Below are 72,089 nucleotides of genomic sequence, written 5' to 3'. Positions count from 1 at the left end.
GCAAACGTGTGACCGCAGTCAGCCTGCCGCCTTGTGTTGGGGCCCGCGTGGTCTGTCTCAATGATCGCTCCTTCTTCGCTGGTTTATCTGCACACAAATGTGTGATCGAGGTCAGCCAGCTGCCTTGTGCCTTCACTGGGTCCACCCATCGCTACCCCACACCTGGAATTTACCCCCAGCTGCCTGGGTTGGGGGATCTTCCTTGCCCAACCAGTTGGCTACTGTCTCCGCCCTCTTACTGATCCAGCTGAGTGGCTCTTCACTGTCAGACTCCATACTGTTCAATCCTCTGTGGTTTGGCTGTGTTTATTGTTTCTAAAAATTTGTCGTTTTTAGATTTGGTTGTGCGAGAAGATAAAGTGTCTCTACCTAGGCCTCCTCCATCTTGGCGGAAGTCCTAAGGCCTTTTTCATCTGTTGATAACCTATTTATGTTATCTGACAGGCCTCTACTAAGGTGATTATCTTTTCCTTATCAATCTTAAAATTTTCTTACATACTAGTTTTATTAAGCATTTGTTATGTTATGTATGTTGTAATATTTACCACCTCTATGTTGGAGGTTTGGGATTATTAATCACATTTCTTATCCCTTATCCCACATATTCAGAAAAATGCCTATTTATACATTTCTATTTTGAAAAATGTTAAGTGCACCAAAAGTCTGAGAGAAGAGCATGAAAAAATCTGTGTGATTCACCTCCTGCTAACATTCTACCATACCTTTTTTCTATCTACACACACATACAATACCTGCCTTTTGTCAAACATTCCAAAGTGTGTTGAAGATATTATTACATTTCACCCCTAAATACTCAGCATGCATCTTGTAAAAAAAAATTTTACAGCATGCATCAGAAAAAATTTCTATGAAACCACAAGATCATTATCACACCTTAAAAACCAATCAAAATACTATTATTGATTGGTGTGTAACAACCATACACATTTTACCAACCATCCTCAAGTTATCTTTTCAGGGTCCAGTGGTTCATCGCATTTGACTATATAATGTCGCTTCAGTTCCCTCATCTGTGTGTTTCCTTAAACTTTTACAATACAAAGGATCCAGCTCAATCAATTTGTAGAATATCCTTCTTTTTGGATATATCTGATAGGTTTTTCATTATTAGATTTAGGGCAAACTGATCTGTTAAGAGCATGCATAGCCAATTAGACATACTTCCCAATGCATTAAATCATGAATAAGTGCCTGCTAAAAAGTAAATTAAATTAAATTCCACAAGGCAGATTGGGGTTAATATACTACCAGTTTTATTAACCAGAACGTTCCTCAGGAATACTAAATTAAAGAATATATGCTTGAAAGTTGCTAAAAGACTAGATCTTAAATGTTTTCATCACAGAAAAGAAATGATCATTGAGATGTGATGGAGGTGTTAGCTAACACTACAGTGGTAATCATATTGCAACATATATGTGTATTAAATAAATATACTTTACATAATTTTATATATCATTTATATTTCAATTACACAAATTTTAAATTAAAAGAATATATAGCTTGGACCAAAAACCAAAATAAGGATACCTGTTTTTACCTATGAAAATGTACCAGTTTATCCTATTCATCCTACCATGGGGGGCTAAAAATTTGACAAACCATGTACCCTTATCCCTACTCACAATTATGTAGATTTCATAAATATACAACTTAAAAAGCAGATTTTAATATCCAAGTTGTTCCAAGCATACTTAAATATTTTCTAATAATTGATGCATACCCAGAAAACATAAATGAGCACAGACAATGTATTCCTCCAAGAAAAGAAGGTAAAGACTAGAATATAAGAATGAGTGAAGCCACTCTTTCTTCAGGGGAAGGGTCCAAAAGGATAATCCCAAAGCTATTCCTTCCAGGGAATGAGAAGACCTTTCTCTCTTCTGGGAGGTAAGAACTGCCTCCATAACACAGTGAACTGTCACAGTTTAGTTTTATTCATGATAGATTCATAAAAAATACACATACAGAGACCCATAGGTCATGAATTTTATAGTAAAATCAAACAATATATTATTTATGATTTATTCATTTACTTAATTCTGATAAAACCATTACCTATCGGAAGATAAAAGGCATATTTATCATCCTGTTGTTTATGATATCTTTATACCACACTATTTATTTCATTTCAAATTTAATTTTATATACAGAATATGTTATATTACCCTTTCTCTTGGGTCATTCTTCTGTGTTGTCAAATAGAAATATATGCAAGCCATGTATCTCAGTTTAAACATTTAATCACCGCATTAAAAAAATTAAAAAGAATATGTGAAATTGATTTTAATAATATATTTTATTTAACCCAATCTTTCCCAAATATTGTCATTTTAACATTTAACTAATACTAAATCATTGATGAATAATTTTTATTCTTTATTCATTATAGTATCTAGATTAGGCCTAATATGGAATCATGCATGCTAAGCCACATCAGTAAACTAAAACTTAACAAAGTTTCTACACCCAGCTTTCTTCAAAAAGAAATGCCTGGGCCAGTCAATAATCACATTCCTGCTTAGCACAGTTCATCTGCCCTGGCTCCAAGACTTCCTTTTATTCCATATAAGGAAAGTAACCCTGCTTTAACCAATCACCAAATGCCTAGTAGAACTTCCTTGTTCCTGTTTATTTTCATCTATAAAACCCATCCACTTTTTACAACCCTTTGAAGTTTCTTTCTGTTTTCTAGATTGGATGCTTGCCAGTTCACGAATCACTAAATAAATGCCAAGTAGATCTGAAATTTTATTGTAAAAATACTAAGTCTCTGAAATCTAGAATGTATTTTACACTTATAAACATCTTATTTCAGATACTAAAAAGTCATCGATACTTATCATGCATTTAGATTTAGTAAATCTACCTTTGAAAAAGTAGATTTGCATACCCAAGGTTTCCAAGCTTTAAAATTTTCTCTTAACTGGCTGGTGTAGCTAAGTAGATTGAGTGCAGGTCTGCACACCAAAGAGTCACCAGTTTGGTTTGTCAGGGCAACATGCCTGGGTTGCAGGCCAGGTACCCAGTTGGGGATGTATGAGAGACAACTCCACATTAATGTTTCTCTCTGTCTCTTTCCTTCTCCTCCCTTCCCCTCGCTCTAAAAATAAATAAATAAATTTTTCAATTAAGTGAATCAAGTATAATGTTTTTTTATTAGAATTAAATTAATTTAAATGATATATAATTAAAAATGCTGTTCTTCAATCACACAATCCACATTTCAAGTTCCCAATAGTCTCATAGGGCTTGTTGGTACCATGACAAACAGGACAGTCTAGAGCATTCATATCTGCTTAGTGCTTGAGCCGAGATTCAATTTTGTAAATCTCTTTAGTATAAAGTTCTTACCATGTATTTTCCTTAGTGACACTCATAGTCCAAGCTAATGAAAACTATCTTTTGGTGCAGACGAGGCAGGGGTGATAGATAGATAGATAGATAGATAGATAGATAGATAGATAGATAGATATGCTAAAATTTATAGTAAATTTTATCACTTGTAGACCTTATAGAATATCTAGAATTGGGAAAAGCAAGATAGTTTGCTTCAAAACTAGGAGAGAGTTGACATTTGGTATGGGCCACACAAAAACTACACCTTTAAAATGCATTTCAATTTAATCTCATCCTTTAATGTTTTCTTCATTAGTGTTAATAACATGAAGAATTTACCCTAATTATGGTAAGTTAGATTTATCATCGATTAAAAATGATTAATAAATATAAAATTAAATTGCATGTATAAGGATATTTGCAGTGAATAATTTAAGGTAACAAAAACTTATCTTTCTTTTTTAATTATATTTTATTATTTAAACTATTACAGTTGTCCCAATTTTTTGCCCTTTGCCACCTACTACCCACCATTCTCACTCTCTTAGGCAATCCCCACAACATTGTTCATGTCTATGGGTCATACACATAGGTTCTTTGGCTAATCTATTTCCTCCGTTGTACTTTACATCCTCAAGCCTATTCTGTAACTACTTATTTGTACTTTTTTAAATATTTTTTTATTTTATTAATTATGCCATTACAGTTGTTCCATTCCCCCATTCCTCCATTCCTCCATTCCTCCATTACACCCTCCACCATTCCCCCCTTTAGTTCATGAACACGTGTCTCAAGTTCTTTAGATTCTATATTTCCCCTACTATTCTTACCCTCCCCCATATCTATTTTCGTCTATGCTACTTATTTTCTGTACCTTCTCCCCCCTTCTCCATCTCCCACTCCCCCGTCGCTAACCCTTCACGTGATCTTCATTTCTATGGTTTACTCCTGATCTAGCTGTCCTCTCAGTTTACTTTTGTTTTAGGTGTGGTTGTTAATAACTGTGAGTTTGCTGTCCTTTCACTGTTCATCTTTTTTATCTTCTTTTTCTTAGGTAAGTCCCTTTAACATTTCATATAATAAGGGGTTGGTGATGATGAACTCCTTGAATTTGATCTTATCTGAGAAGCACTTTATCTGCCCTTCCATTCCAAATGAAAGCTTTGCTGGATAGAACAATCTTGGTTGTAGGTCTTTGGTTTTCATGACTTGGAATACCTCTTTTCAGCCTCTTCTTGCCTATAAGGTCTCTTTTGAGAAATCTGCTGACAGTCTGATGGGAACTCCTTTGTAGGTGACTGTCCCCTTCTCTCTTGCTTCTAGAATTTTCTCCTTCATTTTAATCTTGGGTAATGTAATTATGATGTGCGTTGGTGTGTTCCTTCTTGGGTCCAACTTCTTTGGGACTCTCTGAGCTTCCTGGATTTCCTGGAAGTCTATTTCCTTTGCCAGAATGGGGAAGTTCTCTTTTATTATTTGTTCAAATGAGGTTTCCACTTGTGACTGCTTCTCTTCCCCTTCTGGTACTCCTATAATTTGGATGTTGGAGCGTTTAAAGATGTCCTGGAGGTTCCTAAGCCTCTCCTCATTTTTTTGAATTCTTGTTTCTTTATATTTTTCTGTTTTGTCATTTTTTTCTTCCTTCTGGTCCACTCCCTTGATTTGAGTCCCAGTTTCCTTTCTATCACTATTGCTTTCCTGTGCATTTCACTTCATTTCAATTAGTTTAGCCTTCATATGTTCCTCTTATTTGTGACTAAAATCAACCAGTTCTGTGAGCATCCTGATCACCAGTGTTTTGAACTGTGCATCTGAAAGTTTGGCAATTTCTCGTTTGCTTAGATTTATTGGCTTTGGGGCTCTGAGTTCTTCTTGAGCCATGTTTTGATCTGTTTGTGCCTGTTATGTATGAGGAGAGGAGCCCTAGATGTTCACAAGGGTAGGGCCACCCAGGTCGCAGATTTGTGTCGCTGTTTGTGGGGGTGGGGTCAAAGAGGGAGCAATGGCAGTCCTCTCAGCTGGCCCGGTCTGCCTCTCCACTCTCCCCCGCCTGTTTATCTGAGTGCAAATGTGCGAGCCTGCATGGTCTGTCTCAATGCTTGTCTCTTCACTGGTTTATAGGCACTCAAATGTGAGACTGCAGACAGCCAGCCACACTGTGCCTTCTCTGGGTCTGCCAGTAGCTACCCCGCACCTGGGATCCAAGCCCTAGGCTGCCTGCGTGCCACCCAGTTTGGGGATCATATTTTGCCCGACCCACTTCGCTGTTGGCTTCGCCCCTCTCACCAGTTTAGCTGAGTGGTTCATTATTTTTGGACTCTGTATTTTTTGATTTTCTCTGGTTTGGTTGCATTTATTATTGTTAAAACTTTGTTGTTTTTAGATTTGGTTGTGCAGGGGAACAAAGTGTTTCCACCTACGCCTCCATCTTGGCGGAAGTCCCCTTATTTGTACTTCTTAATCCCCTTACCACTTCCTGCATTCCCTTACACTCCCCTCCCATCTGGCAACCATCAAAATACTCTTCATACCCATAATTCTGTCACTGTTCTTCCTGTTTGCTTAGTTTGTTCTTTAGATTCAATTATTATTAGGTATGTATTTATTGCTATATTATTGTTCATAGTTTTGATCTTATTTCTCTTAAATAAGTTCCTTTAACATTTTATATAATAATGGTTTGGTGATGATGAACTCCTTTAATTTTTTCTTATCTGGGAAGTTCTTTTTCTGCCCTTTGATTCTACCTGACAGCTTTGCTGGGTAGAGAAATCTTAGCTACTGGTCCCTGCTTTTCATGACTTTGAACATTTCTTGCCAATCTCTTCTAGCCTACTAAGTTTCTTTTGAGAAATCATCTGACAGTCTTATGGGCACTCCCTTATAGGTACCTAACTACTTTTCTCTCACTACTTTCAAGATTTTCTCTTTATTTTTAACATTTTGCATTTGAATTATAATATATCTTGGAGTGGGCCTCTTTGCGTCCATCTTATTTCGGATTTCCTGTGCTTCCTGGACTTGTATAAATTTTCTTCACCAAATCAGAGGAATTTTTTTCATTATTTTTTCAAAGAGATTTCCAGCTTCTTGTTCTTTCTCTTCTCCTCCTGGCACCCCTATGATGTGAATGTTGGAACACTTGAAGTTGTCCCACAGGCTGCTTATACTCTCCTCGTTCTTTTGGGATGCTTTTTTTCTTTTTGTTGTTCTGAAGGCTTGTTTTTGTTTTGTTTCCTTATATTCCAAATCTCTGATTTGATTCACAGCTTCATACTACTGTTGTTTTCTTGTAAATTGTTTTATTTCAATTAGTGTTTCCTTCATTTCTGACTAGATCTTTTTTATTCTGTTAAAATCCTCACTAAAAGATTTGAGCATCCTTAGAAATACCATTTTTAACTCTCCATCTGGTAGATTGCTTATTCACTTTTGTTTAGATCTCTGAGTCATGTTTCTTTGTCTCCCTGTGCTTGTTTTTGTGTATTAGGTAGAGCTGCTATGACTTCCTGTCTTGGTAGTGTGGCCTAATGTAGTAGTTGCCCTGTAGGGTCCATTGTCACAACATCACCTATTACCCAAGCTGGGTACTCAAGGTGTGCCCTTCATGTGAGCTGAGTACACCCTCCTCTGTAGTTGAGCCTCAGTTGCTATTGGCAGGTCAATGAGAGAGATTTAATGAAGCCAGTCAGCTGCAAGGATTGGGTATGACCACTGACCATCAAACTCTGTCCCTTGTGATGGGTCAGCTGTGCAGAGGCAGAGTGGTAGTGCTCCAATGTGTTCTGTAGCTGTCCACTTGGTGAGCAGATGCTGGAGTTTCACTGGTGTTGCAAGCCAAGGTTAACCCCCAACTGGTGTTTTGCCCAAGGCCACCCTGCACGAGCTATAAAGCAATCTGAGATGGCTGCCAGTTATGCTGTAGTTGGAGATTCCTAGGTAAAGGCAAGCTGTGACTCTTGGCTGGTTGCTGCTAGTGCCATGCCTGGGACCACTTAGCAAGAGGTTATAGGGACTTGGGGCTTTACTGAGGCTGGCTGTTGCTGATTGAAAAGGATTTAGGAAGTTGTGAAGCATGAGCCAAGAGGCCAGCCATTCATATGGAAAAACCAGTTAACAGTTATAAGTTGGTGGGACAGAACTTCAGGGGATCTCCAGGGTAGGGTAAACAGTGTCAGGCACATTGATTGAGTCTCAGGTACAGCACCAACCTGCTGACTCTGTGTCTCTGTGGAGGGAGAGCTCAGAAAAGGGACGATGGTTTTTGCCTACCTTTCTGTCTGGGGAAGAGTTGTCTCTCAACTCTCACCTTGATGCCAGACATTTCAGTTCATCCCTGAACGCCATGGTGCCTTTCAAGTCGCTACCCTGATGCTAGAGCCCAGAGGGAGTAGTCCGAGTTAATGAGTCTATGTGTGGGTTCTTTAAGAAGAACTGCTTAGGACTCTAGAAGTTTATTCCAGTGACTCAATCCCTGCTGGGTTTTGCAGCCAGAAATTGTGAGGATTTATCTTCCTGGCACTGGAACCCTGGACTGAGGACCTCATGTGGGGCTGGGACTCCACACTCCTGAGATATTCCTCCTGAATTTTTACCCACCACACATGGGTGTGGGACCAGCCTGTTTCCACGTCAGCATACTTCCTACCAGTCTGAATGGATGTGGTTTCTTTAATTCCATAGTTGTCAGATCCCCATTCAAATTTATTTCTGATGGTTTTATTTGTTGGTTGTTCCATAATTTAGTTGTATTTTTAATGTGGTTGCGTGAGGAGGTGAGACATGTTTACCTATACTGCCATATTGATCAGAAGCTCAAAAACTTATTTTTCGATACTACACCACAAATATTTATAATTTTAAACCCTAAATACATCTTTCACAATCAACAGTTTAAACAGGAAATAAGTTCATTTTAAGGAAACAAACATTTTATTTCATTGCTCTTTGTTTTGTTCCATGTCTTTGAGCATAACTGTAACATTTTATAGATGGGTAATGTTGGGCACCAAAATTCATGTAATACATCACCACTGTGGTGAGAACTCATTGTGAAGTTAAATTTTTGTCTTCTGAGCCAGGGAGTAATCAAACAGCAGCATTTAACAATTATTAAATTCATACTTAGATATTACATGTTACAATAATGGGAGCAGAAATAAGAATAAAATTTTAAACTTGTAGGAAACACTTCATATTTAACCTAAAATGACAAATTTTAAAGTTAATAACTGAAATCTATATTCTCATGAACAATCATTTTGAAGGTTTATTGAAAAGTTGTCGATCAGGTCCAAAGGCAAATTCTTTTTAAAAACTTTACTGGCAGAAGAACCTCCTGAGTGGACCAGGTGTTCACATTGCAATAAATCATGGAAGCAAATAGGAGCTTCTGTAACTAGCCATCACTCTTAATGTCAGATTCCCAGTGATTTTCATGTGCCTACATTGATTTCTGCATGCAATACAAAAGCACAAACCCTTTCCATTGGTAGCTGTAGGAATAAATCACTACAGAAAAGAAAGCCCTCTCAATTTTGGAAATATATTGGAGTGGGTTGTCTTTAACATAGTCTAAACTTTGGATTTTGATAAAGTTGCTGCCGCAGTACAATTTTCAGGACTCCACTCACAAACCGTTCTTTTTTAACCAACAAACCACATTTTCCTGTGAGATAAAATGAATACTCATATATTTTCAGTCCTTTTGTGACAAAATTTAGATTCTTTCTATTGGAGACTTTTGAGTTTGATTTATAACTTAGTTCAGATCAGATTTTTCAACTGCTATTGGGTAAAAGGCCTCTCATTACACATAATAGTTTTAATTCTGGCTCAGACAACAGGCCTAGAACAGCTAAAGTCAGTCATCCCAATGTATTAATATTTGTCACAAAAGTTAGATTTATCATGGCTTTTATAACTGTTCCTACAGTAAATGACAGATGAGTTTTTGTCATTTAATCAATAATGTGAATATTACATATTCTAATACATAATTAAGACAAAAAACACTCACTCTACTAGGAAATGGAACAAAAATAGAAATAGAAAAATCTGAAGAAAACAAATAATACAAAATAATGTTAGTAAATAACTTGCTACTTAAATTATAGCCAACTTTCATACAGTATTGTGCATGTGTACGACAAATTGTCCTAAGAATATTTTTGTCACTTCAGTCTGCTAAATAAGCTTTTTATTTGCCTCATTTTCTATAGTTTGATAATAAAAGAATTGAGAAAATATATTCTAATTATCAAGTTTTCATTTATATTTGGCCAACTAGACATTTTCCTAAATGTTCAAAGTGATAGAAATCATTTTCATGTGTTACAGAGACACATGATTTTGCAGGGAACATCATCTTGCCTAAACCAACCCTGACAATGAGCAGCTAATTTGAATAGCTAGTTAATTTTTGCAAGCAGCCTATTCCATGTTCTCAGAAAAGGGCTTTGATTGGAAGAGGAGGAAAAACAGAGGAGGGGAAGAGAGGCAAATGTGGAAATAGAGTGGATAACTGCTGATGCACAGCTAATCAGAAAGGACACTCCATTCATATTATGGACCCATTGTGATAATAAAATTGGAATAAAAGTGCCTACCCAAACCACTTGAGACACACTGCATCTTTAATTTTTAAAGTTATGAACACACTTGACACAGAAGGGGATCAATTATCATGAGTTTGCGTGCAAATACTTACTTAAGCAAAGCAGTGGGTAAGAGTCAGTATGAAAATTGCAGGCTTGCAGCAATGTAATGGCAACTAATTACACTGTTCCAGGGCCCCTTTCCAAGGGTCTCAGTTGGCGGTAATGGTCATGGCTAATTTATTTTGAATCAATTTCAGGAGTCTGAAGTTGTTTATACATTTGCTAAAGAAAACTGGTTCTGATAATGAATCTACCAAAATATGAAAATAAAAAGGAGTCCTGTTAGCTCGTTATGTATTTGAAATTTTGAGATGAATAGTTCAGTACCATTTAATAATGGCAAAGAGATGTCTGATTGTGGATAGAAGCAGCTTCCAGATCACGGTGGCCCGTCTCGAAGTGGGCAAACTTGAGCATGCACATTTTGGGAGATGAGATTTTTTACTGTCTCCCCTAAATGTGGCAGTTAATGGAGTTTTTCTATTTCAGATAGAATAAAGTTTATAGGGTGCTTTTCTTTATGTTAATAACAGTTTTGAGGGCATACTCAGGCACTAGCATGGTTTTGGGTTAAAAAGGTGAATTCAACTTTAATTTTTTTTGTTCTTTATCTAAGACTACCTATCTTAAACTTTTATCTCTCTAAGAGTAATCAAGGTTTAGTGGGAAAAGTCTTTGCTCTTCTTTTTTGTTTCATCTTCACACAGTCTCTTGAAGGGTTAATATTTTCATAACATCAAGTATGAGAAGAAAACCCCAACGAACTGGTCAGATAGACAAGAAAAATTAACTTCATTATCAAGTTCAAGAAAACAAGCCATTAGAAGCTAAATGAACACTGTCAGATTTTTAGTGAATGATAAAAAATAAGCAAACCTACTTATTGCTTATATTTTCCTTAGGGGAAACCTCTATCTCTCTCACCCTATTCCCCGTGTGACTACCTAACTAAACATGATTTGTGTAAATCGTTCCCTTTCTTTTTCTTATTTCTCATCTCAGCAATTTGCCCAATAAAAGAAGTGAAATTAGTAATGAATTGCCTTCTTTTCCTGTTCTACCAAATGTACTGCTTTAAAGTACATTGAAAAATTCATTCATTACATATAAAAATAAATTCTAACCGTGGTATTTCTCTAAATCCTTTCCAAAGGATATCACCTTCACAGAGCTCTGCTTGTGAACGAAGCTGTGAGCCATTAAAAAAAAGTATGTGTTCTCAGTCTTCATGGCCACCTGTGTCACCACCTGCATGACACACTGACCTCCATCAAATGCAGTGACTATGATGCCAAAAATGGAGATTATTTTCAACACTACATATGCCACCAAGAAGCTAATCAGATTTCAATATCAGCTTCTCATTTTGCTGGCTTGAATTTTATAGAAGAGTCTTGTTTTATATCAATTCTTACAAACATGAAATACACATATTCATATATTTAGCATAAAAATTCATTCAGAATCTCCCCTCCTTTTTCTCTTTTCTGAAGTTCTTTCTTTCTTTTTAAAACTTACAGTTTTTTTGAATTAGAAGAGAGGTGTTAGTGCAATGCTGATTAATACCTGGCTCACATTGAGTAAATGATTCCACACTGGCATCCTCCAGCCCGCACAGTCTAGAGGAGGCAGAATTGAAAAGCTACGGCACTCTAGTGATGCATTGACCAATGTGCTTAGTGGAAGTACAGTTACTTTCTTCCATCCTCTTTGTGGTCTACTTGGGGATGGGAGGCTGTTAGCAGTGGGATAGGAACTAACAGCATTACATGCTACAAAGAGCAATTGCCTGAACAATTTTCCTAAGCCAGAGCCAAGGCAAAGCAAATGCAATACTCCCCCTCTCTTCTCTGTCAGCCACATGAGAGTGGAGCTGCACAGTGATCTCCACAGGGCAAATTCCATGACAAAAACTGAATTCTGTGGCCAATTGCATGGCGGCATGGGTCTGCCTCAAGTATGGAATTTAAATATTAAATACTACACAGATATTTTTTCTTTTAAGGAGCTATCAAAAATAAACGATCTTATTAACACAGGTGTATTTGCTTGACTTCTTTGTAAAAAAAATAATAATCACTTTCCAGCTAAAAAAAGTTCACAACATTATTTGAAATTAGTATCATATTATAATTTGGCATTTTTAATATCAAGTCCAATGAAACAATGATCAGAACTCCCGTTTTAAAATTATTCAATTTTATGTCCTTCAGCTAAAATATGAACAAATCATTTCCTGAGATCTGACCATTCAATGTAGAGTGTTTCTTTCTCTCTCTTAGAATCTTATATAATTCAAAAAAATTACCTCTTCCCTTCCAAAGAGATAACAGGATAATGAAATGGAAGTATCACTGCCAGATAAACCTTTTACAGATAAAATTTACATCAACCGCTCTTTCTATATCCCATGACTGAAAATATAGGTAAATTGTATTCATTGAATCTAGAGGTTTGAAGTACATAGACTCCATGTGCATTAAATAAGTAGCTACCTGCACTTAACTTTCTTCTTTTGTTTCTACTTTTGAACAGAATCTTATTGTTTAAATTTCCAATTTAAAGCTCCACAATAATGAAAGTCATTAATTTTTGCTTTTATAATGGAATTTTTGTCTTGAAATCACTCAGATTTGTTTAATTTAATTTAAATCCTTTACTAATAATATAAGAACAATAATTTTTCTTATGAAGAAAAAGTCCTCAACAAAGTCACAATAAAGTGGAGACTAGAAATGAGCAGTCAATGAGATTAAGAAATCACATTATTTTTATTTCATGAAGTTATACTTCTTAAAGCTAGAATAAAATCTTAGAGATCATCTAACAGAATCTTTCTCATTATAGATTAAAAAAGAGGTTCAGAGGAAATAAGTGATCTGCTTATGATGACAGGGCTAGTAAATGGGAAAGCTAACACTGGAGTATTTAGGCTCTCAATCTTGAAATATTTTTACTTTACAAGCTCCCTAATGGAATAAAAATTAAAACAGAGTCATAATTACATGACAGATAAATGGGCGCCTAGGACAAACTAACTCAGGAAAATAGGAAATAGAGAAAAATGCCTTAAAACAGTTGGTTCACTTGGAATCCCAATTACAAACAGATGACATACTCAAGTTGGAATAATTAGAAGATCTAATAAATGAACTTTTCACCAAGATGTAGGCAGAGTATAAAGAAATCACAGGAAATATCACCAGAATCCAGAGCTAGAAATAGCTGAACTATTGTTATTTCCAGGCCTAAATTGAGGAAGGAAGTATGGTCTCTGGAAGCTAAAAAAGAGAGTCCTACTTGGGAAGAGCTCTGGCCTTTGGTCCAGGCAGATCCAGTATGAGGTGATCCTTCAGGGAGGGAAACGGGACAGGCCTCACTGACCTCTCTGTCTTTCCTCTGACCTCTTCTCATAGTAAATTCGCTGCAGATTAAGTGGACTTCTTGCTCTGTAGTCCCTAGAGGTCAGACTCCCTGAACAGGGAACAGAGTGGGCAGAGAAAAGTGCCAATCTAAAAGAGTAAATGAAGGCATTAGGTGAAGTATAAACAAAAGAAGAAACAAACAGGGAAAGAGCTAAAAGAGAAAAAGCCATCAATTTTAGAATTAGAAACAAAAAATTATTAACTTGTTGCAAGGGCCAGAACAGGGTAGAATGAGAAAGTTGTACTGGATGATTGATTGTAAAATCAGATTATTGGACAAAGAGAAAAAAAAAGTCAGTGGAAGGGAGAAAGGAAAGTTGAGACACAGAGAGAGAAAGTTGACAACGGTAATGGATAAAAACAGATTGAAGTTTAAAGAAAAAAAAACTGTTTTTTTTTTCACGTAAACTTGTTCCAGTTGGACCTGGGATAGAGAGAATGTTCTGTTATATAGCACTCCTCTAACTGTTACACAATATTAAACATGTAATTTTCGTGTGAATATCAAGAATTTCTAAATTATTTCAGTGTATGAAATATGTCCACTTCATCTAAAATTCTTCTTTCCTGGCTCGGATAGGAAACTTTTGCAGCGCCTCCCCTGGTATTTAGTTGCCTGGCCTTCTCATCATTCCCTGTACTTCCTCCAGCTCCACAAGCTTCCTGAACAGATCATGTGCCTCTTCCCTATGATTGCCCTTTACAGATGCCACGCACCTCTAAATCTACCCCTGGCCCGCCATTCTCCTTCTGATAATTGCTCTATCTTGCTCCTGGTTATCGAGAATTTTATCTTTTCCACAGGAACCCTCAGGGTATATCGAAAACAAGGAAGACAAATACACCAAGTATGTGGGAAACATCTCCTAATATTATCAAGAATGGAGTCTACTTCCCTTTATTGGGAGTCTCCATCTCTAATTCTGACCCTGTCGCATACCCACAGCTCTCCTTTTTCTTCCACCAGCAAGCATCATTTCCAACTTCTTTACAGATTTCTTTGCCAATCATGACACAGACTTCATTTGCTACAACATTTCCCAAACTCAGGATAAAATATTTTGTCTTATAAATTAATTTAGGATGATGCTATCATTTGTTTAGTGTTTTTTATAGTTTATTAGCCCCTCTAAGCCTCAGTCCCTTCATCTTCAAAAAGTGAATAATAATAGCTTCTTCCTCATAGGTTAAAATCATATAAGATAACCCTTGTTACATGTTAATCATGGTGCTGCAAATAATAAAAGCTCTTTAAATGTTTTTTAACATTGGTCTCTAAATGGCTGTTCATGATGGGTCAGTGATTTATTGTGTGAGATGGTAATGAAGCAAGCTAAGCGGTCAAGGCTGCTCCCCCAAGGATGAAGACAAAGAACAATGTTGTCCCCATTATAACCATTTAGTATCAATGAGTAAGATCAGCTCTAATGACAAGTCAGTTTTTTTTCCTCAGAAATGGCACATATAATCTCCATCAATCAGACCAGCTAGTCCAAAATAAAGTTACATTTTTTTTCATGATGATTTTGTTTTTCCAGAACTTCTGCTTAATGAATCATATTTGGGACATTCAAATTAATTTTGGAAAAAACTAATAGAAACATTATAGAGTTAGGTTCTGTGCATATCTTGAAAATCTTTGAGAGATAAGTTGTAAATAGATTATCAAATGCATGATGGTCTTAAGAGAAATACAGGTCAGGTGAATAAAATAAAAAATATAGTCTGAACTGAAACAGGATTAACAAAACAACACAAAATAACCCTAATAACACCACTACCAGAAAATGTGCAAAATAATTCTTACACATCGTAAAATAAATATGGCTCGTTTATTTTTAATTGATTTATATTTAAAAATACAAATAAGTAATCTAACAAACACTTTGTACCCACCTCTCAGATTTGAGAAACATTATCACTTTTTTAGATTATTGTGAAAAGACAATAAAACAGTAAATTGCTTTTATCAAAATGCTTTTTGTGCAACCTAAGTGATTTTATCCCATGCCATCCCCTTGGCATCCTGACAATAATTACCATTCTGAAGTTAAAATGTATCCTTTCTGTCTGTTTTCATACTTTTACAGACAAATATATGATACATGTTCTGTATGTCAATTACCATGTTTCAGAATTTTAAATAACAGGTATTATATTGTATGAATTCTTAAGACTTTGCCTTTTTCTCTCAACATTTATTTCTACTTTATATATTGTGACTGCTTTATTAATTTACTCACTTCTAATAATGGATACTTAAGTTCTTCTGGGTTTTGTATATGTGTGTGTGTAAACAACACCACCCTTGTTCACATTTTCTTACGCACATGTGCAAGAGTCGTTCTGAAGTAAATGCAGAACTTGGAAGTAGAATGCTGGATTCTGATCAACTTAACAAAATATTGGCAAATTGTCCTAAAAACTTGCTGTACCAATTTATACAACAACTACCCACATATAAGGGTTCCCTTTATTCCATGTTCTTACCAGCACATGATATTGTCAGAACATTGTTAATGTTTTTTGTTCCAATAACTGTGAAATCAAATAACATTGTTTAAGTTTTATTTAAAAGCCAAAGTTAAAACAGATTTTCAATCGAATGTCTCCTAAGCACTAAATTACTGGGTTCTAGATTTGAAATAGCTAATGAAGTTTTCATTTAACACATTTTGTACCTATTTGAATGTTACCCTGTGTGATAATAGAATGAGTTCCCCAAACAATGACCAGTGAGACAAAGCAGATTCTCCTTCTCTCTAAAGCAGAGAGAGGTGTGTTCAGTCGCATTTTCCTTATGGCCCAAATTACCTGGACCCTTAACAAGAGCTCACTTAACTAATAAAGCACACCATTTTTAGTTCATTTATGCTTTTATAAATAATAACATCCTTAAAAATCTTGTTTCCTTTTCTTTCCTCTATTCTTTATCCCTCACCTTCCTTTCCTTTTTCTCCTGTTTGTCTTTTTGTTCTTTAATGAAAGCCAATTTAAATATACTCTGTCGTAAAATGGAACTGGTTAGCCACTTCTTAAACATGGCAACCATTGCAACTTCCCACACACTTTACATTTAAGTCTTTCATTAGTACACCAGCAGGATTTGAGGATTTCATTAACTCTTTATTTGGAGTTTGACAATCTTAATAAACCTTTCTTCTAAAAATCTGACTCTTTCCAGTAATTTATATTTTAATTATAATAATGTTAAAACCTGTTCTGAATAAAATTCTCTGCAAAAAACCTTTGTTCCTATAGTTAGTCCTTAGAATATTTTAATTAAATAAAAATTTATAAAAGAATCCATCTACCACAAGAACTACATGAACTAAGTAAGGAGTATAACTTAATGGGCTTCTGTTTCATTATATTTAAATAATCATGTAAGTTATGGATGATATGGTCATGATTTTATTTAAATGACAGCTTGCTGGAGTCAATCTTATTTTAAAAATTCTAGAAGATTTAAGTCCATGTGAAATAATCAAATTATAGTTCTTTAGATATGTATTCAGTATTATTACTATTATAAGGCTTTATATTTGACTTTCATCATTTGTAATGTAATGATCTATCAAAAAGCAAAGAGCAATAGTATAGCTTACCTTTCTTCTTTGATTCAACTCATGTACTGCTCAAGCAGTTTTGATAACTTCCTATTATTTTTCATTATATAAAAAATAATAAGTAAAACTCTTTTGCTTTAATTTCAAGTTCCTCAATAACTTAACCCAATGTATTCATACTGATTCATCTTCTGTATTTCCTCTGCACACACTCTATACCTCAGCCAGATTTCTTACCAATTTCTTACTCTTGTTCATCAAAAACACTTTATATTTTTCTCCCTCTGTATCATGGACTGACTGTAACCTTTACATTAGTTTTCTATTGCTGATACAACAAATTGCCTAAAATTTAGCAGTCTTGAACAATACAAATTTCTTATCTTAGAAATATAGAAGTTAGATGTCCAACACAGGTCTTACTAGGTGAAAATCAAAGTATCATTAGGGTGGTACTTTTCCAGTTTCCAAGGGCCACTCATTGTCCTTGGCTTGTAGTCTCCTTCTGCCATTTTTAAAGCCAGAAATATTACATTGTTCTGACCATTGCTTCGTAGTCATGTCTCCCTTTCTCTTATGGCACTATGGTATCTTCTCCAGTTGTAAGGACTGAGTTCACCAGAATAATCTAGGACATTCTCCTCATCTCAAGGTCCTTAATTTAATCACAAATGCAAAGTCTCTTTTGCCCTATATGGGAGCTATTACACATTCATGGGTTCCAGAGATATTTGAAAACCATTATTTGTCTATTACAATTTGCTTCTATTCCTGCCACCAAACAAAATTTGTCCACTGAATTAAATCATGTGGAGGATGGTTCAGACTAAAAAGATTATTAGATTTAACCTCATTTACAAGTGAGTCCACTCATTTCATTGCTGCCAGATAGATTTTTAGCAAATGTTTGTTAATTGCTGAACAAAATAATTTGCCTTCTAGGCCCAGCTCAGATAATATTTTTTTGAGGTGTCACTTAAGATGTATGTCACCTTAAATGGATTTCTCACCCAGGGTTTCTCTAGCATTTATCATCTGATCACTAGTTTGTAATGTATCTTGTATTTTATACAAGGACAAGTATTACTTTCTACTCTGATATTATATTGATTATTTATTTCATTTTGTGATGTTTCTATGATAATGTTTTATACTTTTTTCTTTATTTTATTTTTCTATCTTTCATTCCACTATGTAGTATCTATAGTTTATGTGCTATAATTTACCAAACTGGGTTGCTTCTGTGTCTAAAGCAAGACCCACTCCCAGTTCACTATCCTTTCCAAGCTCACCTTTACAATTCCCCTCACAGAAAACACACCAGAGCAGGACAGCTTGCACAGGGGTAAATTTTCCATTCTCTCTTTTCTTTTTCATCACTGTAACGAGGGTAGCAACTTGGGTTGGAATAGCATGCTGGGCCAAGCCCATGCATCATTGATGAGGAAGCAGGGAGTCCCACTTTACTTTCAGGCCTATGTGTCTCATATTATTTTTTTCTAACTAGAAGAGTCAGTTTATTTATCACTATCAGTTGAAAGTTCAACACATTCAAAGCATATAGTAATCACTTAATAAACATTTATCAAATGAATAAATTAAATGAAAAATTAAAGATTGACATAAAATTAGACTCCTAGCTTTCTGTGTTCAAGGTTTAGATATAGGAGCAGTGTGAGTAGGTAGATTTGACTTCACTTTCTCAGCCTACCCTAGATATTCCTGAAAATACTTTGCATTGGTAATAATATATTTTTAGGAAGTGCATGTGATTTTTTTTAAATGTTCAAAGTCAAGAAGTTATCATGTACAAAACGTTCATTAAAAAGTCCAAGACAACCATTTTGGCCTAAGAATGAAGTAGTAAAACTTCCATAACAGAAGTCATAGTAACAATATAATTACAAAAGTATTTTTAAAATTCTTTTAATCTTCGTCTTATTTTTGGAAAATATATCCCATTAAAATTACTTCATTCAAAAATGCCAGATACAGCTCTGGCTGGTGTGGCTCAGAGAATTGAGCACTGGCCTGTGAACCAAAGGGTCATCAGTTCAATTCCCAGTCAGGGTACATGCCTGGTTTGGAGGCCAGGTCCCCAGTCGGGAGCATGCAAGAGGCAACCACACATTGATGTTAATCTCCCTCTCTTTCTCCCTCCCTTCCTCTCTCACTGGAAATGAATAAATAAAAATTTTTTAAAATACCAGATATATCAGTATTAATGTCCAAGCAAGTTAGTATTTTATTTTACTTATGCATTTTTCATATTTTTGTCACAGATCTTGAATGCCTTAGTGTGTCTTATACATTTTTGTTTCCTTTAAACCTCAGATTGTTTTTATTTCTTGAAAAAACTGATTAATGAATGAGTGCATATCTCACCTGGTATCATGCCTTCCACAGATGTCTACTGAGCATTAATACGTGCAAGGGACTGTGTGAGCTGCACGTGTTCCCTGCCATCATGGAGTAAGAAAAAAAAACAGCTTCAGTAGAGAATAATCTGTCACTACACATAAAGGTCCTACTTATAGATAAATCAATGTGTCTTTCTAATATCTCACAACTCTATGACCAGATTAGCTTTCAACTTGTAATCATTAAATAGAGTCTCCTGGCGCTTGGACCTGGTATCTACAATTTTTCTTTGCATTCAAGATGCTGCCTCCCTCTGCTCTTAAGAGTAAGCCTGCCTGGGTGGAAAGAGCTGCCCTGGTAAAGATGGAACAAAAAACTTAGTATATACAGATTTTTGAAATGTTTAAGTCATGTATGAGCTTAATTTATTTTACTAGTCCTTTGATTTAAATAGACTTTAAATTATAACGATTTTGCATTGTTATTAGTAGGGTACTCTAGCATTATTATTCTTTACAACTTGAAGAGTTCAAGGACAAAAAGAAAGTAAATTTTTTTTCCTACTGCACTGATGATGAAACAGGAGCATGGGATTTTTAAGTATCTTATTTTAAGCCATATAATGAGTCCTGATTAAAATCACTGTTGGAAATCAAAGCTTTTTGTTCAATGGGTTCAACAATGGGCCATTCATCTTCCTTGGACATTTTGCATAAGTAATAGCAGCTCAAATTTAAGAACAATCTAGTGGCCATAATATCTATATTCATTCTACATTAGAGGATTTAATTTTCTGTTTATGAATTCAGCATATTTCTCTGAATTGGATTTAGTTCTGTGCTTTATTATAGGAAATCATATTTTTTCCTGTAGACTGTCAGGAAACAGTTACCCAATTTTACTAAGTTATAACAATGGTTCTTATCCAAAAAACTGTTATAAGTCATGAAAATTAAATCAATTTACTGGCTTGGCTCCCAGATTAAGGATGCTTTATGAATAAATAAAATAACAGATGGCACATCAAAGGGAAATGGACAATTTATATATTATCAACCTACTTCTTACTTTTTACATTTAGTAATAAAGTAGCTACTATTTGGAATTGAGATGTCTCAAACCGTGGTGGTATTTTGAAAAAAAAAAAGGAAAAAGCGGAAAAGAAAAGAATACCTATCCTTATAATAATAATAAAGGGAAGTCTACTTTTCAACAATACCTACATTCACTAATAATTTTAATATTTTATGAATATGGATACTATAACACATCTTTTCTATCTCATTCCCAATTTTCCCCAGCCTATTAAATTAAGATAAACTCACATTTTATATCTTTCTAGTGATCACCTAGAAAATAAATATGCCTACCTAGAGGTTCGTTCAATAAACACCCATTATATGACAGTTTTGTTGTGTCACATGAGGAATTATCAGCATTTTGACAAATTTTTCTCCACCATTTTCTTTCTATTACTATTTTATTCTATATTACCTGATTGAAAACTAACAAAAGACTAATAATGGTACAATTTTAACATCAAAAGTGTACTATTAAAAAGATTAAAAAATATAAGAAATCAAAGGAGAAAAATGGTAAGATTAGAAGTTTCAGGTGAAATAAAAACAAAAGTCTTGACATATTACAGTGAAATATATTAAATAAGAAAGAGGGGTAACAGGAATTGAGAATGGACTTCTATTCTTTTCATTCTTATATTCTTACCAAGATAATTTTATCTTCACCTAAGACTTCAACTGACAGCTATACCACTTTGGACAATAAATGTCTCTCTAATAGTTAGACCTCTTTTATGAGCAAGAAATACACATTAACTATTTCACATCCCCTCTTGCTTGTCTTTAAAATGTCAGTGACATAAGTAAAATGTGTATAACTAAAAAAGGTATAGTGATGCCTTTCTTGACCTTTCTTGCCTCTTCCTTTCTTGCCATATCCAGTCCAATCACTAACTCATTACTTTTTCATAGTTTTTTCCCTCTGAATCATCTCCTGAATATAACAACTTCTCTTGACTTGCAATTCACCACCTTATTCCAAACTGCCATCTTTAACTATTGCAGTGCCCACTTAATCATTCTCTCTAATTCCACTACTGCTCCCCTCTAATCCATTATCCACAGGGCAGCCACACTGTTTTAAAATGTAAGCATAATAATGTTATGCTCATGAATAAAACCATCTAGGATGAAGACATACATGGCTTCAAGATCATGATATAGCCACCAAGATACCTTTCAAGACAAATCCAACATCATTCTTCTTGCAGTCTTCTAACTACCATGGTTATCCTCAATACCACATCTTCACTGTGCTCCCTCACATCACTGAGTCTCTGACCATGATTTTTCTTCTGGTTAGAGTGTTTTCCTCTTTCTTCCTTACCCAGTCAATCCTTGTTCATACTTCAACTGCTTTATGCTTTCACAGGGAAGCTTCCCAAATCCTCCTGGAAAGTTAAATTGCTCGATTATATGCCCTAAAGAACTAGGCACTCTTTTTATGGTATTTATTATGTGACTGCTTTATTAATGTCTGTCTCTTCCACTAGACTATAAACACTATAAGAACAGAGGAAACCTATGATTTTTTTCATCATGATAAATTCAGGATAAAGCAAGTAGATGCATAGAGTACATGCTCAAAAAATATTAGTTTAATGTGACCACCATGGTAAATTATCAATAGAAATAAGCAATCATAAAATATATTGCAAAAACAATACTATTTAAATAGCAAAAATATTTAAATGTTAGGGATATATTTAGCAAAATAAGTAAAGAGCCTGTGTACAGGCTAGAAAGTGAAAAAGAAAAAAAATAGAGACATATTTTGTTACTGGATTATAAATTCAAAACTGTTAAGATGTCTCTTGTCTAATTTATTGTAGACCCAATTCAATCCCAATCAAATTCCAACATGTTTTTAGAAGTTATCAAGCTGATTTTAACATTAATATAGAAGTTCATAAGATTTTGAATAGCTAAACATTTTAAAGAAGAAACCGTTTGGAAGACAAACGTTTTCTATAAAGTTATCTAGACCAATGGGAGAAAAGAGAACATCCTTAAATAAACAAACACATTGATTTTCACAAAGATGCCAGAACTATAAATGTAGAAAGTACATTATTTTCAAAAAGTGGTATTAATCAACTAGCAATCCATATGGAAAATTTGAACTTTGAGCATTATTCCACATACTTCTTAAAAATTAATTTGAAGTGGATTGGATCATAGCCTTAAGTGTAAATGCTCACATTATTCATATTTAGAAGAAAATGAAGTTTAAATCTTTAAGATTTTAGGATAAGCAAAGATGTCGTCAACCTAAACAAAAAGGACAAAATATATAGAAATTGATACATTGGTATTTACAACAATTTAAAACTTCTCTTCAGAAGATACCATAAATAAAATGAAAAACAACTAAAAGAAAATGTTTGTGTGTGTATGTGATAAAGAATTGTATCCAGAATATGTAAAGAACAATTACAGCTCAATAAGAAAACAACCCAGTCAAAAAAAAATCTAGACAAAAGCCTTGAACAGACTTTTTACAAAAGAATGTATATGAATAACCAATTAATGTGTTAGAAGATAAAATCATTAGCCAACTCAGAAATATAAGTCAAAGCCACAAGACCCCACCTGCCACTAGTATGGCTAAAATTTAAAACACCAAATGTTGGCGAGGATACAGATAAAATTAAACTTTTATAAAGTTCTGTTGGTAATGTAAAATGGTACATCCATTTTCAAAAACAGTTTGGCACTTTCTTATAAAGGTAAACACACATGTAAAAGTAAATAAAACAAATGTCCACACAAGAACTTATACACAAATGTTTATAACACCTCTACTTATAATAGCTTGAAACTGAACAAAACCCAAATTTTCATCAAGTGGTGAGTAGATAAGTATTGATATATCCATGCAATGGGACACCACTCATCCGTAAAAAGAAATGAAGTACTAAGACACAAAAGGACATGGATAGTTTCAAAATGTTATACTGAACAAAAGAATCCATATACAAAGAGAGCACATATTCTAAGATTCCATTTTTATAAAATTCTAGAAAAAGACAAAAGTAATCTACAGTGATACAATCAAATCAGTAGTTGATTAAGGCTAGGGGACTCAGTGTGCACACTGATGACGAAGGAACACAGGGAGCTTTCCTGAGGGACAGACATGTTCAATAACTTCATTGTAGTGGTAATGGCATATATTTGTGAAGCTTATCAAACTGAACTTAAAGTAGGTGAATTTTATTGTATGTAAATTATACTTCAACATAAGTAAATAAATGAAAATGTAATTATTTTAATATTATGAGTTACAACTAAGAAAAAGACTATAGGTAAAAGAAATGCTTTAGTCAACACAACCAATACCATGTTCCATGTCAAAGTGAGAAAGTAATGGGCCCACCATCCTTAGGGAACTGAAAGGATGTACAGAAATTATCTCATCACTCTAATTTTTTGACAAACACAGAAACTAAGCTGCCAAGTGTTCTCCTCTCTCTCATGCTCTTCCCTTGGTGATACTCTATATTTCTTTTCCACCTAAAAATATCATGCCACTACCCCACTGAAAAATTCATGATCATGTATCCCTTGATTAATAATCTTTTGTATATCATTAAATTTTTCATTGGGCACCATCTACATCTCTTGAGCTAAATGTAACCTTGTTATTCTCTGACAACACCATATCCCTGGTCATTCTCTCAAGTAAAGCTACATATTGCTCCCCACCCCACGCATATGAAGTCATATCAGTGTCTTCCTCATTCCCCCCACTACTCTCAGACTACTACCTGTGCCCATTTGCGGCTTATGTCAATTCAATTGTTCAACCACCCTAACCCTCTATACTCTCTATCCACCTCTTGGTCATTTTTTCTTACTGATTAATAATGTTGGTACCCAGCTCACATTCTTTCTCTATGATCAGACCGTTATATCACTTTTAAATTCTATACTTTGTATACTACATCTCAAATTTTGTTTCTTCAATGGCATTTTCCTCCATTTCATTTTAATCACATATTTCTATAACCACAGAATAACCCAGACAATTGCGTTAAATTACTTTAGAAATCTCACTGTCTGACCGCAATCTCTTTTGGGAATGAAGAGTGTAGCGGAGTCATTCTGCCGTTGAAATCACACTTTTATTTATTAATTTTTTAGCCCTCACCTGAGGATATGGTTTAAAGAGAGAGAAAAAAAGAGACACACAGAGAGAGAAGCATCAATGTGAAGGAAATAATCATCAGTCACCTCCCACATGCTCCCCAACCCAGGATGGAGCCTGCGACCTGGGTATGTGCCCTTACCTGGATCAAACCCTCCACTTTTTGGTGTGTGAGATGATGGTCCCACCAACTGAGCCACAGGGCCAGGGCCTGCAACTACACTTTTCTAAACATTGCTGAGCCATCAGTTTTCCTACGTATCATTGTACCCATCCATCCTATTTATACTTATTTGTCCATTAATATCTTTATTTATATTTGTCCCATCTATTTTAAATATGATCCATGTTACCCACTACACTCTTTTTACTTCTTAAATTCCTGTATCCATAAATACATGTTAAATACTTAACCCCATGTGAATCCACTAAATACATTCCCCATGCTTATAATCTAGGTAGAGGAATATCTATTACACAGGTGAATATACAGAATTAATATTCTTTAGTTCAGCTTTCAAAGTTTTCCATGGCTCAGTAAGCTTACATAAACTGCTCTCTCCCTCATTTCACATAATGACTATGTTAAACTTTCTCTAATCTGCTCGAAACTATATAACACTCCATTTTCCCTCATATCCTCTGCAGATATGTGAGCGATTTTTCCAACTTTCACCATTCAACATGTAATCCAATACACACCTATACCAATCCTTTCTTCCTTTCTCCCTTTCCTCTGAAAGGAAGGAAAGGATGCTATTCATTTTTTCCAAAGCCCGTCCCTTCATTGATTCTCCAGATTCCAGTTCTTTCTCCCTTCTCTGAACATTGCACTGTTAATGATCTTCCTTTTAAATGTAACGCAGCTGTTTTTAGCCTCCCTCTCATCAGCTTTAAGGTCGATCATATTGTCCCACTTTAAATATACGCGCACACGCGCGTGTGTGTGTGTGTGTGTGTGTGTGTGTGTGTGTGTGTGTGTGTACACAAAGCATCTTTCCTTGACCCACTGTTCCACCTAGTGGGTCGCTTTAATGGTGAAAATTGGAAGAATCTCTCACATATCTGCAATGTGTTGGCTGCACATTTCTCTATTTCTTCATCCCATTTTTAGTTTCTAGCCCATGTAACTTTTATTTTATTTTATATCTCCTCCCACTACAATGTATGTTGTTGAGGACAGGTTTGGAATGGTGTGTTTTTTGTTGTTTTTTATTTTGTTTATTAATATATGCTTAGCTCCAAGAACAGTGCAAGGGGGGCTATAGATAATTAATGAATATTTGTTAAATTGATGAATCAATCAATACTATTATTTAGCATCAAACTTGACAGAGGGAGGAAATAATTTTATATAGAAAGTATATATACCTTTCACGGAAGACTCCTATCATAGCTAAACCAGACAACCTTAATCTGGCAGCTATTCAACCCACCAAAAATTAATAAGGAAGATAACTTATCTAACTATAATATGTTTATGTCTATATGGGACATAAAGATTTTTCCAGAACAAGAAAGAACAGTAAATAAGATGGCACCAAACTAAATGGCCAATGTTTTACCTGACTGCTATTAATACACCACCTCTTTTTACTTCCTGATTTGTATGCATCTATATTCACTATCTTAATACTGAATTACAGACTTGCATTTAATTAGATAATAAATTCTGTGCATTTACACTTCCTGTAAAAAAAAGGACCATTATTTTAACCTTTTTAATTGACTTAATCTGCCAAGTTTCTGACCAAAGACTGTAACATTTTGACACTACATTTTGCAAAAAGCTTTTATATATTGAAGTTTGATCAAATTGAATAATATATGTGCAGAGACTGGAAATATGTACTTTGCTCAATATACTCTAATTAACATAATTGGCCTACCACTGAAAATGACTAAAAGACTTACACTTTAAAAATTATTGATATTAAGCAGACCACTCTTTCATGTAGGACACTAATAGTATGTGTATGTTTGTGTATATGTGATTTACTCAGGCATTCCATGGATTACATGGAAAAAATGTAATCAGTAAAGAAATAAAGAGTGGACTTCCCCCAAGATGGAGGCATAGGTGGAGATGCCGTGCTTTATCACACAACCAAGTTTAGAGACAACAAAACTTTAGCAACAGAAAACACAGCCAAAACACAGAAAATTGAACTTTTTGAAAGTCTGATAACAACGAATTCTTCAGCCAGACTGGTAAGAGGGGCAAAGCCAGCAGCTGGTAGAGCAGGGTTGCACAGGAAAACTCGGGCAGACAGACTCAGGCGTGTGGATCCCAGGCCTGGGTTTGCAACCGGCAGACCCAGTGAGTGACGGGCAGACCCAGCAAGGGTGCAGGGTGGCAGGCTTACCGCAGTCACACATTTGCACGCAGATAGACCCTCAAAGGAGTGAGCAGTGAGACGGACCTCAGACCGAGCAGGCCCCAGTGGCGGGAAGCAGCAGAGGGGGCAGCTATTGCCCCACTCTGGCCCCGCCCCCATATACAGCATCACAAACCAATGACCTGGGTGGCCCCGCCCTGGTGAACATGTAAGGCTCTTCTTCTCATATTTAATGGGCAAGAACAGACCAAAAATAGCTCAAGAAGATCTCAAAGCCCAAGAGCCCATAACTCTAAGCAATGAAGAAATAGCAAAACTTTCAGATGCACAGTTCAAAACACTGGTGATCAAGATGCTCACAGAACTGGTTGATTTTAGTCACAAATTAGAGGAACATATAAAGGCTAAACTAATTGAAATGAATGGAATTTCACAGGAAACCAATATTGATAGAAAGGAAACTGGGATTCAAATCAAGGGAGTGGACCAGAAGGAAGAAAAAAATGACAAAACAGAAAAATATAAAGAAACAAGAATTCAGAAAAATAAGGAGAGACTTAGGAACCTCCAGGACATCTTTAAACACTCCAACATTCGAATTATAGGAGTACCAGAAGGGAAAGAGGAACAGCTATGAGTGGAAACCTTATTTGAACAAATAATAAAGGAGAACTTCCCCAATCTGGCAAAGGCAATAGACTTCCAGGAAATCCAGGAAGCTCAGAGAGTCCCAAAGAAGTTGGACCCAAGAAGGAACACACCAAGGCACATCATCATTATATTAGCCAGGATTAAAATGAAGGAGAGAATCCTAGAAGCAGCAAGAGATAAGGGGACAGTCACCTACAAAGAAGTTCCCATCAGACTGTCAGCAGATTTCTCAAAGGAGACCTTACAGGCAAGAAGGGGCTGGAAAGAGGTATTCCAAGTCATGAAATCCAAAGTCCTACAACCAAGATTGCTCTATCTAGCAAAGCTTTCATTTAGAATGGAAGGGCAGATAAAGTGCTTCTCAGATAAGATCAAATCCTTGGGTGAGGATTTTTGAAAAATGGCAAAAAGGAAATCTAACATTACAACTGCCTTCAGGGGTGAAAAGGGAGAAGCAGATTAGGGATGTGCTGAAGTACATTGGAAGGAGTTAATTAAGATTTGGAAGAACACTATAGGAAAGGATTATAATAATGTTTATAGGTTATCTCAGTGCAGTACTACAGGTGGAAGAAAATGAAAAGAAATAAAATTCACATACCAATTTATTATTCTGTAGATTAAAGGGAGCAACAATAGGCTACACACAAAAATTGCAATGCACTCTTATAAAAATGATTTAAGAGATAAAAGAAATCATGGGGCTACATCAGGCCTCTACAGTGAAGTACAAATGCTCATAAATGAGGGAGCACATAAATGTAAGGGAGATAGATTTTTAAAGCATGTGTTTGCAGACAGTTATATTGAAAGAGTAGTGGTTGTCACAATGCTAAAAGCAAAAGCAAAATTATAAAATGACTACATTGAGAACACTTTACAAGTTTCTTGTTCACTTTTATACCCACGTGATTCTTACTCACTATTTAGTGATTAAAGATTTTAGCTCTTGTTTCACTACATTTTCATCCAAGATCTTCCATCAATCTCAGTTCCTGGTTTTATTGTTGGTGACATCATCCTCCACGTGGATGGCCCACCTAACAACTAATCTTTTTTAGTTCCTTGATTTCCTCATTTTTGGCCACCCTACCTCAGCCACCTACTCATATGGTCCAATCCTGCACCTCATGATCATCAATAATTATTTATAAAATCTCCAATTTACCATTCTATTTACTGACCACATCTTTTCCTTCCATTTCACATACAGTTGTACATTCACTGCAACTAATTATCTATATGATTAACTCCACCAATTTTTCTTGATTTTGTTATTTCATTCTTCCCTACTTTCCCTCTTGGTACCTTCTTAATCCAGTTTAGAATGCATGTTTGGTCATTGCAATCACTCCCTGAAAATGGCCTCAATTCTCAGTCCTCTCTTTACTATCCTTTCCTGGCCAAACCTTATATCTGGCATAACCAAATTATCTGTTTTCTCTGTATTTTTTTACATAAGAAATTGAATGTTGCTGCAAAAATATTTCACAAATGCACTGCCATATTTTATTTTCTGCTCATAAATTTCAACCTGAATTGAATTACTCTCAGTCTTGCTCCATTTTCTAAGTAAATCAATTTTCTACCCTCTAGCTCATATTTTACACCTTTTCCAATGTCTCAAAAAAGCCCATATATTCCCCTCTTCCATTTTTAGTAAATGATCATATAATTTATTGAAAAATTAGAAGCCATGAAAGATAACTCCCTCGCTTTCCTGTCTCCAAATCTATACACCCAAATTCTATTCCTGTTATTCTTGCTGTTAGAATGAAATAAATAACACAACTACATTGGTCACAACTATGACCAACTATGACCAGGTCAGTCACCTTATACAGATTCCAACTGCTCTCATCTTCTTTAGGATTTTACTCCATTCGATACATTCTCTTTGACTGTTATTCCACTTTCTATCATGCTAATTATTCTCAATCACCCTACAAATATATTTTAGTAGCATCCATATTTTAAAAACAATCTTTCTTGACCCTACATACTCTTCTAGGGACCATCTATTTTTTCAGCTTAAGTAAAAATAAATATTTTAAAACTTCTTAAGTAAAAATAAATAGTTTAACACTTACTTAATGAGTCATTTACTGCCACCCCCTAGTTCCTCCTTTTCAAGTACTCTTCAACTTTATTCATAAGGTTTCTAGCTGCAGAGTTTGATTAATAATTTTTTGAGGTTAGCAAAGACCTACACCATCCCAATATTTATTTACACCTCTTTATTCTATTCATAAATGATGGCTCAGTGACATTAAAAATAGTTTCCCACTTCTTCTTCTAGAATATCTCTTCTCTCCTGGTTTTCGTAACATTACACACTCCAAGTTTTCCACTTGCCCTACCAGATCCTCTTTGTTAATCTCCTGTGAGAGCTAGCCTCCTGTGACCAACACAAATGTATTGGGCTGCATCAGGATACTATCTTGAATCACCTTTTCTCTCTGTCTTATACTTTCTCCATGATGATTGTTAGTAAAATATTTTTATGCTATTTCTAAATCTGAATCTCCATCTAACATCTTTCCTTAGTTCCATAATTCTTGTTTCTAATAGCCTAAATTCTAAATTCTTTATCTAACTACTCATTTTATATCTCTAATTTAGATGGATTGAGCTGGGCTCCTTCAATATATCTCACCTGAAAAAGAACTTTTGCTCTCTCTTTCCCCAACACTCTTCCAATAGTTCGCATCACAGAGATCGACACACCACCTTCTTATTTCCTTATAGCCTCACTTCATTTTTCTCACTTCCTTCATCCAATTTATCAGCATTGAAATATGTCATTTCTATTCTACCTAAAAAATATGTCTCAATATGTCCATTTTATTGTCTGCACCCTAATTACACCATCAGCATCTTCAACCTGAAAAATGGCAAGTCTTGCTCTGGTCTCTTTGATTCAGTTTTATCTCCCTATGGGCCATTTCCCATAGCTACAGAAATAATTCACTTTTAAAACATAAGTTGAATCATGTTATCGTGTGTACGAAATGGTTCCAGGAGTTCCTCTTGTTTGTTGGGGTTAAAATATGACTCCTGTCAGATTATCTTCATCTTACAATGTATCACTGTACCTTTCCATTGCATTTCACTCTGCAACAGCCACACAGGTGGCTTCTTTTACTTTCCTTATTTACTTGCCAATTTTTTTTTGCAGCTTCAGAGCCTTCCACTTGCTAGTCCTACGGCTTGCAATTCTCTTCTTTTGGCTCTTGATATGGCTAGCTTTTAAAAAATAAAGTCTCAGTGAAAAAAAGAAAGCAACAAAAACAAAAAGAATTTTCTAACCATCCAATCAAAAATAAACCCTTTCTGCTTCAAATTACTTTAATTGAATATAGTTTCTTTATTATTATTTTTCACAATATGTAATTACTTATCCTATATATTTATTTCCTGGTTTGTTGTCCATTTTCATAAGGGCAGAGGTTTTATTTACCATGGTCTGGTAAATAAAACAAAGACTTGGGTTTATTATGCCACATCTGGAAAAAACTTAACACAAAATAGTACTCTGGTAAATATTTCTGAACAGTGAATAATGAATATAAGCTAACAAAATAAAATTTAATTTGGAAAAATTGTTTTCTACTTCTGTATCAATATCTGCAATGTCAAAAGCTAAGTTCTAGCATGTGAGAAATGAAAGTTTCCGTGCGCTCTTCAAAATGATGGATAACCCTCAGGGTCTAGGCTATGACTAACCAAGCACAAGAAATACCACTTAAGCCATATGCTGATGAGTAAACAGCAGAGTGACTCCCTGAGTGTCCATCTGAAAAGGGAGCTAAAAATAATGAAAAATTGATTGTACACCAAGCATTTTGCTGGGTATTTTATCATATTACTTCCTTTAGTACAAAGCTGAAGTATACATTGTCACCATTTTACATGACCTTAGAAAGGTAAGAATTTGCCTAAGATTTTATAAATAATGAATGATAGATCTTAGAGATCATGTCTGCCCAGCTACCAAGCCTATGTTCTTTCTACAATATTGAATATTCTTATATCTTTTGTTTTTTATTTCAATAAGTTTGTTAGTACCTTTCAAATCTGAGAATTTAGGTATAGTCCTGAAAAAAACCTATAGGAACTTTATTTTTCATCTCCTAAGAAATATCCAGAAGAGAAGGATGAGGAAAACAAAGGTAGAAGAGAAGGAGGAAACCATTAAGAACAACTCTGGGTTTGCAAAGGCTAGCTGTCATGCAATGCCACAGAGTAGTTAATGAGAAGTGTGAAAGTAGAAAGTGGCCTCTAGGTGTAATCTGGTGCTTTCATACAAATAACCCACTAAAATAAACAAGAAACACAGCTAAATATCAATATGAAAATGAAATATTAAACTTGTATCAGACACAAGTGAACCAAATCATTGATAAAAGCCATTAGTTTAAAAAAAAGATTGGTATTGGAACTTTTGGATATGGACCTTCAAGAATCAGAGCTGTTTTAATCACAGGGATAAAGTTGCTCAGAGCGTTAATAAATTCATGATTTATTTTTTCTGAATTTTCCATCTTCAAGTCTTAATAACTGGGCCCAATGTCCCTCTCCCACCCAACTACAGTTTCACATTTGTTCAGAAGTTTATTATCAATGAACAAACTAAGAAGCAGTCAAGGGTTCCTGAAAGACAGAAGTCAAATAGCAAAAACAACAACAACATAATAAAAATCAGAAATAAAATGTTTAATAGGAAAAATCAGAACTGTTTTTGGACTTTTGTATGTAATATCCATGGTAAAACATTTTGATTACACACTCAGAAGAAACATAATATTGTCAGTCCTCAGCGTCTCTAAGACTAAGAAGTCTTCATGAAGCCCTATGTATTGGCAGCTTCTACCCGCCCACCTCAATCTATAACAGTACCTCCTGAATCTCTCAATCACACATTCATGGGGACCAAATCCCCCTTTAATTTCTCAATACTGATGTCCTAACTACAGAAGATTGTACCAAGAATCATTTTCTATCTCAAAAGCAGCCATGTGTCATGTAAGAAGCTGACTCTGAGATGGCTTAGCCCAAGAACCAAATCAAATGGAAATGTATAGCAACTTATATTGCTGAGCACAATATTCTCAAGATCCATCCATCTTGTCATAAATGGCAGTATTATATCTTTTCTTGTGACTCGAGTTCCATTGTATATATGTACCACATCTTCTTTATCCAATCATCTATCAAAGGACACTTTTGAAATTGTGTTACTGCTGAAGCTTACTATTGCCCAGCCTTGTGAATGTTTGTTTTATCTGCCAAGATGGTCACAGTAGGCCTCTACATTGGAATCTGAGGATACACCTCCCTTAGGAACCACACACAAATTCCAGGAACTGTTTCCACATAATTGTACCAAGACTGAGCTTGTGAGGGACTTCCTGCCTCAGCCCCATGATATATCCTAACCAACAAGACCTCAGCACTTCGGCACAACAACAACGAAAGTATTGGTCCCTTGCCTACCATCAAAAAAACCAGTCCATATTATTCCTTTCGCACGGGGAATTTTATTTCAGGGCCTCATTGCCTCTCCCTGCTACTGGTCTTGGCCGGGGCCATTCCAAGTGCTTTTACCTCGTTTTCTGTACAAGGAGTTCTAAGGAACTATACGAGGATACGTATGTGTTTCTTCCATTTGAGAAGGCCAAGGTCTTCATTTACAAACAGATGTAACTTTCTCTCAAGACACTCATTTCCTGATTAGCAACATTTGAGAGTAGTAGTATTGACGAACAAAACTTCTACCATACCCTAACCTCAGGACAAAGGGCTGGATCCTAGCCTTACCCTGGCACATGTGAAATGCCACTGAGGTATCTTTTCCATTTTTTAGGGGCTTTTTGTCTCCACCTAAGACAAGCAAGTGCCTGGTATCTTAAGTAATCTCATCCATGGGGAACCTATTTAAACTCTACTCTGACTGACATCCTGTTTACATATCCATAAAAGAGATACTTTAAGCCCAAACTTTCTAATATCTAAGCTATTTGGCAAGAATAAATTAAACACTAGCAGGAAGACATTAATTCTTAATAGCTCAACATGTGAGAGGAATAAAAATAAATCTGTGAATCATTTTTCTTTTAAAAACTTAGATAGTGAGTCTATACCATTCATTTTCTATTCCTGGCACAAAGCTTATTATTTTCCTTATTTGCCTTACTTCTGAGTCTATTTTAGAAGTACTGTGTTAACTAACTTTGCTCCCTTTTACATGGGCATTACCAACCAACAAAAATATAGCTCAATAGTCTCAATATTTAAGTGGTGTTATTTTGAAGTACTTAAAATTTTTCTAAAATAGTTTTATAGTTTTTAATAGTACTATTTAGTGTTCTAAATAATGTTGTTGCCCTTAATGATCTTAAAAAGTGATGTAAAAATCAAATGTAATACTTAAGAGTTAACATGTAATTTGAAACCCTTGCTACTAGATCCATTTTGAAAATGACTAGCATTTATTGGTATAATCTAAAATTCCCTTTGGCTAATTGGTTTTCTTTTACATTGCAAACATTTGTGGGTTTGTTGTCATTGTTGCTATTTTGCATTATGACCTCAGTTTCTTGGTTCCTCAGAATTAAGCCTAAATAGAATGATTTATGTTTTCTCAGTGGAAAGTTATTTTTGCTTTCCTTTTTAAAAGTACTTTTCTAATCTTTCATTTCTTTGAATTACCTCTTCTCTCAAGAAATATTATCATCTACTACATTTATAACAAAGAAGAATTTCATTATGCTTTCAAAAAATAGGTTTTCATAATTCCTTTCAGAAACTGATATCCTAAAAATACTAATATATGTAGTTTTGTTTCAATGTTTTACAAACCAAAGTAAAATACTACAAACATAATATACTGTTTAATATAGTATCTGTATTAAATAACTTCACAACATTAAATTGGGTGATGTACTAATGACTACCTAACATTAAATTACACGATGAGAATATGTACATGAAATAACCTTGATACTCTAAAAAAGAAACAAAAAACACATCCCCTTGGAAAATTAAAAATAAGAGCCTGCACTTCTATCAACATCCATATACACAAAGCTGAAGGAGTTTTTTATTATCACAAGAAACTTTCACAGTTATTACTCTGAAATTTAGTTATCACTTTGAAACTTCCTAACTTTATTTCAAATTATTACTGTCAGCCTAACGATGCCCAGGATTGTCTTGACAAATTTAGGATCGATAATTAAGTTAATCTCAAATACAACCTTCTTTTCCTATTTTCTTTGAACTGAGTGGGTTTTCAGACTATCTTTTGTATTTTTCAACTACTATTAATTTACAGGACTGAAGGAGTGAAGACCTGAAGGATAAACTTGAAAAAGATTCTACTAATTCAACCCCTCCAAAATTAAAAGTTTATCTGTCAATTTGAAAGAACTTTAAAGACAGCATGATATGAAGCAGAATTATCACTACTATTAATTGCACAGACATATTAAAAGGACCCCAGAAAGTGACCTTCTCTAAAACAGAGAATGTATGTAAAAAATATGTCTCAATCTTATATTCTGCACTTAGATAAATGTCAAGTGTATCTATCACCTCAATTAGCCATAGGAAAAAAGCTGTCAAAATCTAATTCATTTTTGACAAGGTGTTTATTCTGAAACCAACAGAGGGGGACGAAGACAGTTGCACTAGAAAGAGATGAGTGTCACTGGGGTCTGTGCCACATGGGGAGCTGGCCATGTGCAAAATGCTGATTAGAACCATGGTGAATCTAGGCAGACATGTTTGGTGTTTGTTGACTGGGCTGTAGTAAATCAGGGGTGTTGCAGTCTGGTTGACTTTGGAATTGAGATTGCTAACAAAATAGATGTTTTCATTTCTACCATGCCAGGCAAAATAAGGATGAACTGATGAAAGCACTTTACCACATAAAATCTTGCAGGCAATTGCAAAGATAAAGACAAGTTGTTTATTATAAACATTTATTTTACCTTTGTTAAGTTATAGAGCAGCTTTTGACATTACTAATGCAAAGTTATCAGGTGAGCACTCATTAATTTAGTCATAAATATTTTTGTATACTTATAAACACAAAGAAATGCACTAGATGCATTAGAATGCATGCAAAAGTAAAATGATAATTCTCCCTTCTTAGAATATATGCTTTTAAAAAATATATTGGTCATATAATTTTTAAATATATATTGGTCATTCAGCAATACCGATGTATCAAATTGACAGTTTAGAGCTGTACTGTCCAGCACAGGAGCCATTAGTCATATGTGGCTATTTAAATTAATTAAAATTAACTTAATTCCTCAGTTTTATTAGCCACAAGTGCTTAATACTCATATGTGGTTAATGGTTACTATATTGGACAGTTATTGTGAAGAGGCTCATTGAAAAGCATTTGTTTAGAATGTAGAAATATCCTACCAAGCTGCAGGAGTCTACTAAAAACACTACATTGGGCCTTCATGAGTTAAAAAATAAAATTTGACATATTCAAAAGTAAAATAGACTATTAAAGAAAAGGAAAAAGCATGAATAAAAGTCAATAAACCAGAAAGAATGGAGGGAGAGTTGGTTTTTTTCATTTATTTATTTTTTACTGATGGGAAAATAAAGTATAGAAATAAGAAATAAGATAATAAATTTAAGTTTAAATTGTATCTTTAATAAATCTGAATGACAAAAATTTGTGTATAGCCCTGGCTGGTGTAGCTCAGTGGATTGAGCTCAGGCCTGCGAACCAAAGGATCATGGTTTGATTCCCAGTCAGGGCACATGCCTGGGTTACAGGACAGTTCCCAGCAGGGGACCCATGAAAGGCAAACATACATTGATATTTCTCTCCTTCTCTTCTTCCCTTTCCCTCTAAAGATAAATAAATAAAATCTTTTTAAAAATTTGTGTATAACAGCATAATTATTTTAACTTAGTTTTACATACAACTATGTCCTGCAGCATGATATGCAATATAATTTTAGGTGGCACATTTATGGCATTTTTTATTTTAACAGATTTATATATATAATAGGTATGTAAAAATATATTATTATCATATAATAATATGATAAACACTATCACATAATAAAAACTGAATTTTTTTCAGTTAAAATACAGTGAATTGAATCAAATTCACAGTTGATCACTTTGTAGACAATGAAAAATCTTTAAGTTTTATGGCTGAGGCAGTACATAAGGTGTTGGCTAAAGCCACAAAATACCAGGTTTAATGCTTTTCAGCTGTTTGATCATGAACATATTTATTTTTATGTGCTCTTGAATTTTGTCTTCTGGAGAACGATATTAAGAATGGAGATTTACAAATACCAATGTACAGAATTTGTCTTAGGGCTAATTGGAAAGTACTTAAAGGAGTGCCTAGCATGTAGTAAGCACTTAAGTTTTTGCTATTATTACTAGTAATAGTTAAATTTGCAACTTACTAGATCTGTTTTTAGGAAGGATACTCTGGTAGCATAATGCAACATAGATGAGAGACAGTAAAAGCAGTCAGAATATGGACTCAGACATTCAAAGGTCAAACACGGTGCTGTGCCTGAAACAAGCAGTAGCGATAGTAATGTTGAGAAGAGGGCAAGTTTTTACATATGCACAGCTAGAGTAAATAGAACTTAATAAATAATTTAATAGAAAGATGAAAGAAACAGAGAGGTCAAAGGAAATACCAAAGTTCCCAAGTCTAGGTAGAGGGGCACCAATACATAGTGAGAAGCAGATGTTTGGAAGGAATGATGATGGGTTTCATTTCAGAAATATTGCCTTTGAGGTTATGGCAATAACTTCAGGCTGAAGCATCCAAAAAACAGTGGAAATGAGGATCTAGAGCTTTGCAAAAAAAAACAAAAAACTCAGACTACAGGTTTATATCCACAAACACATTGCTAATCATTAATACTATGATACCAAATAAGGTTGCTCTTGGAAAGAGAGTGAAGAAAAGGATTCCTAAAGGACATCTTCCCTGTGTAGGTAAAATGAGAAAACTGACACAATGATTGAGATAGAGAATTCAGAGATGCGGATGAGAACCAAAGCACCAAAAAGTTACACAAGGGAAGGGATAAACCACGGTATCAAGCACTACAGGGTGGTTGAGGAGGATGTGAATGGAGAGAAGTCATTGGAGTTATAACCAGGAATTATTGGTAACCTTAAAATAAAAGCGTTGCTATGAGCCAGAACCAGTTTCAAAGCTCGACTTGAAGGTCAAATGCTGGTACACTTTCAATGAGTTTCATCACAAAAAGCATGAGGGTACATTAGCTTGTGGAAATGGCAAGACCAAGTGGAAGTTCTTGCTGATTTTTGCTTATGAAATATTTTTATTTATTTTTATTTATTTATTTATTTTATTTTTAATATTTTATTTTTTTTTTTTTAGAGGGGAAGGGAGGGGGGAAATTTTTAGACTGAAAAAAATGAATATAAAGGATGACTGAAAACTAAAACAGGGAAAGATTCACACAGCTAAATTCTGAAGCTAGTAAAATATGAGTGGATCAAGAAAACAGCAAAAGAATTCAGCCCGGGAGAAGGAGTATAAATTTCTCTTTGAGAAGAAAAGATGGGGAAGGTAGATAAAGATTCATAGGAAGTTAGACTGAAATTAGTCATTTTAGGTAACTAAGATAAAAATTTCTCACTACTCAATTACTTATTCAGAACGTATTTGTTCAGGACGTACAATATGCTAGTCAGACCCCATTCCAGAGGTTGGTGATACAGAAATGAACCAGACAGACAGGAACCTGGTGACAACAGTTAACAAAATGTTGAATATTTGGAAATGGCTGAGAAAGTAGTCCTCTCACGCACACAAAAAGTAACTGTGTGAAGTGACAGATGGGTTAATTAACTTGATTGTGATAGTCACTTCACAATTGCGGGTGTACTAAATCATAAAATTGTAAACTTTATATACAATTTTGTCAATCACACCTCAATAAAACTATAATGAATATATAAATAAATAAAGTGCCTCCTAAAATCTTGGTATGTGTTATGATTTAACCCATGTAAGCTCCTAGTATATAGAATACAGGAAGCAGCTAATGATGTGTCATTGTCATGTAAGTATTGAATTAAATAGTAAACTAAGAAACAAAATATGTTTTTCATAAATATAAACATTTACTTTTTAATCTTTTTATATTAAGCAAGGTACATATCAACAATTTTAAAATAAAAACTTTTGGGAGGTTGTTTTTTTTTTTAAGTTACAAATATGTTTTGTGTCGACTATTAACAGAAGCAACTTAAGAGCTTGAAGCCATAGGAAACTTGTGGCCAATAAGCACCTCCTTATTTTTTACAGTGTTAGGGTTCCTCGGACATTCTCAATAAATGCTTGGTGATAAAAAGTATAAAAGATAATAAAAGTAAACTACTTTCGCAGACTGATCTTGTTGTTTTAGTCTTGTTTGTAACAAATAAATAGGGAGCAATAAAACATTTAGTTAGCGATGTGTTGTCCATGTTCATGAATGGCTTTAAAAATATCAGACATTTTAGCCCTTGGCATGTGTGGATCAATGGATTGAGTACTGGCCTGCGAACCAGAAAGTTGCCAGTTCAATTCCCAACCAGAGCACATGCCTGGATTGCAGACCAGGTTCCCATGTGAGAAGCAATCACACATTGATGTTCCTCTCCCTATCTTTCTCCTTCCCTTCTCTTCTCTCTAAAAATAAGTAAATAAAATTGTAAAAAATCAGCTATTTTGCCCTGGGCAGATGTCTCCGTTGAGTGTTACCCCTTGCACCAAAATGTTGGGCATTTGATCTCTAACCAGGTAATACACCCAGGTTGTGGGTTCAATCCCCGGTCATGATACACATGAGAGGCAACACACTGATGTTTCATTCTCACATCATTTTCTCTCTTTCTTTGTCTCTCTCTTCCTTCTTCTTTTTCTCTAAAACAAAGAAGCATATCCTCAGGTAAAGATTTTTTTTTAATCTGATATTTCACACTCACTTTCTATTTTAAACAGCTACTTCATTCAGCCAATCAACCCATTATCAGAATTAATCAATGAGAAACTTTATGATAATTGTCACATCTTGGGTTCAAAAAATATTAAATGAAATAGAGAAAGTAGATTCTGGTTTAAATTTTTTGACATCTGGGACATACTGTTAATATTAGAAAACTGGACAGAAGAAGACACTCATGACAAAAATGGGGTAGAGGGCAAAGAAACAAGTCCAAACCCAGGTTGAGATTTTCAGGACAGGTAAAAGGATAGAAGTATCGGATTCCACATTTAAGTGAAATTATACAGTGTCTTTCTCTAATTTATTTCACTTTGCATAATATCTGCTAGGTCTATCCATTCTGTCACAGATGGTAAAATTTCATTTTTTTGTGAACAAGTAATATTCCATTGTACATATGTACCATCACTTTTTTCCTGTACACTCATCTATTGATGGGCACTTGGATTTCCTCCACATCTTGCTTACTATAAATAGTACTATAAATAGCAATATAACTAATACAAAATAATATTGAATGTAAACTGAAACTGAAAAATAAAATTAAAAAATTAATTTATTTAAAAAGTATAGAATTCTAAGACTTAGCTGCAACCCGCTTTAATGACACATTTTAGGGAAAGCTGCAGAACCTCTGACAAAAAGAGAACTTGAACTTATTGAGTTAATATATTCTACAGTCAGGAGAAAAAAAAATGTGCAAATAAAAAATAGCCAAAATCAGATCATGGAGAAAACCAATATTTAGAAATAGGGAAGAGCAGTAATTTTTTTTAAAAAAGAGAAAAGAGAAGACACAATTGCATTTAATTATCAAAATAATTTTAAATAGTAAAGTGGTTTTGAAGACAATTAAATTAGACAATGTGATAGAGAGTGGCCGGGGCACTAACTTTTGCTCAGCAATAGAAGGCAAGGGAGGCCTCTCTGAGTTTGGATAACATGAGCTGAAATCCGAATGTGGTCAGATCTCCTATGGAACACCCCTGAGAAGAATGCTTCAGAAAGAGGAAATAGCAAGTCTAAAGATTCAAAAGAAGAATAATTTTAGCCTAAAGGGATAATAAAAGGATAGAATGGGCATTGCATAGTCAAAGTGAAGAAGAAAGCATGGTGTCTTGAGTGAATATGGTTGCCCAGAGCAAGCTATCTTTGTGAAGTAGAAGTTTGGAAGACAGAGAGAAATTAAGAATATCGATTAGATGTAGAGGCATATCATTTGCTCTTACTCACATATGCTCCTGAAAGCAATCTGTCTACAACAATCTTTACTCCTCCATCTACACTCAGTTGCTTATATGATCTCATTCAGTTCCTTTGTAAAATTTTTCTATATGCTGATAACTCCCAATTTCATGTCTGCTAGTGGTATAGATCTCCTTTCAGTGTTGCAATAAGTTCAGTTTTGTCCATTGGGAAGTCTCGTTCTTGAGGGATAGCTTGGCTGAATACTGATATATCTTGGTTGACTTTTTCTTGTTGTTACTCATTCAGCTCTTTGAATAAGTCTTTCTAATGTGGTCTGGCCTCCATTTATTTCTGATGTCAGCTTATAATTTTATAATAGTTCTCTGTATATTATGAATCATTTTTCTCTTGATTCCCTCTGGCTTTGCTTTTTTATCTTTGACTTTTAACATTTTAACTATGATGTACGTAGGTGTAGCTTTTCTTAATTTTTTTAATTAGGGGTCATTGAACCTCCTATAGCTGTAAGTTAATGTGTTTTTTCAATTTCTAAAAGCACTCTGCTACTATCAGGAAATTTTGTTTGTCCCTTCCCCACTTTTTTCCCTCTTGGCTGCAGTTAAACATACCTTAGACTAAATGATACTTTCCATTGATCTCTGAAGAAACTTTGTTCATTTTTAAATCTATTTTTATTTTTTAAGTAATTGCTCAAGGATATATTTATTGATTTGAGAGAAAGGGGAAGGGAGAGAGAGAGAAACATTGATGTAAGAGGGAAGCATCTTTAGTACAAGCCCCAACCAGGGACTGAACCCATAACCTGGGTATGTCTCCTGACTGGGGATGGAACCTGCAACCTTTTGGTGCATGGGATGATGCTACAACCAACCCAGTCATCCAGCCAGGGCTCTTTTTTTTAAGATTTTACTTATTTATATTCAGAGAGAGGGGAAGAGAGGGAAAGGAACATCAATGTGTGGTTGCCTCTCCCACGATCCCTACAGGGAACCTGGCCCACAACACAGGCCTGTGTCCTGACTGAGAATCAAACCAGTGACCTTTTGGTTCACAGGCTGGCATTCAATCCACTGAGCCATAATAGCCAGGACCCAGGGCTCTTTATTTTTAATTCTGCCCGTTGGGTTGTATAGTTTTATATTGAGCCATCTTCAAGTTAATTGATTTTTTTATTATGGTACCTTCAGCCTGATTTTGAACTCATCTTGAGAATTTTTATTTTTAGTTATTGTAATTTTCTGCTTTAGAATTTCTATTTAGTTATTTTTTGTTTCCATTTCATTGTTAAATTGTCCTGTCTACTCAGTATAACAAATTTTCTACAATCTTTGAACATATTTTTCTTTAATCTATTGATTACAATAGTTGCTCTCCAGTTTGTGTTCATTTAACATTCTAACCAACTTGCAATCAGATTGTATCGATAGGTTTCTTTGTGCATATAAGTCACATTTTCTATTTATTTGCATGGCTAGTCATTTGCTGTTACAAACTTGTCGTGATATGGCTGAGTTAGCTCAGGCTTCCATAACAAAATACTATAATCTAGGTGGGTTAAACATAAAAATCCATTTTCTAGTTCTCACCAGATCTCAAATTTCTGGAGGCTAGGAATCCAAGACCAAGTTTCTGGTCAATTCAGTTTCTGATAAGTATTCTCTTCTCACTTTGTCTACACATTATCTTTCCTCAGTGTATGTGGAGGGAGAGATTTAGGTTTCTGGTATCTCTTCTTATAAGAGAACCAATCCTATTGGATCAAGGCCCCACCCTTATGTCTTTATTTGAACTTAATTACTTCCTCAGATGCTCCATCTCAAAATACTGCTACCTAGGGGGTTAGCATATGAATTTGGGCAGTACACTAACATTTAGTCCATAACAGATAATATTTTGAATTGACCCTGAAATCTCTTTTCTTCTTCTAGATTACTGGGCTTTGGTTCCAGTAATCCACTAACCTACTTGGACTTAACCGGAAATTTGTCTCCCCTGTGGTATAAAAAAGCTGATATCTCTGCCAAGCTTTCTTGGCTTCCAGTGGCTGCTTTTTAAGCTTATCCCCATGTTGGTTTCTTCTGTGACTATTTAGTTCAGATGTTTGCCAAGGAATTTAGCTGAGTTGATGTTCAGATTTGGGGGCTCACCCTTTAGGTGGTTTCTTGCCTCCAGTCCCTCCTACTGAATTTCTGTTGCTTTTCCCTCCATAATTTTGCCAACTGACAAATCAAATCTAATAGGTCTTCTGTTTTCTGCCACTGAAGTTCTCTGTGAACTAGGAAATGCACTCAATCAAATGCATAACAAATTTCAGTACTTAATTAGAAGCAATTCTGTCTTTCAAAAGATGACCTATCTCTGTGTTCTTCCTGATTTTATACCAGAGTCCTGGGGTCACCTGCATACATGCATACTTTACTGATCTGGTCAGCCAAACACATGGACAAAGTTTATGCTTATATTTTTGTTTTTAGCCCTTTTGTGGTGCTCCTGCTGCTAAAATTTTATCTTAAATATTCTGTTATTGAGCTGCAAAGAAATTGAGTCCTGTAGGCTGATATTTTTCAAAAAAGTCTCAAAATTGTACTTTCTACCTGATGCAGTAGCAATCGTTCAGTATTAAACTCCCCCAGGTCTCTGCCTGCTTTTGGTCATTTTTCAGTATCTTCAAATTATTGTGCTTGATTCTTTCCAGTTTCTGTAATTGACTTCTGCAGAAAGAATTGCCTAAACTTGTCATACCTCCTATCATCAGTGATCAATTTAACACATAAATCAGATCATATCACACATGTACGTATACATACACAGTGATTTTTAAATCCAAAAATTGCTTTTCCCTTCACCTAGAGTAAAATGCAAACTCAATATCCTATAAGATTTTGCATAATCTATCCTCTGCCAAAATCTGGCCTTATTTCCTTCCCCTCTCCTCCTATTTACTAAACTATAGCTGTAATAGCAGTATCAGATCATCAATAGGTTGCCTAACCAACAGTTCGCCTCACTCTCTTTTGAAAAGAATTAAAAATGTTTTCATGTTCTTCCTTCTTCCACATAGACTACATATCTCAAGAATGTGAGAGATATAGGGTTTCTTACCTCACCAGACATACCAGAGGGGAGCCTAATTTATTTAAGGGTAATTCTATTCCTCTCACCAGTGATTAATTCAGGACTGATTGTTCAGAAGATTTTGGTAGCATTTGAGAAGTTGACAGTTTCTGAGAAAGTTCCTCCTTTCTATTCAAAGAAACATTTGGGAATTAATTTTCCTGCCCTATGAACTTAAATGAGGAAGTTCTGATAGCTACTGGCACCCATCCTAAAGCCACAAAGTGAACTGATCTTCAAGGAGTACAGATCAAAGGTTAATGCAAACACATTGGGGAGGAAAATGGAAAGAAGGAAAAAACTGTGGGTTCTTGATGATAGGATCTTTCAGAAAAGGTATTCTCTTGCTTACAGTCTTTTCATACCCTCTCAACAGATTAAAAAATGGAATTTTGGTTGGGAACATTCCCTTTAAAAGAGAGAGAGTTATATCAGCCTATTCTGGGCTGACTACCTTGTGTGCAAATATTTTTTCCTATTTCAAATTCATGTGTTCTTTTTCTGTTTGATCATGTGCAACAGATGGTATCAGGCCAATGCCACTGTTATCTGCTCCTTGCAAGGAGGGGACAGGGTCCTTCTGCTGCAACTCAAGAGGGGTGTATAGAGGCCAGTTGCCCTACATAAGCTGTCAGAACTGACCCACTGTTCATGGGAGATCAATGCCTGCTACAGGATCTGTTTTTGCTCTGCCTCTTCTCTACATCCAGTCCAGTATTTAACCGCATTGTGTTTTCCTTGGTGACTCCATTACCAATATGAAGAGGGCAGAAGTGTTTGAACTACTACTCCTAATAAAATAGGCCACAGATGCTGCTTGCTTCACAGAGTCGAACAACCTTGAAAACTAATTTTGTGCTTCTAGTTACATGAAAAAAAAGAGTGCCCTAATTGTTAACTATTGAAATTTTTTCCTCTTTTTTATTAAAAAAAAAAGTATACTGGCCTTCTTTCCATTTCACAAAAATTTCAAGCTTCTTTTTGCCTTCAGGACTTTTCAATTATTATTACTTATACTTACTCCTTCCCTCCAGATCTTAATTTGCCTACCTCCTTTTCATCATGCAGATCCAAATGCAAGTGCAACCTCTTTGGACAGTCTTTCCTTAAGTAGCCTCTTAATCACTATCCCTTTGAAAGCAAACACTATTTGTTCATTGCTGTGTCCACAGTGCCTACAAAGGGTTTCACAGCTAATAGATGCTCAACAAATTATTATTAACTGAAAAAAATAATAGAAATGTGTCAATTTAGCAGGAAACAATTTAACAACAAAACTCATGCTTCACTAGAATATAAATCTTCCAAATTTACATTAAAAATTGCTTACTTATAAGAAAAATATCAGTAGTATCATCTATAGTCCATAACATTTGGCTTACAGCTTTTTGCTCCCCATAATTCTTTGAATATTTGCAGTCTCCAAAATATTTGTATATAAAATTTTAAAACAGAACAATCTATGATACTTGAAAAATAGATTAAAAGGCATTTTTCCATCACTCAAATTCCTGGAAACAAATGTGTTTACTTGGGAGGAAAACCAAACACTATCATCTTACCAATAGTCAAAATACTTGCATTTTTTATTAAATACCATCCGAATGAGGTTTTTTTAACCAGCTTTTGCAAATGAACACCAGCTCATATGCCCAGAGAACATAATAAATAATTTAGATTAAACAAAAATTGTATGTACTTTAATGTTCAATAGCATCAGAACTCTTCCTGAGTGATGGAAAGAAAATTTTTCATTTTTGTTGGAATAAAGGGCTTGCATTGACTTTTTCAGTCTTAGGGATCCACTTTCCAAAACACCATCTAAAACAAAGTATAAGGCCAGTTTTGAAAACACAGATTTCTAACTGCTAAGGAAATGCAAGTATTAAATATGGAGTCCCCGTAGAACTTCTCTTTTTGCTTGTTTTTATCTCTAAGAGCTTTGCAACTCTATTTTTTTGTCTAAATTACAAATACATGGGGTACTAATGCATAAAAAAGAACAGCTTTTGCTAAGCCACTGTGCTCAAGTGCACCTTCAGCGCATCGCTTCTCCACACTTTCCTTTCTACCCATGTGGCACTTTCTATGTGTCAACCTACAATGTCTAGTGCCCCCTCCACGGTCACTCTGAGTATGATTCTCACAAATGAAGCCTCAGTATACCCGGCAAATATTTGACTCTTGGTTTCACCTTGGTTTCCTTTCAAATCCCTGCCTGTGAATTAGAAAGCTCCTCCTGAGGATAATAACATGGCAGACTTAATTATAAGCTAAGGTTTTGGAAAAAACCCACACTTTGGCTTACAGTATTAATTATGCCCCTGTTTAAGAATTAGTTCCTTGTTCCTTGCATCGGCTCCAAGCACGTGTTTCACGTTTACTTTGCCCCTTATTCTCCCCCCTCAATGAAGCCACTACGTGTATCTCTCTTTATAACCTAGAAAGTGGTGATTATTTTGACACCCCACTTCAAATTACTCTGTATACACGCATTATCTATTAAAATATGGATGTGATGGGGGGGACACAGAATTATTTCTTGAAGAAATAATGTATTTTGTTTTCAACTTCCAGACTCATTCGCAAACCAAACTTTAAGACTTGCTGGCACGAAAACTTCAAATCTCTCTTAGAAATACAAATTTTTTATTTTCTAATTTGCCTTATAGGTTGATTTCATGCCTTCCCTGACTCATTTGGTTTTTGGTCAACTCTGTCTAGAACCTGATGACAACATGATACCTACATACAACAGTGGCTTGACTGTGACACGAACTGCTGCCCTGGAATTGCCAATGCTCCCTTGTCACCAACATGCTGCGAAGCATTTTAATTGTAGTGCTGGCTACAGTTGGAAATCCATGACCTGGCACAGGTCTGTGGGTCTGTGGGACCTCAGAATGCTAAAGTTTAAAACCTTCCACCGAGGACCAAATGCCACAGAGCAGAAAACCTACACTAAACACAATTAGAGGAGAGAGAATATTGCCAAAATAGAGTTACTTTTGAATGATTTTCACATTATAATCCCTTTGGGAACACTGTAGTACCCAAGATGCTCTTCTTTCTTAGGCTGGAATTAGCATCCACTTTTCCTTCAATCCCCATCAGAAAATTTATATAAATAGTAAGCCTCTCGAAAGAGTTCATTGTTAAAATAATAGCAATAATAATACTGTTATATTAATATAAGTAATAGTACATGTTAAGATGACATTGGAATGCTAAGACCCCATGAAATCACCTAACAAATATGAAATTGACAGCCAAGAAACTCAGAGATTCCACAGATGTTTGATCCTTCAGTATTCACTCCTTGCGGTGATACCACTATTCTATCAGGAAACTACAGACAAGCCTGTTCCTAGCAGGGATTCTTCTGTAGCATTGATGAAGTACTCAACCAGAAGACCAAAGGACCAGAAGGTTCACTGCAGGAAGATTAAACCCCAGACAATGACACTAAGACCTCTTCTTGGGAAAGGATAACTGAGACCCAGACTACGTCAGGACTGATATCAAGTAGACACCAGAATAGCAAGCATACCTGTCTATTAGATTATCTACTGGCAAGCCAAGGACTGGCAACCTCTCCTGATGGTTAAATAAAGTGTCCAATGTTAGGGTTTCCCAACTTCTTAAATTTCTTTCAAGACTTAGAGAAAACCATCCAGTATGCCAAAATACAAAAATAAAGTTTCATTAGTCTTACTCCCTACCTCATGTTCAGCCAGTGTCATGTGTCATTTTAATGTCTGTGAACATGAATTACCCAAAACTCTGACTAAAGTTTCTTATATTACTTTAACTCTAATTATGTTGATTTCAACTCTACTTCAGTCACCCACCTGGGACCCAACATCACACCAAGCAGCTCTGACTGTATCTTTAACATTAATATCCTGCTTTCTGACCACAACCCTCAATCCTTCCAACATTCTTGTGTATTTTAATCCATTTTAACCATATTGGCAATATAGTCAGTGGTTATGTGTGTGGCCTCTTAAATCAGGTTGCTTGGATCTATATTCAGGATCATTTGCTTCCTAGCTGTGTAAACTTAGACAAAACTTCAATTTCCTAATCTAAAGAAAATGAAATCATGTTTAATCTAGCAGATACTCATGTTTAATTAGTATAGTTGTTATGAAGATAAATTGAGATCATCTGGAACATTTAACATGTACAGGTATGGCACATAGCAGTTACTAAATAAATATTAGTCACCTTTTACCAATTTATTTTTTTCTAAGTTTATTAATTTCTTCTAATTTCTTGCATATCCAGTCTAAAATTAGGGCTTCATTATTTTTTTCTCCAGATAAAACATAGAAAAATTTAGCCAAATAACTGCTCTGCTCCACACCAAGACTAATAAAAATTAATGAAAAATAACTGGGTATTAACTATTAAAAATGGGAGATCTTCAAAAGCAATTGAGCTATTTCTATGATTCAGTATACCATTTACATGTCAACAAGTAACAAAATCCCTGGGTAACCGACAATATGTACTAGAAACCACAGTCTTCTAATATCATGTAATATTTCTGTTAACAAATTTTAAAATAATAATCCCTCCTCTTTGAGACTTTCTTATTACATCAATTATCCCTCTTTTCCCCATGCATGTTAATATTCCTTTCTTACTTTTTTCTGAATCCACCATAACATTTTCTGAGTCCAACACAATAGTACAAATGGAGGCCTATATACAATATTTTGAAATATTTACAAGTTATAAACCAGACTAACAGAACTGTCTGATTCTATTCAAAATAAAGTAAAAGCTACCAGATTTCCTTCAAAAACACAGACAAAACATATAAAGCAATGTTTTCAAGTCTTTGGACAACAGTAAACAAATAACAATAATCTCTGAAAGATAGAGAACAAATGAGGTGAGCCTGACAATTTCTTCTCAGGCCCTGACAGGGGAGGGAGAATCCAGGAGGACCTCAGTGGATTCCCTGATTTGAGAATATAAACCTGAGAGAGCAGGGAGAATAAAACTGCTAGATTTCACAGGCCAGAGTACCGGAGAGGAGAGAATTGCACAGAAAGAACCCTGGATGTCTGCAGAGGATCCCTTCTAATATTAATCAAAGAAATTATGAGTTCATGAACATGGGGAAACTACCCAAACTGGGCGTAGGGGAACATCAGGAACAATGTCTGACACTAGCACCAGGTCAATGCCTTTTCCCATCATCCAGTCTAAGACAACTCACCATTCACAGGTAATTAGGTGGACTACTCATGAAGGTGTTGCCTCAGTGGTAAAGAAAAATTAACCCTAGGCTGTGCACTAAATTAGCCCCAGCAAATGAGTCATAACAGGAAAACCAGAAAAGATCAATAACCTGTTTCCAACTTAACTGCACCTGGAATGAGGTACCAGAACATTTTTCCAAATACAAAAGATTTCCGGCGCTCAAAAAAAAAAGTAAATTTATAGTTTTTGTCATCTAGTCAAAGGATGCAATGCTTTGCATCCTTTCCTTGGACTGCAAGCATCCAGTCCAAACTTGCAAATAGGCAGGAAAACATGGCTCGTAATAAGAAGAATAATCGACACAATAAAATTAACCCCAGAACACAGGTGTTAGAATTAACACAGAAGGACAGGAAAATGGTTAAAATAACGGTGTTCAATATGTACAAATTTAAGAGGGGATATGAAAAACATACAAAAGACCCAGATCAACCTTCTAGAGATAAAACCTATCATGACTGAGATGAAAAATACACTGAATAGAATAAAGGTACACTAGGCATTGCAAAAGATTATAAAATTTGAAAACAGAAACTACTAAAATTTAAACACAGAGGGCAAAACATAATTTTTAAAATTTAAAGTCCATCAGTTAGCTATGTAACAACTTCAAGCAAACTGATATACAAACTTAACAAACAGTTTTTATGAAACACTTCACTCAATGGCAGAACACACATTCTCTTCAAAAGCAAATAGACCATTTGCCAAGACACACCATAGTATAGGCCATAAGAGCTGTCACAAAATCAAGAACATTCAGGTCATAAAATGTTCTCTGATCACAATGGAATTAAATTAGAAATCTATAATGGAACAAACAATGGAAATCATCAAATATTTAAAATAACACACTTCTAAATAGAACATGGATCAAAGACAAAATAAGAAGAAAAATTAAAAAAATATTTTCAACTGAATACTAATTTAAAAAAATAACATATCAGAAAGCACTATTTATGTGGAAATTTATAACATTAAATGTCCATATTAGAATAAGTCAAATTAAAAAAATTAACTTCCACCTTAAGACACTAAAAAAAGCAAATAAAACTCAAAATAACTAGAAGGAAATAATAAAGCCCAATACTCTTCATGAACATAACTGCAAAAATAGTAATCAAATTTTTAGAAAATAGAATCCAATTAAACATACATAAATAATATGTACTTATAATATATGATATAAAAAGAATAATATATTATAAACAAATAGGAATTAATCTTTAAAAAGCAAGGCTGGCTTAACTTTTTTAAAATATATTTTATTAATTGTGCCATTACAGTTGTTCTATTCCCCCCTTTATTCTCCTCCACCCTGCACACCCCTCCCCCACCATTCCCCCCCTTTAGTTTATGACCATGTGTCTCAAGTTTTTTAGATTCTATATTTCCCATACTATTCTTGCCCTCCCTTTATCTATTTTCTACCTACCATCTATGCTTATTTTCTGTACCTTCTCCCCCCTTCTCCTTCTCCCATTTTAAATTTAATGCAATTCATCATATTAACAAAATAAAATGAAAATAATTATAATTTTAATAATGGTATTAAAAGCTTTGGAAATAACCAATGTTAATTACTGATTTCAAAAATAAAAACTAATAAAAATCCCTTTGCAAACCAAGAATAGAATGAATTTACTCAACCTAATAAAAGACATCTCCCCCCCAAAATAATCAATATAGCTAACATAAATCCTAATAGTTAAAGACTGAATGCTTTCTTCTAAAATTCAGGAGCAAAACAACCATGTCCATTTTTACCACACCTATGCAACATTGTACTACAGGTTCTAGCTACTATCATTTTTAATATGAAAAATCATTCATATTTATAAAAAAATTAACCAATCTACTTTCAATAGATATGATTGTCTGTGTAGAGTCTGATAAAATCTACCCAAAAGCTTCTACTGGCAATAAGTTTATCAAGATTGATGGATATAAGATTGACATATAAAAACCAATTGTATTTATTTCTAAATACTAGTAATGAACAATAGAAAACTAATTTTTTTTATTTTTTTAAAATATTTTATTATTTATTTATCTTTAGAGGGGAAGTGGGGGAAGGAGAGAGGGAGAGAAACATCAATGTATGGTTGCCTTTTGTGCGTCCCCTGCTGGGAACTGGCCTGCAGGGAACCGGCCTGCAACCCAGGCATGTGCCCTGACTGGGAATCGAACCGCGATCGTGTGGTTCACAGGCCCGCGCTCAATCCACTGAGCTACACCAGCCAGGGCAGAAAACTAATTTTTAAAAAATTTACAATAGCATCAAATGAAACCCTTAGATAAATCTGACAAAAGATGTCAGATATAAAATAAAACAACAAAATGGTACCAAGCAAATTATTACAAGATTTGAAGAAATGGAAAGATATTTGTTCATGCATTAGAAGGCTCAATCAGAATTGAGATATCATCAGTTCTTCCTAAATTGTTCTATAGATTCCACACAACCTTAGTCCAACAGGCATTTTACTAGAAACTGATAAGCAAGCCAATTCTAAAATTTATATGTCTCTACAAAGGACCTAGAATAGCAAAAACAAATTTGAGAAAATAAATTTTAGAGTGCTAACATTACCTAATTTTAAGACATAAGTTAAAGTACTCACAATAGTGTGGTACTGGCCTCAGGACAGTCACAGAGATCCATGAAACAGGGTAGATCCCTACGATTATAAAGAGCTGACTTTTTGACCTTTCACAAAGGGTTCAATAGTAATCCAATGGAAAAGTATCTTCCTTTCAACAAATAGTACTGAAAATTTGAATCATTCCTTATATGATATATAGAAAATATCTCAAAATACCTTATAACCCTAAATGTGAAACATGGAAGTATAAAATTTTTAGGAGAAAAACCTCTCTATGATGTTGAGTTAGGACAATATTCCTTAAAGATGACATCAAAAGCAACATTTCTAAAGAAAAAAAAAGACTTCATTGAAATAAAAATACTTGTGCTCTTCAAATAACACTATTAAAAATGTATAAAAATAAGCCGCATAGTGCAAAAAAAATGGTTAGCCGTTTCTTAAAAAGTTCAACATATACCCAATATTTGATCCAACATTTTCCTTGCTAGTATTTACCTAGGAGAAAAATGAAGCACAGAGCCATATGAGAACGTGCACAAGAGTTTTCATAGCAGCTTTATATTTTACAGGCAAAAACTAAATGACCATATACAGGTTAATATCTTAACAAATTGTATTATATCCAAATAATGGAATATTACTAAGCAATAAAAATGTATCATGAACTATTGAAAATGCAACAACATGAATGAATCTTAAAATAATTATGTTGAGTGAAAGTAGCCAGATCAAAAACAAGAAAACAAACAACAACAAAAAATAGTGTATAATTCCATCTGTGTAAAATTCAAGAAAATGCAAACTAATCCAGAGTGATAGGAACCAGATAAGAGGTTTACCTGGGGACGTGGCAGGAAGGAAGGAAGGAAGGAATGGGAGGTACACTGAATTCAAGGGGCCCAGGGAAACTTCTGGAGACAAAGGACATGTTCACTCTGGCTAGTGCTAATATCTCCTGGGTCTATCTATACATATGTCAAAACACCAAATTGTACAGTTGTAATATGTGTATCATATTGTATGTCAACAATACTTCAAAGCTTGGAGAAAATAAATCAATTCCATTAACAAACCGTTAGATATATTTTATTATCTTACCTGGACAACTACAACTTTGCAATGACCTAAAAGGCCAGGCTTGAATTTAGAATTCCTAGACTCCTTGGAGTTTTCACTTCTGCCTTCACAGAAGCTATTCCGTGGCGACCCCCTCCGCTTAGAGATAACATCCTAGCAGTCCTCAGGGAGGAAAAACTCAGGGATGATGTCTAAGTAGGTTCTGCATGTGGATCAGAGACATGCAGGCTTAGTGTTCTCTTCAGTAGAGTGTGCTCCTTGGGTACAGACATAACCAACAGGCCAGTGGGGGTCTTTTTAAAGTATAGACCCTGGGAAGGAGCTCTATTTGCCTGTGTCTAAGAGGGACACTTCAGAGCATACATACACATTCAAGTCTTTCTATTCACAAAGAAAAAAACACACTTTCTTCACTCTGTGTCCCCACTTTTCTCATTAGTACCGTCAAACTTCTTGAAATTATCACTATATTCACCCGTTCTATTCTACCCTCCCTCACTTATTACTTGCAATCTAGATTTAACCATCACCAATCCACCAAATTTTTTGACACAAATTAACAAAGATTTTCTAATTCTCACATGACTCTTAAGGACAGTGCCTTACTTTGCCTTTCTGCCATATTCCGCCGTGATGATTATCTCCTGCTCATGTTGTCCCCGACCTAGGTACCCAAGATAGCCAAGGGTCCTGGTTCCTTTCTCTTTTTCTCTTCCCTCTTCTTCTTCTCCTCCCCACAAACAATTTGCTTCATGTATCCCTTTGAAAGTTGGCAATACTTTGGGTTCTATTTCCAGCCATGACATCAAGAGATTCTGCTTTGTGAAGTCACATGATTCTATGGTTGTAACTATGATCAGGATATTGCACTTCCACATTTTTTCCTGAAAAACTTCAGTCACATCCTCACAGATCTTTCTCTTTCTAATCTCATGTTCTCTTATAATCCTTCATCCATTTTACTGTTTTTGTGGTCTTTCTAAAATGTTGATTTGGTCTTAAAGCATTTAATACTTTCACCTTCATCAAGGTAATCACTTCTTAGTCATGGTAGGTAGTTCTTTCTTCCTTCATTTCTTAACTACATTTTCAGCTTCACTTCTCACCATTTGCTGTGCTCTGTGCATAACACCTCCTCACTTAACATGTTCACCCACGATTCTGCCTGAGATTCCTTTTACAGTTCACTTACGCCCCAACTGCTTGGCTTTCAGGATTCTGTTCAGCATCAATTATATAAAGCCTTGTCAGACTAGTATCACTCACTCTAGACCAAATACAAATTTAGAAAAAAACAATAGCAGCTACCTTTATTGAGCACTTATCATGCAACTCAGCTAATTATTACAACCACCCTATGTGATAGATAGTACTATGACTGAAATTCCATAACATGAAGAAGTAAACTGAGAAAGATTAATAACTTAGATACAGGTAAAAGTTAGAGGCATCAAAATTTCAACTGAGGGCTATCTGACTCCTAAGTTTGCTCTTTTGTCAACCTTATAAAATCCTTGCCTTAGTTTTTCCATCATGTAGAGGCATATTTTTATAACAGATCTGATTAGAGTATAGTCGAAATACTTTACTATTATCTCTACTCCATTAAATTAAAAGGATACCGAAAGTAAGTTCTTCCTGTCCATCAGCACAGGCTAAATTAAGCTCTGGTGAGAACGTCTGAAATACCAGTAGTTGGATGTTCCCGTCCTCCTTGTCCAGCACTGGGCCCCACAGCGGCTCTGTTTGTCAGGGTCCCTCAGAGATCCAGACCAGTAGAGATTACCTCTTAATATACATTTGCATGGCAGGGACATGTGAGCCAGCAGAGTCCAGCTTAGCCAATTAAATTGTGACAAGTGAGTAACAAAGTCATATCTAATTGCAAGGAGGTGAAGAAATGCAACTTAATCACATCATGTACCTAGAAAAAGAAGAACTGAAATGTTGAGAATAGATTTAGTGACTATCAAAACTTTATCTTTTTATATTTGTTTCCCCTTGCCTAGCACAGTTTCAGTGCAAAGTACCAGGTGACACAATTAGTATAAGGTTTGTTGAATGGACAAATGAATGTTTTTTTACAAAATCCAGAGCTTTGTGGGCTGAAAGACTAGGTAAAAAGTGCTTAATCATAGTTCACCTAAGCAATTTTTCTAAGTAAGGAAGTATGATAGAGGAAGCAGTGTCCATCTAGACAAAGAAGGGCAGTATTTTTCAAGAAAAGGGATAGAGAAGTTTATCCTCATTGTTTTAGAAAACAAGCAGTATAGAATTTCTTAAGAGTAATTTGAGGTGAAATCATCCTGAAGTAGAACTGACTAGGCTGATAGAATTTAATACAATCGTATGTCTCTAAATGTGTGAAAAAAAGTTTAAGATAAATTTTATATGAAAATCTATAATTTAATACGGTATTGAGTCTAAAGCATTAAGCTGTCTTCCATGAGACCTATCTAATCTGAAGTCTCCCATAAATGTGGAACTTCACAGGGTCACTTACCATCCTGGTCCCACTATTTCTTTATTTACAAAGTGAAAGAACTGAGTTACAGTGCCTATAAAGTTAATTTCAGATATAAAGTTTCTTTTTATAAACTCTGATTGTGGAGTATAAAGTGCTATTACTAAGATCTAAACAAATAAACAACAGCAAAAAAACCCAAAGACATATTCCCATCACCCTCCCACCCCCTGTTGTGTAACCTACATGCTAAAATAAAAGCTAAATTTCTTTCCCCAAAATGAGCCCTCAAAAAAATTAGCTTAAAATCACTCTTTTCAAAGGGTGCCATCTAAATTCCCTTGTCCTAAATAGCATTGGACATTAGGATTGGGTGAAGACATTGGCTCTTGTCTTCATCTGTGTTAGTGTACAGTGTGTATATATTGAGCAGATAGATTATTGAGAAATAAAGAGAAAGGGGCAGAGACAGAAAAAGCCACAGAAACAGAGAGGAGTTAGTAAGACAAACATATAAAAAGTGGAATTAACATACATTTAGTAGTTATTCCTAGAGTCTGACCAAATAATTCCAAGTGTTGATATGGCAGTAAACAAGATTACTTTTAAAAGCAATATGACAAATGGTTACATTATGGAAATTACCAAAAATACTAAAAGTCTTAATGTTAGGTTAATGAATGCTTTTATCTTGGGATAAATTTTCCAGGAATAGCACTATATTTTTATGTAGATTTTGTTCTCTCATTTTATTTCAAAGCAGTTTAAAATGTTTCATGTAAATAATTTGAACATCTAATAGATATTAAAACTAACATTTGATAAATGCTGACCGGTAAAGCCACTGTGGAAAAGAGAATGGAGTTTCCAAAAAAAACTTAAAAATGTGACCGCTCTCCTGCCTAGTGATCCCACCCCTGGGAACTCAACCCAAAAATCCCAAAACACCAATCCAGAAGAAGATACACACCCTCATGTCCATAGCAACAGCCTCCACAACAGCCAAGATCTGGAAACTGCCCACTATGAACAGGTACAAAGGTACAAGTGGGCTCTGAAAAGCTGGTGATTCAAAAGATATCTCCAGTGATAAAAGCTAAATGTTATTTCATGAAATGTTAGATTTTTAAAAGTTAACATGTCTTTATAATTAAATAAATTGGCCTTCTAATAGAGAAACTAAGAGCTAGCTTACATTTAGTGTTGCTTTATATTGGGCATAAAAGGTTTATTATGTTATAATATTATTTAACAGAAAATGACAATATATTGTTAAGTAAAATTTTTTTATTAAATAGGACAGTGTCATTATTTTTGTAGTGGGAAAATGCCTTTCTATACAAAGCTACCTCTTGACAAGACATTCACCAACGTATTGACTGTGGTTATTACTAGATGATAGAATAAGATTAAGGGTAACTCTTTTGTTTCATGCTTTTCTCTTGTCCAAATTTTGTACAGTGTTGTGATAATTTTTACATTAGAAAAATAAAAGATAAGAAGTTGACATCCTCTTCAAAGCCATGTTCATTTTGTACTGCACTGTTATTTATCTACAAGTGTAGAAGGATGCAGCCAGCGACCCCCCAAAAGGATTTGTAATGGGGTCCAGAACTCAGGGAGTCCAGGGAATATTAAAAATATGGGATGTCCTCACCCCCACAAGTCTGTGCTAGGGGGATGGGATACACGGAGCAGGGCCACTGAGTTGTTTTGCATAGCAACGGTTTTGCAGCTAACCTCTGACATGGTCATTTAACATATCTATAACCTTTAACTGTTTTCATAGATATGTTAAATAGCTGTGACTTCCACCCAAGATGTAACTGGGAGGCAACTCCCCCACCCCCATTATAGCATCTGAGAGAGAGCTTGGAGATGATTGGCTCCACACCATGGGGTCACACCTGTCCAGACTCACAGTGGCAGCCCAGTAAAGCTGGAAGGATATGGGAGTCCTGGCAAGTGTAGCCGATTGTGGGAGGAGTCGGAAATGGGGCTGCAGGGGAAGATTGGCTCGGGAATTTAAACCCAGACACAACAGCCATTAAAGAGAGAACCATGCGCTTTTGGCCAGAATGGGGACTTCTGCAGCCATGTGACAGAGAATCACCATGTAGCTTTAGCAAAGAGAGCCACATGCTTTTGGCAGAGTGGAGATTCCCACAGCTATGAGAAGAATCACCACTCAGCTTTAGCAGAGAACCCCCAGCACAGCTTTAACAGAGAACCAACACACGGCTTTAGCAGAGAACTATCATGCAGCTTTAGCAGAGAATCACCATGCGGCTGTTACTGAACAAGAGGTCCGAGGGAGGGGCAATACAACATTTGGCCCACCTAGGGATGCCCAAAACTGCTATACAACAGGGGCCCCTCCCAAAAACAAAATACTAAAATCTACTGGGCTCTTCTGTCCGCCGCCAATTGGAAGGACATCTCTTAAAGCCAGAGATTTGTGAAAAGGAAACAAAATGTTTATTTAATGCTATTCAGGCCTAATGCCTCCACTAAAATATCAAAGTCCTTTAGGGTATACACCTACACCCGCACAGCTCTCCCTTCTCCCACTGTCCCAACTCCGGGTACCGTAAATCAGGAAAAGAGCACACGTCTGTGTTGCAGGCCGCTGGCACCATCAGCTGTGTCACCGTGCAGGCAGGATCTCTCTCTAGTTAATCCAAAGTACTGTGGTACCCTCTCATGGTCCACTGGCAAGAGTTCTTTGTACCCAGTTCCAGTCAAAGTCTCTCTTGCTTTCCAGGCCACGCGGCCAAAGGGGGCATCCCAAAGCCTCGTGGGCCTCTTCTACCAAAGCTGCAGGGGTTCGCACTCCACCAAAAGCATGTGGCTTTCTTCTTCACCTGGCTGCAGGGATCTCCATTCTGCCCCAAATGGTGTGGTCCTCTCCTCACCTGGGCAGTTATCCCCTCATGTCCTGGAGCCCATCTTTTCCAAGCTCTCACACAGGCCTCCTCACTCTGGGGCGCAGCCCCTAGTTTCCATCCTGAGTCCCCTGCTACTCCCTTCTCCCTCACTCCAAACTTGGCCATTGCTATTTAACATATCTATGAAACCAGTTAAAGGTTATAGATATGTTAAGTAATCATTCCAGAGGTTAGCTGCAAAACTATTGCTATGCAAAACAGCTCTCAATGGCCCCCTGGGGGGAGGTGCGAGGACATCTTATATGTCTCTCCAATATTCCTATACACTTTGAATTCTGGACACCATTCCAAATCTTTTTTTTGGGCCCCCCCCCCCGGCTGCACCCTGTATCACGGCTTTTTATTTCTTTCCTGAGATATGGTACCTCAGACTGGGCAAAGGGGGGAAAGAAGGACTATGTGTGTTTGTGGGTGTTTTGAGGGACTTTAGGATTTTGATGAAGACATTAAGCCATTACTCTTAAGTCTATATAACTTGGATAAATAATTCCTTTCCTTTTCACCAATCTCTAACATGGAGATTTATAATTCTCTGGCAAAGGGAAAGGTAAACGTAGTACAGTGGGAACCCTTTTCCTAGCGGCCAATCAGGGAAAATCATGGGAGACCACGTGTGTAGTAGCTTTAAAGTAATACTGTAACAGGGTGCAGCCAAGAAAGGGGCTCCAGAAAAGGATTTGGAATGGGGTCCAGAGCTCAGGGTGTCCAAGAAATATTAAGATGTCCTCACTCCCCCCCCAGGGGGAAGGAACAAATGGAGCCAGGGCCATTGAGAACTGTTTTGCATAGAAACAGTTTTGCAGCTAACCTCTGGAATGGCCATTTAACATATCTATAACCTTTAACTGGTTTCATAGATATGTTAAATGGCTGTGGACAAATTTTGAGCCAGAGAGAAGGGAGTGGCTCGTACCCAGGATAGAACTAGGGGCTGGGCCCCTGAGGGAGAGTGCCTGCGTGAGAGCTTGGAAAAGAGGCTCTGGGACATGAGGGGATAACTGCCCAGGTGAGGAGAGGGCCATGCGGTTTTCAGGAGAGTAAAATGTATCACTCAGCTTTGCCAGAATGGGGACCCCTGCAGCCACATAAAAGAGAGAGCTACGTGGTTTCAGTAAAGTAAGGGTCCTCTCTTGGCCAGGTGGCAGTCATTGAAGGGAGAGCCACACAGTTTGGGGCAGAATGGGGACCCCTGCAGCCAGGTGAAGGGAGGGCCATATGGTTTTGGCAGAGTGCGGACCCCCTCCTTCCCAGGTGAAAGGGAAAACCACACTTTGCCAGAATGGAGATCCCTGCAGCCAGGTGAAGAAGACAGCCACATGGTGGAGTGTGAACACCTGCAGCTTTGGTAGAAGAGGCCCACGCGGCTTTGGGTGCCCCCTTTGGCCGCGTGGCCTGGAAAGCAAGAGAGACTTTGACTGGAACTGGGTACAAAGAACTCTTGCCAGTGGACCGTGAGAGGGTACCACAGTACTTTGGATTAACTAGAGAGAGATCCTGCCTGCACAGTGACACAGCTGACGGTGCCAGCGGCCTGCAACACAGACGTGTGCTCTTTTCCTGATTTACGGTACCCGGAGTTGGGACAGTGGGAGAAGGGAGAGCTGTGTGGGTGTAGGTGTATACCCTAAAGGACTTTGATATTTTAATGGAGGCGTTAGGCCTGAATAGCATTAAATAAACATTTTGTTTCCTTTTCACAAATCTCTAGCATTGGGAGATGTCTTTCCAATTGGCGGCAGACAGAAGAGCCCAGTAGATATTAGTATTCTGTCCTGGGGAGGGACCCCTTTTCTGTAGCAGTTTTTGGCATCCCTGCGTGGGCCAAATATTGCCCCCCCCCACTGGACTTCTTGTTCGGTAACAATACAACTACTTGTACATGCACAGTAAGGATCTGCCCTATGAAAATAGAGTCCCTCCAGCCCATAAGGTCAATCTCTGTTTGGAGTTGGCCTGCTCCCAGGTTCTCTGCTATAAACTCTGGGTGTTCAGTTCAATTCTTTGTCCCAATCACCAAGAACCTGGTTACCTGTGCCCACCTGTGACACAAGAACAGATGTATTTGTCTAATAAGATGTCATTTATAACAACCCACTCTGCTACTTTAGTCTTAATTACCATCTCTACACTTTTTAATAGAAATAAGGTTTATGTTTCTTTAAACTGGCTGCTAAAATATAAGAAAAATCTTATATTGTTGTATATGTTCAAGTCATAAAAATATATTTAGTGAATCAAATGAACCCAGTGATCAATATTGCTTCATTTTCTAATATTAGATAAGCAACTCAGTTGTAGCTTTTTGTCTTATTTCATTTCATCAAAATTAAGTGTTCTTAGTCCTTAGATAAGAATTCAGTTTTCTGTGTTGAGGATTAGCAGGAGAAAGTATCAAACTACATCAGCTATTCTGCTGCCCTGACTGACCCAGAAAATCCTTGGATCCTGAAAATGTGAATATGCCTGTCTGTCGGGGGAGGGAAGGAAAAGCAAGGAATAGGGATGAGCAGATTTTTATGGGAGCAGAACCCAGAGCAACCACCCTGGTCAGTGAAGGGACCTGTTGACAATGGCTCTTGGGTGTGTCTTTTATTTTTAAAATGACAGCTTTGCATTCTCACTCAATGTCCTCTATGGTTTCTTAATGTTTATTTTGTTTCTTTTTTGTAATTCTTCTGTTATAGATAAAAACTACAGTCTGGTAAGATCCTCCTTTAACATAGGTCGTCCACTACAGCTCTGTGAAGTTCACTCTATCTTTTTCTCATCTTTGAATTTAGTGTATCTGTTCCCTTAACACCAACAATTTTACAGCATTACAGTAAAATAAAATATTTGTTTGCAAAATTTTCTTTTCTGCCCATTTTGTCATTCTGCTTCTTGCTCATCCCAATGCACATGAAGACAGTCTTAGCAATAAATTCCTTGAAGAAAGTATGTTAGTTGATTAAGCTGTTTATACTAGGTTTGAGTCCCTTTGTGGAAAAGATCTTACTTTGCAAGTAGATTAAGATCCTTATGAAGATTCAAAACGAGTTAACAAAACTTATAAAGGTGCGAATCGAAATTGAATTAAAAATTTAGAGACAGGAAGAAGTGAAAAGAGAAAAAGGCATCATGGACGAAAAAGTTTCCAAAAAAGGGAAAGTTTTTTTTTTAAATAGTCATGATTACATTTATTGATAGCTTTATTTTTTAATTGAATTTACTGGGATGATATTGAAGGGAAGGGACTATATATAACATATAGACACAGACAACAGTGTGGCGATAGCCGGAGGGAAAGGCGGGTGAGGCGTAGGTAGAGGTGGGCAAATGAGGGTAAAGTTGGGGTGGACAGAGACTTTGCTTAGGGCAATGGACACAGGATGCAGAGCGCGGATGATGCTTTCTTGAGTTGTACATTTGAAACTGGTATGGTGAAGGGGAAGTTTTTAGGAGAAATCTACTAGGACGTGGTAGGCTAGAGGTGAGGGTAAAGGCACGTGTGTTGGGACACAGTAAATAACCCACGTTCTGCTGAGTTACTAAAAGGAAGTCGCTTTAGGAAAGTAAGATTATGTTACTCACTCGTTGAGGAGCAATGAAAAGGAGTTTAGAGATTATAAGTGAATCTAAAGACCAGACCTAAAAGTGTAGCCACAGATAATAGACTAGTGATATCTATTACAATAGTTTAGGAAATGATGTGTCATAGCAGAATTGCTATTTTTACATTAGACTGGCAATAAATTGAAGAAAACAATAGGAAGAAGAGGAAAGGGTCGTAAAAACTTACTAGAAAACTTGCCATAATCTGGGTGTGGGGTAATAGAGCCTGGGTTTGGGAAGAGAGAGTATGTCAAGAAAAGAATTCAGGGTAAAAGTAGTAACTGGTGACATACTGGGTTATGGAACTAGAAAAAAACATCAAGAGTTGATGTCCTGAAGCATAAAAGAATTGTGTTATTAATGACAGACACGGGAACATTAGGATAGGACTCACATCATAGAATCTGTGCCTATCTGTACTATTCTTGCTAATTTGGAGTTCTCTAAGTCACTGCTAGCAAATTCTGAAAAAAAAAAAACCTGGTTGTACCCACTTAGGAGTGGTAAAAAAATTTTTTTAAAAAGCCATTTCTGGCCACTAATTTATAAGAAAGTGCTTGTACAAAAGAATATAATAGTTTTCAGAAAACCCTAAAATGGCATTTTCTAATACAGAGATTTGAATATTCCCACTACCTCGTAGATATATCTGTCAAGTCAAATGTTACTTTTTTTGGTCTTATATAGATGACTTAAAGATTCATCATATGTTTCTGACAATTGTTTTCACTTAACTTGGAATTTTAAAAAACAATATGTATATTTCCATAGTTTCTTCTGGCTGGCCATGCATAGCCCCTGAGTTTTAACAGTCCTTTTGAAGTCTAAATGGAATAGGCAATACACTGTGTTCACCGATACAATTTTGAAACTGTCTGACCGATTATTACATAAAGATGAGCGTTTCACTTAATAAAGCCTTAGAGTAACACAATTTGTTACACCATAATTAAAGATGGACACATCTGTTCCATTTTAATTCAAACTCCTTTGAACATAATTACATAAAGCTGCAAGAACAGAAATTCTCAGTCTCAGAAATTTACTATCAAAAAAAACCATTTTGTCTACAGAAACTACATGGTCAAAGGACAATTTGTAAAACGATGTCAAATAGATATCTCTCACTCTGTATCAAAGCATGAAATAAAGCTAAGACCCCAGATTAAAGTACTGTCCCCATATGAAAGCCATAATTGGTTAAGAAAACCCAGATGAAAGGCAATCTTTATAAAAAGCACCTCATCCCTGTAGATATATATATTTATATATTCTTTTAGCCCATAGATATATAAGAAAGGAAATAACAAATACTAAGAATAGAGAAAGAGAAAACAAAGATAGGACATATTCAACATTTGTGCATTAATTCTAAACCTACTACTAAATTCTAAATTTTCAGTTATATTAATTTTATAGACCATTCTTAATAAACATTATATCCTTGATGAAGGCCTAGCCATTATACCCAAAATAGTTTTTAAGTTAATAATAATCAGATGCATAAATACAGAAAGCAGAGGTAAAGGAAACCCAACGATGTCAGAATGAATTCTGAGAATTTAATAGCACGAGTTAAATGGCAAGCCGTGCACACAAATATCCCTGAAATGTAGGCCGTAGTCTGTTTTATTTATGTTTCCATATCCTGAAGATGGCTTAATGAGAAGATGCAATCAGGATTAGCTAAGCAGTGAGAACTTGGAGGGAACAGGGTGGCAGTACGATTTATATAAATATTTGCAGAGACTGGGAAGAGCAGATGCTCCTATAATCCAGACAATGTGTGTGCACTCCATTTTAAAATAAAATGAAACATTTGAAAGCCAAAATATAATTAATCAGAGGAAATGCTTTAATCAACATCTTCCAAATCCTTAAGCACTGCTGAAAAGATTAAAGAAACATAAACGAAATTAAAATATGATATTCAAAAGAAAACTAGAATTAATCTATTCCTGACATTCTCCTTTTATTTCAGATGTGGGATAGAGTGTGCAGCTGATATATATTTCTATTTTCTGCCAACTAGTAAAATTTCCTAGATATCTAAGGTACTAAATAAATCACTTAAAAATTACTGTATAATTTACAATGCAGTAATGACAGCTCTCTCTTCATTATTAATTTATTGTGAGAAATTTGTGTGCTTGACTTTATTTCCTGTAGTTCTTAACAGAGATTTTTCCAATGAAATTGGAGATAGAAAGTTTAAATGTCAGTTTTATATTCAGAGATGTTCTACCAAAATAAAGAAGTTGCCTATCAAGAAAGAAATTAGTATATCAAATCCATGTAGATACCCAATTTGGATCATATAAAACTAAAATAAATGTGATTAACTTTGAACTCAGTTTTGGACTCAGTTCTTCTAAACTCTGAATATCTCCTGCTATTATTTCAGTTGTTTCTGTCTATGATTTGATGAGCTGCTCACCAAAAACCTATAATTGTTACTGAAGCTCAGAGAGGAACAATCTAAACAAAGGGTTTTAAAACAATGTCTCAAGGAAATAAAAAGCACATGCATTCATGGCAAGACCAAAATATATAAACACTCACAGCTCAGAGCATTGCCCTTTCTACAAACAAAGTTTTGTTGGTGACAGGAATTATTTCAGATCTATCACCAGGATATTATAAACAGTCTTTAACATAAGACCAGCCCCTACAGATAGTTAACAGCTTACTATTCGTAATTGCAAAAATACCTTTTAAATAGAACTTGAGCAGAAATATTGTTTGCATCTCCTAAAATTCTACCACAAAGCCTCTAGCACTCGGGGTTACAAAGTCATGGAAAGTTAAAAATATAATCCTGCAAAACCATTGCCAAAATTATGATTATTGAAATGTCATGAATCAGAATTTATTTTAATTGAATTTATTGGGGTGACATTGTTTAATAATATTATATAGGTTTCAGGTGTACAATTCTATAATGCATCATCTGCTTATTGTATTGTATTCACTACTCATAGTCAAGTCTTTTTCCATCACAATTTATCCCCCTATTACCCTCTTCTACCTGCCCCCACCAAGGATCAAAGTTTCTTATGGTGTGCCCTCCTACGAATAAATCATAATAGTAGGAAAGACTGACCATTGAAAGGTACATTGTGAAGTCCAGACTAGCAAAATGAAAGCAATTTCTTCTGTGTTCTATCATAGTTGCGGTAACTTTGAAAGTCACATTGCACTTATTTGCTCTTTATATATTAGCTGTTTGATATTCTATTCTAGCAAAAGAATAAAATATCAAACAGCCAGCATATAACTGAAAGAAGGCACAGTTTCTTGTACTCTCTCTCCATGACTTTTGTTATTTGTTTAATAATTTATGTGCAATGGCCCTTTGATACTCAAATCTTGTATATTTAATTATAATTAATTTAGCATTATTAAAATAGTCTATATTTTATGATTATAAATACTTTTGCCAAATTGCCATAATAGATTTATATATGAGACTATGTTGCTTAACAAATGATTTGTAACCAAGCCCAATAATAATGCTTAAGAGTATGACTATTTCTACCGACTGAGTCACTGGACAGATAAAGGGCAGAGACTAGTTATAAGAATGTTTCTTTTATTCTGTCTTCTTTTCTCATTTCTTATCAGCACACTACATAAGGGGGTATAGAGTTTAATTATTGTGGTTGTTGAATACCATTATCACCATTTAGCAAGTCTATTACTTGTCATAAGGAAATCAGAAGCTAAGTCCTGTTGGGGATTCTGTGACTGGGAAACCATATCTGGAGATCCAAGTCTCATCTCTGTCATTATGTTGCTGTACAGTCAAGCCTCTGCATGGGTCATGTTTATAAAATGAGGAGACTGGTTTAAGAAAATGCCACTCAAGGCACTTGTATGCTGGGCATCGTCAGAAACAAATGAAGACACAAATGTAACTATTTATGGAAAATTGCTCATAAATCAGGAACTGTGCTGTCTAATAAGGCATCCCCTAGCTATATATGACTACTTAAATGTAAATTTAAATAAGCAGTTAATAAAATTACAATTCCATTTTTCTGTTACACAAGCAAATTTTAAGTATTCACAGCTCCATGTGGCTAGTGGATACCTGTAAAAAAGAAGTCTGTATAAATGACTATTCAATACCCATTAGTTCCTGGAACTGGGATTGATAATGTCCAAAATTATCAACCTGTGCAACTATCAACCTGTTTCCAAGAATGAACAGTGTAACCAGGTCTTTTATATACAGTTTGCATGTTTTTTTAACTGTGACTCTCAACTTTTTTTTTGGACTGACAATTAAGTAAGATGATCAAATGATTCTGCTTCCTTTTTTAGTAGAAAATGTTCTGAGTATCAAATAAAAACTATCAAACAAAATGAACACCAAAAATAACATATTTCTACCAACATAAAGGAAAGCAAACTGAGAGTTCAGTGACTTTCATTTCATGATACCTAGTTAATGACTTATGTGATTACATATAATCTTCTATTGATTAAGAAAGGGAATGCAATGAATAACAGTATTTTAATATATAAGTAATTACAGAGCATCACCAACATTTTCAGACATAGCAAAATGTATACATTCAAATAAATAGTACTCAAGGAGTTACTTTTCAAAAGAATGAAGGGCTTTTAAATTTTCTGAAATACTTTAGTGGCATCAGGTCCTAATACACCAGGCAACATTTTTATTTTTTTAAATAATTCAAGATTATCTAAAGCCAAATCTGGGACACAATTTCCTGATATACTCAAAGTAAAATGAAAAAGCAATAAGACATTTTTTCTGTGGCAGTAATAATAATGAAAAAAAACATTTATTGAGTGCCCATGGAATATCAAGAAACATTGCATATTTAACATAATTACTCTAGTCTTTATCATTGTTTCCCTATCTTACAGATGAGAAAACAGCTGTTCACAAAGGTCTCATAACGTGCCTGATACTACATGGCAGACACTCTGCAAAACGATGGTTCAAAGTCAGAAACACCTTGCTAGCCCAAATCTGGGATACTAGGGTTAATTCTCAATGAGAAACTTCAAAAGTTTTCTTACTTATAATGATTTTTACTTCCATTACCCCTGTGATAACAATATACCCTCATTCAGATCAATCAATATTTTATGTACATTTTATGATGTGATTTTTTAAAAGAAAATAACTTGTGAACTAAATTATTCCTCCAAATACATCTAGATTTTTGGCTGTAAAACACTAATAAACCCTTCAATGAAAAATTTAAAATCTTCAAGTAATTGTTTATTATAATAAATATTAAATAATTTAGTATAGTTTCATAAATTTAACATAAATACTCACATTTTACTTGAAAATAAGTATATATTCATATAAATTTGCAATGTGAAAAAAATAGAAACAATCATTTAGCTGTACAAGTTTTAGTATGTTTACAAAAGACTAATAAAATTTGCAGCAAAGTATTAAATTTGCTGATTTAGCATGCAACCATTGATTTCATTATATTACTTCATGAAGTTGGTATACAGTTTTAATATAACCTAGAACAACTATCTCATACATTGTTCAGTTAAACAAAGGCTCACATAAATATCATGTACCATTGAACATTATCAAGTATATAAACCTAAGATAAAGTTGGTCAGGTGGTATACTGGACAAAGTGAAATTACTACAAGTTTGTAAAAGCTAAGAAGGTTCAAGCAGTTATTTAAATACTTGAGGCTATCCATTAGCTTTCAAAGCTCAAAGAAATCACCAAAATGTAATTATATCCAGCTTGGTGATTGGCACTTAAGTTTATAAGAGGTTAAAAAAGACCCACAGGTCACAATTGAACAAATAGCTCCTGATCACAGCACCAATGATACCTTAGAAGAACAAGATTATAGGAAAGAGACCTTGGTATTTAAGAATGTGCAGTTTTTGAAAAATAAGATTTGAAATGGAACTAATATTCGAGAAACAATGCCAATGAATCAGCATAAAATATGCCATTTGTGAATAATTGACCTGGTTTCTACAATGTGTATATATAAACCACATGCAACTTTAAAAAAATGGTAAATGGTATAAATCTTAAATTCAATCTCAGAAGCAGTGTTAACAAGCACATTCTCTCTTACTTAGAGGTTTCCTTTCTATAGATGTGTCTTAACCCATTTAATCATGTTCCTAACTACTACCTCATGGCAGGCAATTAAGACTCTAAAAGTATTCAGAATATACATCTGTGTACCCATTTGTTTTGAGACAAGAGAAGAAAATTACTTAGCTGTAATTCTTACTCTCAATGAATTGTAATTACAATGACTCTAAACCTTTTGATCTCAAATGTTTCCCCAATGCATTTGAGATAAAAAATATCCATACAGCATGTTTAAAACCACTCATTGTCCTTACATATAGGTGAATGCACCTCCAATTCTTAGTGTCTATAGTGTATCCAAAAATATCAGCTTTACATTTCAAGATAGTAGAGGATAGTGACTGGATGACCCAGAAGATCAAAATGAAAACTTACCAAAAAAACCCCTTTCAACAGGCCTAAATAAAGTGTCTCTTCACTTAAGGAAACAACCATTAAGTTCTCATTCTTGTAATTGGGAGCTGCTATGATTAACATTCCTTTTACCCAAGAATTACATGTTGTATCAATGTTTGAAGATTTATAAAAATTTAAGTATGGACGATTCAGAATTCCCCTCAGGACTTATTTCCTGCCTTGAGCATCATCATTAAATACAGCCATTATCACCATCACACAATATGGTAGGCACAGAATGCACAGAAGTGGAGTTTTCCTGTACATACTTGAAAACATATGTGCACAGAAAAAGACTTTGAGTTTCTTTAATGGACATTTATCGCAACATAAAATCAAAGATCTGAACAAAAGTTTATTCATTGACATTATTTAGATGTTGGATTTTCAGGTCAATAAGACTTCAGTGTATACAGAAATAAGAGCACACATCTACATACATGTAGACACACATGCTCACTCAACATAATCTTAAACAGCACAGACTTTAACATATATATTTTTTAAGCAGCTATTTAGCTTAGAACTCACCAACACACCCTAGCTGCTGAAACTTCCTTTTCATCACTATAGCTGTAGTGACTTCCTGGCTCTTCATTTAATTTTCACTGGTGAAGAAAAAATGTCCAGGATCTCCATGAACCCATTGCTTAAATCCTAGACGCCATGAGAACCTTAATGCCCTGCCCTCACTGCTGGCAGGTGAGGGTGGAGAGTGGGAACAGGAGGCTGTGTTTCCATCCCACCCCCAAGCCCACTTCATAATGGGAGTTGTGTTCCAGAATCTTGAGTAGAATAAGTTTTTCCACAGAAAAAGTCTGAACAGCTGAAACTTCTCAGGTAATTAGTATTACAATTCAGCCACATACAGGAATTTTTGGACTAGCCAGGTTAAACATTTACATCATATAACATCAATATTAGAAAAATGCATTGGGAGATTTAAAATATCTTAAAACCAATTTTTGAAACACTTTTTATAAATTGGGGAATACACCTATATATGAAGAACACAAAGGAATAAATGAAATTTGTGACTCTCCAAAATGATATAAAATTTCACAAAAATTTTAATGGACATACTTTTCAAGTATTTTTTATATTGACAAATGACCAAAGTGTAAAGTCTGGGGAGCAGAGTTTTCCCCAATATAGAGGAGATATGAGAATTCAAGTTACATATTCATATGTATGGATTTTTATTCTAATTCAGTTGGCTGTTTTGTTTCGGTTTTCTTCTGCAGACCTGAAAACAGTGGATAATCTCTTCCTTTTTACCCAAATTATTATTTTTGCTTTGCTCCTTGTACTAATTAGCATGTTAATGTAATAAACCCTCTCTTAACCCCACTCTGCACTTTAACTACTACTCCATTTCTTTCTTTCCCATGCAGAAACACTTTTTGAAAGGTCACTTTACTTATAATTTCCTGTTCCTTTCCTTTCATTCTCTTTCCCACACCTGTTAAATTTAAGCCACCATTTTATCAAGATTATTACTGATGTCCTTGTTTTCAATCCAATCTTGAGTTCTCTGCTCTGGACATAATAGCAGCACTTGACACAGATGATCATTTTCTCCTTATTAATACATTTTCTAACATACCTGCCATTCACTGTTTTTTCTCTCTTAATCACTTCACCTAATTTCTTGGATTTTCGAACCTACTTCCTTAGTAATCTTATGCAGTTCTAGGATTTAGCACTTTAAAGATGTTATTTCCATTAGCTTGTGTTGTCTATAGTTTCTGATTGGATGCTTGTGATTTTATGAATCATTATTCTCCTATAGGAAATGATTTATTTTTCTTTTGGTACTTTCAAGATATTCTTTTTACCTTTGGTTTACATTTGCCTTAATCTGGGTTTGCTTGGTTTCTTGAATCTGTAGTATTATGTTTTTTATCTGATTAAAGACATTTTTACACATTTTTCACTTGTTCACTTGTTATAGTGTTATAGTTACACATTTTTACACATTTTTCACTTGTTATAGTCTATTGCCATTCCTCTCTTCTGATCTCTAACTACAATTATGTTAGAATTTTTGATATTGCCCAAATATTCTTAAATATGTTTTTCAAATTTCTGAATTTTTTCTCTTGTTTTTTTAGATTGAATAACTCCTAGTGATGGTTATTCAAGTTTACTCTTCCTTAGTCATCTCCATTTTGCTGTTAAGCCCATCCAAGGAATTCTTCAATTTAGATACAGTGTTTTTCTATTGGTAGAATTTTCAACTGGGTTCTTTTCAATGTTTTCTGTTTTACTGCTAAGATTTTCTATATTTTCATCCATTATAAGCATCCTTATTTTACCTCACTGAACACACTTAATATAGCTAATTTAATATCTTTGCCTACTAATTCCAACATCTGTATTATTTCACAGTTACCTTCCTTTCATGGCTGTTTCTCTTTAGAATGGTCACAGTTTTCTGTTTCTTCATATGTCAAATAATTTCAGGTTTTATTCAGAGCATTGTAAATGTTATTTGGGGAGATCATATTTTCTATTTTACTTCCCAAATAAGAGAATATTTGTTTCATCACGTGGTTAATTTAATTAGAGTAAAACTACAAAATATCTCACCAGAAGTAGCTCAAATGTCAGTTCACATCTTTTATTTTCATCTGAAATCGTTCCAGTTATGTATGGTTCACACATTGGCCAGAGATTTGCCAGCATTTATCCACGGGAAGGACTGCCCTCCCTCTCTGGCTCTCTGTTTCCTCATTCACTTTCTATCTACTATCTGTGGTTGCCCCAAACTGTTTTCTGATTCTTCAAGCCAGAAAAACTTAAGCTTTTATACTGGAGTGTGAGACATTTCTTGCAGAAAATACTAAAGATGGCACTCAAGATAAAAGTTGTAAAAATCAGAAACTCAATGCCAATTACTTATTACAAGTTGCAATTTTTCTCTGAAATCTGCCTGGTTTACAAATGCCTGAGAGCCTGTGAGTGGTTCCTTTGGTATTTCATTTAAAATGTATTATTGTTATTTGCAAATGAAGGTTTGTTAGAAGATTACTCAAACAGGTTAGTTGGGAACCAGCCCTCAATTCAACCCATGACTTTCAATATGTATTTTATGCCAAAAGCTCCTTAATTAATATTTCCAGTCAAGATCCTTCCAGACTCAAGTATCTAATTACACTCTCAACAATTCAACTGGCTGCCCGATAAATATTTCAGACTTAATATATCCAAGACCAACTTCCTAATCTTTTCTCCAACGCCAGTCTTGTTTATGAAGTAGCCTTTGTCATCTCACTTAATTGCAACTGCATTTTTCCAGTAAGTCAGGACAGACAACTTTGTAATTCTCTTGATTTCTTCTTTTCTCACACATCCTTCGTCCAGAAGAGTAGCAAATTCTGTTGGCTCCACCTTTAAAAATATATTCAGAATCAAATCACCTGTGTTTCACTTTCACAATGGCCACTACCATTCTTTGCCTAGATCACAGCAATAACCTCCTAATTGCTCTCATTGTAACTACTTTTGTTTCAGAACAGACACAGGGGTCCGGACTCCGGAGGATGGTATACTAATACTGTCTGGACCCCCTACTGGGCTCGATTGTCCACTGTCAATTGGAAAGACATCTCTCAGTACCAGAGATTTGTGAAAAGGAAGGGAAATGTTTAT

Source organism: Artibeus jamaicensis, unplaced genomic scaffold (genome assembly GCF_021234435.1).
Source record: "Artibeus jamaicensis isolate MK-2021 breed Jamaican fruit bat unplaced genomic scaffold, CSHL_Jam_final contig_3113, whole genome shotgun sequence".
Taxonomy (NCBI): domain Eukaryota; kingdom Metazoa; phylum Chordata; class Mammalia; order Chiroptera; family Phyllostomidae; genus Artibeus; species Artibeus jamaicensis.
Note: the sequence above shows the minus strand (reverse complement) of the source record.